Source organism: Colius striatus, unplaced genomic scaffold (genome assembly GCF_028858725.1).
Source record: "Colius striatus isolate bColStr4 unplaced genomic scaffold, bColStr4.1.hap1 scaffold_47, whole genome shotgun sequence".
NCBI classification, from domain to species: domain Eukaryota; kingdom Metazoa; phylum Chordata; class Aves; order Coliiformes; family Coliidae; genus Colius; species Colius striatus.
This window is the reverse complement of record NW_026908528.1, coordinates 222,018-294,106: the sequence shown is the minus strand read 5'-3', so window position 1 is coordinate 294,106 and position 72,089 is coordinate 222,018.

Genomic DNA, 72,089 nt, shown 5'->3' with positions numbered 1-72,089 from the left:
AGCGCCAGATGATTCCCCATCTCCACCGAGGGATCCTAATGATGAGCAAGGACAGAGATGGAAAGGAGGATTTGAAACTGATGTAATTAACGGTATAATGCTGCCATCTAGCGTCACAGCACTGCCAGTGATGGTTATGGTGGAAATCGGCAATGGCATCCCTTTGATTGGAAAACAGTTAGTCAATTACAAAGAACGGTCCTGGACTATGGGTATGATAATAAACACGTCCATATGCTAGTACAGGCACTCTTCAAAAATCAAATATTGGTGCCGGCAGAGATCAAAAGTCTGATGGAGATTTTGTTAATACCTACGGCATACATGATGTTCAAAGACAAATGGAGAGAGAAATGTGACTATGTTGTTTATCAGAATTTACAGGACTGTGATTCTACAAATCTTCTGTGATATGCAACCTTGGCAATGATGATGGGTGAAGGACAATATACTGATGGTGCCACGCAAGCGGCTATGAATCACAGAATAATACAACAAAGCCAGGCACTTGCTTTAGCTGCTTTTCAAGAATTACCACCAATCGGGAAACCATCTTTACCATATACAAAAATTGTGCAAGGTCCTGAATATGCAGTTTATTGATAGGCTCAAGACAGCTTTGGAGGCAGCAACAAATTTGGAACCAGATGCAAAATCAGCAATAGGAAAAGATTTAACATTTATAAATGCTAATATAAAATGTCAACAGAACATTGCCACATGACCTGCTGGATCTTCACTCAGTCAGATGGCAGAGGCCTGCTCCTGAATCCCAAAAATTATGGAAGAAGAAGAAAAGGCAAAGATGTATGCACAAACACAAGCACAGGCAATGGCAACAGCATTAAAATCAATAGATATTCAAGGAAAGGGAGATTTTAAACTGATGAGATCTGGATATTTCAACTGTGGGGATAAGGGGCACTGCAAAAAACAATGCTCAAAATGTAAAAGGGGAAGTTTTGAAAGTACATGTCACAAATGTGATAAATATGGTCATAAAGCATCAGAATGTCTCTCGTTTTCAGAAGGATGGTACTCCGATACAGGGAAACTCGAAAGCCAGTGCCTGGACGGGGAGCGCCAAGACAGTGAAATACCCCCAGAGAGCGGCTGCCTCGACGAGCTTTCCGCAGCCACTCGAGGAAGCGCAGGCGTCCATCTGGCCGTGTGTGAGTCAGTAACTCTCCTTGATACTAAAGTACACACAATTCCATCTACCTGCACTGGGCAGTCCTCTAGGCCATGGACTGTCAGTGCTCCTCCTGGGGCGCTCATCCATGTCTAAACAAGAACTATTTGTTGTTCCAGGAGTCATTGATGCAGACTATCAGGGTACCATTGGTATCATAGTGTATACTTTAACTCCTCCAGCAACCATCACTCAAGGAAGCTGTATAGCTCAATTGGTTCCATTTAAGGCTCAAGTACCTCGAGTGATTAACAAAGAGTGAGGTACTCAGGGATTTGGATCCACAGGCTTTCCTATGGTAGCCTTTGCACAATCTATGACTAAAGAAAAACCTCTTTGAGAGGTTAGCATTCACAGACCTGGTGCTCATGTTTTGCGACACTAAAAGATGTTACTTGATTCTGGATCTGATGTCACTATTGTCCCTCGTAAAGAATGGCCATCACACTGGTTTGTGAAACCCACTTTAAAATTAACTTGGCTCACTACTCAACCAGTGTGGGTGGATCAATGGCCGTTACCTCAAGAGAAGCTTACCCATCTGGAAACCCTTGTTGCAGAACAAGTTGCAGCAGGACATTTAGTACCATCTAACAGTCCATGGAATAGTCCTGTATTTACCATTCAGAAAAAATCTGGAAAATGGCATTTGCTAGTAGTAAATGCAGTTATGCAGGACATGGGAAGTCTTCAACCAGGAATCCCAACTCGAACAATGCTACCCACAGAATGGGATGTTTTGATCATTGATTTGAAAGATTGGTTTTTTACTATTCCATTATATCCTGCAGATTACGAGAAATTTGCTTTCACTGTACCATCTATTAATCAACAAACTCCTGCAAAAAAGTATCAATGGGTTGTTTTGCCATAGGGCATGAAAAATTCACCTACTATCTGTCAATGGTATGCAGACCTGGCCCTTGAACCATGGCAAAAAAAGCCACCCTAATGTGATTTTTATATCACTATATGGATGGTTTATTGATATACCAGAAAGAATCTATTACAGAGAACTTAAGTAATTCTTTGATTAAACAACTGCAACTATGGGGCCTGGTGATTGCACCTGAAAAAGTTCAGCGACAAGCCCCCTGGAAGTTCCTGCATCTATCCTCAAAAGCTTGCTCTCACAGAGACTGTAAATACCCTCAGAGATGTGCAAAAATTATTGGGGACATTCAATGGATAAGAAACACCTGTGGAATTACCAATGAGGATATGAAACCACTTTTTGAACTGCTTCACAGAGGAACGGGACCAAATGATTCTCGGTCTTTAACACCCCAGGCAAAAGTAGCACTTTCTCAGATTGCTGATAAAATTGCTTGTAACGTATGTTACCGAATAGACCCGCAACTGCCAACTAATATTTATGTCTATAACACTGACAAAGAAGTCAGTGGTATTATTACTCAGTGGGATTCTCATGCAAGGGACTCATTACGCTTTTTAGAATGGGTCTTTCTTTCAAGTAACCCAAAAGTCACAGTTTTGCGCAAACATGAAGCTATAGCCTCATTACTAATGAAGGCACAAGAGTGATTGTATCTGGAAAAGGGGCTGACATAATTATTTTGCCAATTAATCTTGATATCATTCAACATTGGTGTCAAATCAGTATTTCTTTTGCATTAGCCACACACGGAATGATATTAGTTAATCATTATCTGAAACATCCGTTATTTAAAACTCGTTTGCAATTGGAACCACAACCTGTATTAACAAATACGCCAGTAGATGGCGGGACAGTCTTTACTGATGCAAGCAGCAAAACCAGGAAAGCAGGCTATGCCTGGCGAGACAATGGGGAATGGCATCACCAAACCTTTAAATTAGAAGGTTCAGTGCAAGTTCTCGAATTAAAAGGAGTTGTTATGGGCTTACAGTATTGGAATAATGAACCAATTACTTTGGTCTGTGATTCATTACATGTAGTTGGTGTCGTGCAGCGTATTCATAGATCTTTGCTGGGTCATGTTAATAACAGCTTGTTGTTTCAAGTCATGCTAACATTATGGAATACCTTACAAAACCATCTGATGCCATTGTTTGTTACTCATATACACAGTCATACTACCCTTCCAGGACCACTGGCAGAAGGAAATGCTTATATTGATCAGGTTGTATCTGCTGTAACCACGGTTTCTCCACTCACCCCCTTACAGCAAGCGCACAGGTCTCATGCATTTTTTCATCAGTCATCATCAGGCTTGCGAAAACAGTTTTCTATTACAAAATCAGAAGCTCGAGCCATAATTGCTGCGTGTCCACACTGTGCACGCATTTCTGCTCTACAAGACCAGGGAGTAAATCCCCAAGGTCTCCAACCACGACAAGGGTGGCAATCTGATGTTACTGAATTTTCACCTTTTGGAAAATTAAAATACGTTCATGTATCTGTTGATACCTGTTCACAAGCTGTATGGGCTACACCTTTAGCAAAACAGCAAAAGCAGTGAAACAACACTGGACTCAGGCCATTGTGGCTATGGGATCTCCTGAGTAAAACAGACAATGGATTGGCATATACCAGTAAAGTTCTAGCTCAATTTTGTGAAATGTGGGGAATTAATCACTCTACTGGTATTCTCTAGAATAGCACTGGTCAAGCTATTGTTGAGCGTACTCATCAGCTGCTCAAACATTATTTTGCTATTTTGAAAAAAGAGGGGGAGATGTCCCCCCATGTCATTGTTCATAAAACACTTTATATACTTAATTAGCTAAACCCAAGAACTGAGAATTCGATTCAACCCATATTCCATCATTTTGCAACTAATTCAAAAGATTGAACAGAGAGTAGAGTAGAGGTATCTGTCTTTTCTCCCATTACAAATAATTGGGAAGGGCCAATGATGTTGCTAACTTGGGGAAGGGGATATGCTTGTGTCGTTACAGGTGATGAACGACCCAAGTGGGTCCCAGCTAAATGGGTAAAACCATGAATCGATCCACTACAACCAGATCCTGAAGCACTTCAACATCTTCACTTCGGAGCCCTACAAAGACAGACATTCCGAATTGTAAAGACACTGGTTCCGTGGTTGAAGTTAATCAGCCCAGAAGCAGAGAAGGCAATCCCCCTTCTCCCTGATGTGAATGCCTTTGTAGCAACAGTTAGCAACATTGGACATTTTACAGCAGAAAAACAGCATCAATTACAGACTATTTGTCCTCATCACAACGGACTATGCCAACTGTAGATAAAAGTCTGGTGTAATAAATGTAATAGTTGGTGGAGAGCAGTCAGTCATACTGATCGAGAAAAACATTGGTTGTGTGAACGTTGTGAACAAGCTTCTATGTGTTTTGATCCCAAAGCACTTTTGATGCAGTTCATTAATCTTGGCCAAAGATCAAATACCGTGCAAGGCCAAGTATCAAGAATTTTGAGATGACAACGGCTTTGGGAAAATTATTTGTGTATAGAAGATTTAGGATCTAGATGAGCAGGCTTGTTAGTGGCTTACATTATACCAGCTGTATCACGAGCATTTAACATTAATAGTAACAGAATAATTGGAGGTGAGTGTGGTTTGGTAGTTGCAATACTTCGTAGATGGTGGGTATCAGAAGAGAATTGGGAACGACAACAGAAGAGATGGCGCAAAAGGGTGAGATGCAGAAAAATGTGATAACATTAATCAATCTGATGTTTAGCTTTGTTGTAGGCTTACTAACCATGATAATGAATAAGTGGATTTGGTGGATGTTCAGCAGTTTGTTAATGGTTGTGGCTATCGTAGCTGGACAGAAGTCAAATGATCCTGCTTTTGTTTCTCTCCCTAAACAAATTGTCTGGGTCACGCTTGCAAATGTAACTGGGCAAGATACCATATGCCTGGCTACTACTGACCTAAGAAATCCGTTTTCTACTTGTTTATAGGAGTGCCAGTGGATAATTGACCTGTTCCTAAGAGATACAGAGGGATGTTTGTTCAGACAGAAATCGTTAATAATTTTGATGGTCTGACCCCTTATTTACCTACAACAGGTTTGGAAGCACAGGAGCTTGAGCTTTTAGGATCTGTAAAGATGGATTGGTGTGTCAGATTTAATTATGCAGGGAGAAATCAGTCTAAGGCCTGGGATGTTATTTCAAGGCACCCTATATATATAGAAATGCAAGTGTGTGGTGTAACTTTACTCCAGAAAAGATATCAAAATCTAGCAGTGTTCCTTTAAAATTACCATCAGGCATATTTTTATTTGTGGAGACAGAGTTTGGCCTGCTATTCCATCACATATTACTGGGAGCCCTTGTAGTTTACACTGTTAGCTCCAAACATGTCTGTGATTTTCCAGCACAGGCTGTTACGCAAAATTCGAGTTAAGCGAAACATACATGCATTTTTCTCCTCAGTGTGACCATAAGCTTGCGTTTTCATCTGCAGAAAAAAGATTTACTGCTGCTTTATTGGCACAAGGCGTCGCAGCAAGAAAACCCCTGGGACTTTTGGATAAACTTGGCTGCTCGCTCGCAAAACAATCTAGCTACTATTTACTAGTTACTAGTAAAGCTTTGCCAGAATTCCTAATGTGATGGTGATAGTATTAGACATGCAACTTTGCAAAACAGAGCACCTACAGATTTTTTCCTTTTAGCTCATGATCGTGGTTGGGAAGGTTTTCAAGGTAAGTGTTGTATGAATGTGTCAGATCATTTGCAGTCAATGTATCCTAGTATCCAACACTTGAAAGACGGTGTTTTAAAACATCAAAAACACGATGGAGATTTTTTCAGAAATGGTTGAGAGATTTATTTCAAACAATCCCTAGATGGCACCAAAGACTGATAAAGAAGGCCTACACATCTTAATTGTGATTGTGCTACTTTTACTTGTTAGCTGTGTTTCACTTCAGTATATTAAGGGAAGCATAACAGCAATGATTGAAAAAAGAAGGAGAGATGTCGAGGCCTTCCTTCCTGCTTTCTTGTAGCTCCCATACGCAGTGGTGTAACTTAACAGACACATGTATTTTTTTAATGAGAGCTGAGCAGTTCAAATGGGTGCGATTGAAAACAGTTCCCACAAAAAAGTAGCTGCAAATGTGACACCGTGCTGCCTGACTGCATGGGGACCTACTTACTACAGTAGCTGGGATCTATCCTCCTGCTTTCTTGTAGCTCCCATACTCAGCGGTATACCTTAACTGACAAATGTATTCTTTTAATGGGAGCTGAACAGAAAAAGTGTGCTATTGAAGATAGCTCCCACAGGAAAGCAGCTGCAAATGTGACACCGTGCTGGCTGATAGACTGCATGGGGACCTACTTACTACTGTAGCTGGGATCTATCTTCCTGCTTTCTTGTAGCTCCCATACTCAGTTGTATACCTTAAGAGACAAATGTATTTTCTCAATGGGAGTTGAACAGAAAAAGTGTGGTATTGAAGATAGCTCCCACAGGAAAGCAGCTGCAAATGTGACACCGTGCTGGCTGATAGACTGCATGGGAACCTACTTACTACTGTAGCTGGGGTCTGCCTTCCTGCTTTCTTGTAGCTCCCATACTCAGTTGTATACCTTAAGAGACAAATGTATTCTTTCAATGGGAGCTGAACAGAAAAACTGTGGTATTGAAGATAGCTCCCACAGGAAAGGAGCTGCAAATGTGACACCATGCTGGCTGCTAGACTGCATGGGGACCTACTTACTACTGTAGCTGGGGTCTGCCTTCCTGCTTTCTTGTAGCTCCCATACTCAGTGGTATACCTTAAGAGACAAATGTATTTTTTCAATGGGAGCTGAACAGAAAAAGTGTGGTATTGAAGATAGCTCCCACAGGAAAGCAGCTGCAAATGTGACACCGTGCTGGCTGATAGACTGCATGGGGACCTACTTACTACTGTAGCTGGGATCTATCTTCCTGCTTTCTTGTGGCTTTCATACTCAGTTGTATACCTTAACAGACACCTTTATTTTTTCAATGGGAGCTGAACAGAAAAAGTGTGGTATTGAAGATAGCTCCCACAAGAAAGCAGCTGCATATGTGACACCGTGCTGGCTGATAGACTGCATGGGGACCTACTTACTACAGTAGCTGGGGTCTGCCTTCCTGCTTTCTTGTAGCTCCCATACTCAGTGGTATACCTTAACAGACAAACGTATTTTTTCAATGGGAGCTGAACAGAAAAAGTGTGGTATTGAAAATAGCTCCCACAAGAAAGCAGCTGCATATGTGACACCGTGCTGGCTAAAAGACTGCATAGGGACCTACTTATTAGTGTAGCTGGAATCTGTCATCCTACTTTCTTGTAGCTCCCATTCGCAGTGGTATAAGTATAGAGAGGGCATGTGTTATATCAGTGGCGGTTGAGCAGTCGAAGTGAGTAGGATTAGAGATAGCTCCCAGAGGAAAGTATGTGCAAATGTGACACCGTGCTGGCTGATAGACTGCATGGGGACCTACTTACTACTGTAGCTGGGGTCTATCTTCCTGCTTTCTTGTAGCTCCCATACTCAGTGGTATACCTTAAGAGACAAAATGTATTTTTTCAATGGGAGCTGAACAGAAAAAGTGTGGTATTGAAGATAGCTCCCACAGGAAAGCAGCTGCAAATGTGACACCGTGCTGGCTCATAGACTGCATGGGGACCTACTTATTACAGTAGCTGGGATCTATCTTCATGCTTTCTTGTAGCTCCCATACTCAGTGGTATACCTTCACCGACAAATGTATTCTTTCAATGGGAGCTGAACAGAAAAATTGTGTAATTGAAGATAGCTCCCACAGGAAAGGAGCTGCAAATGTGACACAATAGCTCCCACAGGAAAGGAGCTGCAAATGTGACACCGTGCTGGCTGATAGACTGCATGGGGACCTACTTACTACTGTAGCTGGGGTCTGTCTTCCTGCTTTCTTGTAGCTCCCATACTCAGTGGTATACCTTAAGAGACAAATGTATTTTTTCAATGGGAGCTGAACAGATAAAGTATGGCATTGAAGATAGCTCCCACAGGAAAGCAGCTGCAAATGTGACACCGTGCGGGCTGCTAGACTGCATGTGGACCTACTTACTACTGTAGCTGGGGTCTGCCTTCCTTCTTTGTTGTAGCTCCCATACTCAGTGGTATACCTTAAGAGACAAATGTATTTTTTCAATGGGAGCTGAACAGAAAAAGTGTGGTATTGAAGATAGCTCCCACAGGAAAGCAGCTGCAAATGTGACACCGTTCTGGCTGCTAGACTGCATGGGGACCTACTTAGTACTGTAGCTGAGATCTATCTTCCTGCTTTTTTGTAGCTCCCATACTCAGTGATATACCTTAACTGAGAAATGTATTTTTTCAATGGGAGCTGAACAGAAAATGTGTGGTATTGAAGATAGCTCCCACAGGAAAGCAGCTGCAAATGTGACACCGTGCTGGCTGCTAGACTGCATGGTGACCTCCTTACTACAGTAGCTGGTATCTATCTTCCTGCTTTCTTGTAGCTCCGATACACAGCGGTATACCTTAACCGACAAATGTATTCTTTCAATGGGAACCGAGGAGATAAAGTGTGGTATTGAAGATAGCTCCCACAGGAAAGGAGCTGCAAATGTGGCACTCTGCTGGCTGATAGACTGCATGGGGACCTACTTACTACAGTAGCTGGGATCTATCTTCCTGCTTTCTTGTAGCTCCCATACTTAGTTGTATACCTTAGGAGACAAATGTATTTTTTCAATGGGGGCTGTACAGAAAAAGTGTGGTATTGAAGATAGCTCCCACAGGAAAGGAGCTGCAAATGTGACACCGTGCTGGCTGATAGACTGCATGGGGACCTACTTACTACTGTAGCTGGGGTCTGCCTTCCTGCTTTCTTGTAGCTCCCATACTCAGTGGTATACCTTAACTGACAAATGTATTCTTTCAATGGGAGTTGAACAGAAAGTGTGGTATTGAAGATAGTTCCCACAGGAAAGCAGCTGCAAACGTGACACCGTGCTGGCTGATAGACTGCATGGGGACCTACTTACTACTGTAGCTGGGGTCTGCCTCTTAAGGGAGTGTTTCAGAATCCACATACAGTGCATGAATTAAGCGAATGTCGTAAATTTGGGGATTTGCTGTGGGAAGCTACCCTGGAGGACGATGAGATACCTGAAAGGTTAGGTGAGCTTTGGAGGATAGTGCTCAATGAGTTGTTGCAACGTCATGCAGAAAAGAAGGCTGCTGAGCACGCATCAGCAGCACAGAGTAAGAACAAAAATGATGAGCTTGACTGGTTCCAATCCACCTCGCTGGCTCCTACCGTCTCAAAAGTAATGCTCCCCCCTCTCCCCGGCGTTAAGCGCCGGGAGAAGTGCCGGGAGAGGCACCGGGAGAAGAGCCGGGAGACGGACTGAGAGCAGTGCCGGGAGAGGCGCCGAGAGTAGTGCCGGGAGCGGCGCTGAGGCCGATGATACCGAGAAAAGTCAGCCACCCCACGATCCGCCAAAGTTCGCGCCCGAAGGAAATGGAGGCGGGACAAAGGGGAAAAGTCAGGCGCCTCGTTGGCCACCGAAGATGAGTGATCTACGTGGAGGAGTGGCAGAAATGAGAGCTAGAAGACGGAGTGTGGTGAGGGGACGGGGGGTGGTGTGGGTACGCTGAGTGAAGAGAAAACTTCTTCTCCACACAGGAGTTTTTACAAACTCAGAGAGGCGAAGGGGCTTCAGAGCAGAGCCCCCGCGGGAGAGCTGCTTCCCATTTGAGCCCAACCCGCCGAGTTACCGCTGGGACGACTTGCAGGGGAATGCCGAGCGGGCGGAGTCTGGCCGGGGTGCAGCGCAGGATGATCAGAGGAGAGTGGGGGAGCGCGATCCCGTGTTAGACTGGGCACCATCGGGCATGCGAGGGAAGAAAAAGAAAACCGGGAGAGAGTAATAGCGGCTGCGCCGCCGGCGCCGGCGCCGGCACGGAGTGAGCCAGACCCCCCCCCGTCCCTTCCATCTGCAGCCGCCGCCGCGCAGCCGCTTCGCGCGCCCGGTCAGTGTCTCCGGAGCCCCCCCCCCACAGACCGCGCGCCGACACCGCCGGCCCCGGCCCTCACGGACGGCTGGGCTCGCCCTTTCCATCCTCAATCCCTTGTCTCATCGAGTGTAAAAACTGTTGGTCGAGATGTTATATCAATTGGAGCTGAACAGTCCAACTGAGTGGAATAAAAGATAGCTCCCACAGGAAACCAGCTGCAAATGTGAAACACTACTGGCTGCTAGACGGCATGAGGACATACTTACTAAGGTAACTGGGGTCTGCTTCCTCCTCTCTTGTACATACCATACGCAGTGCTATACGTTAGTTCACAACATGTATTTTTTCAAAGGGAATGGAGCAGTCAAAACGAGTGGGATTCAAGATAGCTCCAATAGGAAAGCAGTTGCAAGAGACAGTACTGGTTAATAGACTGCATGGGGACCTACTTACTACTGTAGCTGGGGTCTGCCTTCCTGCTTTCTTGTAGCTCCCATACTCAGTTGTATAAATTTACAGACATATGTATTATTTCAATGGGAGCTGTACAGAAAAAGTGTGGTATTGAAGATAGCTCCCACAGGAAAGCAGCTGCAAACGTGACACCATGCTGGCTGATAGACTGCATGGGGACCTACTTGCTACTGTAGCTAGCGTCTGCCTTCCTGCTTCCTTGTAGCTCCCATACTCAGTGATATAACTTCACAGATACATGTATTTTTTCAACGGGAGCTGAGAATAAAAACTTTGATATTGAAGATGGCTCCCACAGGAAAGCAGCTGCAAATGTGACACCTTGCTGGCTGCTAGACTGCACGGGAACCTACTTGCTACTGTAGCTGGGGTCTGTGTTCCTCCTTTCTAGTAGCTCCCATACGCAGTGATATAACGTAACAGACACGTATTTTTTCAATGGGAGCTGAGGAGAAAAAGTGTGGTATTGAAGATAGCTCCCACAGGAAAGCAGCTGCAAATGTGACACCGTGCTGGCTGCTAGAGTGCATGGGGACCTACTTACTACTGTAGCTGGGGTCTGCCTTCCTGCTTTCTTGTAGCTCCCATACTCAGTTGTATACCTTAAGAGACAAATGTATTTTTTCAATGGGAGCTGAACTTTCTGTGGTATTGAAGTGTGGTATTGAAGATAGCTCCCACAGGAAAGGAGCTGCAAATGTGACACGATAGCTCCCACAGGAAAGGAGCTGCAAATGTGACACCGTGCGGGCTGCTAGACTGCTTGGGGAGTTACTTACTACAGTAGCTGAGATCTATCTTCCTGCTTTCTTATAACTCCCATACTCAGCGGTATACCTTAACTGACAAATGTATTCTTTCAATGGGAGCTGAACAGAAAAAGTGTGGTATTGAAGATAGCTCCCACAGGAAAGCAGCTGCAAATGTGACACCGTGCTGGCTGATAGACTGCATGGGGACCTACTTACTACTGTAGCTGGGGTTTGTCTTCCTGCTTTTTTGTAGCTCCCATACTCAGTGGTATACCTTAAGAGACAAATGTATTTTTTCAATGGGAGCTGAACAGAAAAAGTGTGGTATTGAAGCTAGCTCCCACAGGAAAGCAGCTGCAAATGTGACACCGTGCTGGCTGCTAGAGTGCATGGGGACCTACTTACTACTGTAGCTGGGGTCTGCCTTCCTGCTTTCTTGTAGCTCCCATACACAGCGGTATACCTTAACCGACAAATGTATTCTTTCAATGGGAACCGAGGAGATAAACTGTGGTATTGAAGATAGCTCCCACAGGAAAGGAGCTGCAAATGTGACACCGTGCTGGCTGGTAGACTGCATGGGGACCTACTTACTACTGTAGCTGGGGTCTGCCTTCCTGCTTTCTTGTAGCTCCCATACTCAGTGGTATACCTTAACTGACAAATGTATTCTTTCAATGGGAGCTGAACAGAAAAAGTGTGGTATTGCAGATAGCTCCCACAGGAAAGCACCTGCAAATGTGACACCGTTCTGGCTGCTAGACTACATGGGGACCTACTTACTACAGTAGCTGGGATCTATCTTCCTGCTTTCTTATAGCTCCCATACTCAGCGGTATACCTTAACTGACAAATGTATTCTTTCAATGGGAGCTGAACAGAAAAACTGTGGTATTGAAGATAGCTCCCACAGGAAAGCAGCTGCAAATGTGACACCGTGCTGGCTGATAGAGTGCATGGGGACCTACTTACTACTGTAGCTGGGGTCTGCCTTCCTGCTTTCTTGTAGCTCCCATACTCAGTGGTATACCTTAACTGACAAATGTATTCTTTCAATGGGAGCTGAAGAAAAGAGTGTGGTATTGAAGATAGCTCCCACAGGAAAGCAGCTGCAAATGTGACACCGTGCTGGCTGATAGACTGCATGGGGACCTACTTACTACAGTAGCTGGGATCTATCTTCCTGCTTTCTTGTAGCTCCCATACTCTGTTGTATACCTTAACTGACAAATGTATTCTTTCAATGGGAGCTGAGGAGAAAAAGTGTGGTATTGAAGATAGCTCCCACAGGAAAGCAGCTGCAAATGTGACACCGTGCTGACTGATAGACTGCATGGGGACCTACTTACTACAGTAGCTGGGATCTATCTTCCTGCTTTCTTGTAGCTCCCATACTCAGCGGTATACCTTAACTGACAGATGTATTCTTTCAATGGGAGCTGAACAAAAAAGTTTGGTATTGAAGATAGCTCCCACAGGAAAGCAGCTGCAAATGTGACACCGTGCTGGCTGATAGACTGCATGGGGACCTACTTACTGCAGTAGCTGGGTTCTATCTTCCTGCTTTCTTGTAGCTCCCATACTCTGTTGTATGCCTTAACTGACAAATGTATTCTTTCAATAGGAGCTGAACAAAAAAGTGTGGTATTGAAGATAGCTCCCACAGGAAAGCAGCTGCAAATGTGACACCGTGCTGGCTGATAGACTGCATGGGGACCTACTTACTACAGTAGCTGGGATCTATCTTCCTGCTTTCTTGTAGCTCCCATACTCTGTTGTATACCTTAACTGACAAATGTATTCTTTCAATGGGAGCTGAACAAAAAAGTTTGGTATTGAAGATAGCTCCCACAGGAAAGCAGCTGCAAATGTGACACCGTGCTGGCTGATAGACTGCATGGGGACCTACTTACTGCAGTAGCTGGGTTCTATCTTCCTGCTTTCTTGTAGCTCCCATACTCTGTTGTATGCCTTAACTGACAAATGTATTCTTTCAATAGGAGCTGAACAAAAAAGTGTGGTATTGAAGATAGCTCCCACAGGAAAGCAGCTGCAAATGTGACACCGTGCTGGCTGATAGACTGCATGGGGACCTACTTACTGCAGTAGCTGGGTTCTATCTTCCTGCTTTCTTGTAGCTCCCATACTCTGTTGTATGCCTTAACTGACAAATGTATTCTTTCAATGGGAGCTGAACAAAAAAGTGTGGTATTGAAGATAGCTCCCACAGGAAAGCAGCTGCAAATGTGACACCGTGCTGGCTGATAGACTGCATGGGGACCTACTTACTGCAGTAGCTGGGGTCTGCCTTCCTGCTTTTTTGTAGCTCCCATACTCAGTGGTGTACCTTAACTGACAAATGTATTCTTTCAATGGGAGCTGAGGAGAAAAAGTGTGGTATTGAAGATAGCTCCCACAGGAAAGCAGCTGCAAATGTGACACCGTGCTGGCTGATAGACTGCATGGGGACTCACTTACTACTGTAGCTGGGGTCTATCTTCCTGCTTTCTTGTTGCTCCCATACTCAGTGGTATAACTTTACAGACAAAATGTGGTTTTTTCAATGGGAGCTGAGGAGAAAAACTGTGGTATTGAAGATAGCTTCCACAGGAAAGCAGCTGCAAATGTGACACCGTGCTGGCTGATAGACTGCATGGGGACCTACTTACTACTGTAGTTGGTTTCTGACTTCCTACTTTCTTGTAGTCCGCGTACGCAGTGGTACACCTTAACTGACAAATGTATTCTTTCAATGGGAGCTGAGGAGAAAAAGTGTGGTATTGAAGATAGCTCCCACAGGAAAGCAGCTGCAAATGGGACACCGTGCTGGCTGATAGACTGCATGGGGACCTACTTACTACTGTAGCTGGGGTCTGCCTTCCTGCTTTCTTGTAGCTCCCATACTCAGGGGTATACCTTAACTGACAGATGTATTCTTTCAATGGGAGCTGAACAGAAAAACTGTGGTATTGAAGATAGCTCCCACAGGAAAGCAGCTGCAAATGTGACACCGTGCTGGCTGATAGACTGCATGGGGACCTACTTACTACTGTAGCTGGGGTCTATCTTCCTGCTTTCTTGTAGCTCCCATACTCAGTGGTATAACTTTACAGACAAAACGTAGTTTTTTCAATGGGAGCTGAGGAGAAAAAGTGTGGTATTGAAGATAGCTCCCACAGGAAAGCAGCTGCAAATGTGACACCGTGCTGGCTGATAGACTGCATGGGGACCTACTTACTACAGTACCTGGGATCTATCTTCCTGCTTTCTTGTAGCTCCCATACTCTGTTGTATACCTTAAGAGACAAATGTATTTTTTCAATGGGAGCTGAACAGAAAAAGTGTGGTATTGAAGATAGCTTCCACAGGAAAGGAGCTGCAAATGTGACACCGTGCTAGCTGATAGACTGCATGGGGACCTACTTATTACAGTAGCTGAGATCTATCTTCCTGCTTTCTTGTAGCTCCCATAGTCAGTGGTATACCTTAACTGACAAATGTCTTATTTCAATGGGAGCTGAACAGAAAAACTGTGGTATTGAAGATAGCTCCCACAGGAAAGGAGCTGCAAATGTGACACCGTGCTGGCTGATAGACTGCATGGGGACCTACTTACTACAGGAGCTGGGGTCTGCCTGCCTGCTTTCTTGTAGCTCCCATACTCAGTGGTATACCTTAACTGACAATGCATTCTTTCAATGGGATCTGAGCTGAATAAGTGTGGTATTGAAGATAGCTCCCACAGGAAAGCAGCTGCAAATGTGACTCCGTGCGGGGTGCTAGACTGCATGTGGACCTACTTACTACTGTAGCTGGGGTCTGCCTTCCTGCTGTATTGTAGCTCCCATACTCAGTGGTATACCTTAAGAGACAAATGTATTTTTTCAATGGGAGCTGAGGGGAAAAAGTGTGGTATTGAAGATAGCTCCCACAAGAAAGCAGCTGCAAATGTGACACCGTGCTGGCTGATAGATTGCATGGGGACCTACTTATTACAGTAGCTGGGGTCTGCCTTCCTGCTTTCTTGTAGCCCCCATACTCAGTGGTATACCTTAACTGACAAATGTATTCTTTCAATGGGAGCTGAACAGAAAAACTGTGGTATTGAATATAGCTCCCACAGGAAAGGAGCTGCAAATGTGACACCGTGCTGGCTGATAGAGTACATGGGGACCTTCTTACTACTGTAGCTGGGGTCTGCCTTCCTGCTTTCTTGTAGCCCCCATACTCAGTGGTATACCTTAACTGACAAATGTATTCTTTCAATGGGAGCTGAACAGAAAAACTCTTGTATTGAATATAGCTCCCACAGGAAAGGAGCTGCAAATGTGACACCGTGCTGGCTGCTAGACTGCATGGGGACCTACTTACTACTGTAGCTGGGGTCTATCTTCCTGCTTTCTTGTAGCTCCCATACTCAGTGGTATAACTTTACAGACAAAACGTAGTTTTTTCAATGGGAGCTGTGGAGAAAAAGTGTGGTATTGAAGATAGCTCCCACAGGAAAGCAGCTGCAAATGTGACACCATGCTGGCTGATAGACTGCATGGGGACCTACTTACTACAGTAGCTGGGGTCTGCCTTCCTGCTTTCTTGTAGCTCCCATACTCAATGGTATACCTTAAGAGACAAATGTATTTTTTCAATGGGAGCTGAACAGAAAAAGTGTGGTATTGAAGATAGCTCCCACAGGAAAGGAACTGCAAATGTGACACCGTGCTGGCTGATAGACTGCATGGGGACCTACTTACTACAGAAGCTGGAATTTATCTTCCTGCTTTCTTGTAGTTCCCATACTCAGTTGTATACCTTAAGAGACAAACGTATTCTTTCAATGGGAGCTGAGGCGAAAAAGTGTGGTATTGAAGATAGCTCCCACAGGAAAGCAGCTGCAAATGTGACTCCGTGCGGGGTGCTAGACTGCATGTGGACCTACTTACTACTGTAGCTGGGGTCTGCCTTCCTGCTTTCTTGTAGCTCCCATACTCAGTGGTATACCTTAAGAGACAAATGTATTTTTTCAATGGTAGCTGAACAGAAAAACTGTGGTATTGAAGATAGCTCCCACAGGAAAGCAGCTGCAAATGTGACACCGTGCTGGCTGATAGATTGCATGGGGACCTACTTATTACGGTAGCTGGGATCTATCTTCCTGCTTTCTTGTAGCTCCCATACTCAGTTGTATACCTTAACTGACAGATGTATTCTTTCAATGGGAGCTGAACAGAAAAACTGTGGTATTGAAGATAGCTCCCACAGGAAAGCAGCTGCAAATGTGACACCGTGCTGGCTGATAGACTGCATGGGGACCTACTTACTACAGTACCTGGGATCTATCTTCCTGCTTTCTTGTAGCTCCCATACTCTGTTGTATACCTTAAGAGACAAATGTATTTTTTCAATGGGAGCTGAACAGAAAAACTGTGGTATTGAAGATAACTCCAACAGGAAAGGAGCTGCAAATGTGACACCGTGCTGACTGGTAGAGTGCATGGGGACCTACTTACTACTGTAGCTGGGGTCTGCCTTCCTGCTTTCTTGTAGCTCCCATACTCAGGGGTATACCTTAACTGACAGATGTATTCTTTCAATGGGAGCTGAACAGAAAAACTGTGGTATTGAAGATAGCTCCCACAGGAAAGCAGCTGCAAATGTGACACCGTGCTGGCTGATAGACTGCATGGGGACCTACTTACTACTGTAGCTGGGGTCTATCTTCCTGCTTTCTTGTAGCTCCCATACTCAGTGGTATAACTTTACAGACAAAACGTAGTTTTTTCAATGGGAGCTGAGGAGAAAAAGTGTGGTATTGAAGATAGCTCCCACAGGAAAGCAGCTGCAAATGTGACACCGTGCTGGCTGATAGACTGCATGGGGACCTACTTACTACAGTACCTGGGATCTATCTTCCTGCTTTCTTGTAGCTCCCATTCTCTGTTGTATACCTTAAGAGACAAATGTATTTTTTCAATGGGAGCTGAACAGAAAAAGTGTGGTATTGAAGATAGCTTCCACAGGAAAGGAGCTGCAAATGTGACACCGTGCTAGCTGATAGACTGCATGGGGACCTACTTATTACAGTAGCTGAGATCTATCTTCCTGCTTTCTTGTAGCTCCCATACTCAGTGGTATACCTTAACTGACAAATGTATTCTTTCAATGGGATCTGAAGAAAAGAGTGTGGTATTGAAGATAGCTCCCACAGGAAAGCAGCTGCAAATGTGACACCGTTCTGGCTGCTAGACTGCATGGGGACCTACTTAGTACTGTAGCTGAGATCTATCTTCCTGCTTTTTTGTAGCTCCCATACTCAGTGATATACCTTAACTGAGAAATGTATTTTTTCAATGGGAGCTGAACAGAAAATGTGTGGTATTGAAGATAGCTCCCACAGGAAAGCAGCTGCAAATGTGACACCGTGCTGGCTGCTAGACTGCATGGTGACCTCCTTACTACAGTAGCTGGTATCTATCTTCCTGCTTTCTTGTAGCTCCGATACACAGCGGTATACCTTAACCGACAAATGTATTCTTTCAATGGGAACCGAGGAGATAAAGTGTGGTATTGAAGATAGCTCCCACAGGAAAGGAGCTGCAAATGTGGCACTCTGCTGGCTGATAGACTGCATGGGGACCTACTTACTACAGTAGCTGGGATCTATCTTCCTGCTTTCTTGTAGCTCCCATACTTAGTTGTATACCTTAGGAGACAAATGTATTTTTTCAATGGGGGCTGTACAGAAAAAGTGTGGTATTGAAGATAGCTCCCACAGGAAAGGAGCTGCAAATGTGACACCGTGCTGGCTGATAGACTGCATGGGGACCTACTTACTACTGTAGCTGGGGTCTGCCTTCCTGCTTTCTTGTAGCTCCCATACTCAGTGGTATACCTTAACTGACAAATGTATTCTTTCAATGGGAGTTGAACAGAAAGTGTGGTATTGAAGATAGTTCCCACAGGAAAGCAGCTGCAAACGTGACACCGTGCTGGCTGATAGACTGCATGGGGACCTACTTACTACTGTAGCTGGGGTCTGCCTCTTAAGGGAGTGTTTCAGAATCCACATACAGTGCATGAATTAAGCGAATGTCGTAAATTTGGGGATTTGCTGTGGGAAGCTACCCTGGAGGACGATGAGATACCTGAAAGGTTAGGTGAGCTTTGGAGGATAGTGCTCAATGAGTTGTTGCAACGTCATGCAGAAAAGAAGGCTGCTGAGCACGCATCAGCAGCACAGAGTAAGAACAAAAATGATGAGCTTGACTGGTTCCAATCCACCTCGCTGGCTCCTACCGTCTCAAAAGTAATGCTCCCCCCTCTCCCCGGCGTTAAGCGCCGGGAGAAGTGCCGGGAGAGGCACCGGGAGAAGAGCCGGGAGACGGACTGAGAGCAGTGCCGGGAGAGGCGCCGAGAGTAGTGCCGGGAGCGGCGCTGAGGCCGATGATACCGAGAAAAGTCAGCCACCCCACGATCCGCCAAAGTTCGCGCCCGAAGGAAATGGAGGCGGGACAAAGGGGAAAAGTCAGGCGCCTCGTTGGCCACCGAAGATGAGTGATCTACGTGGAGGAGTGGCAGAAATGAGAGCTAGAAGACGGAGTGTGGTGAGGGGACGGGGGGTGGTGTGGGTACGCTGAGTGAAGAGAAAACTTCTTCTCCACACAGGAGTTTTTACAAACTCAGAGAGGCGAAGGGGCTTCAGAGCAGAGCCCCCGCGGGAGAGCTGCTTCCCATTTGAGCCCAACCCGCCGAGTTACCGCTGGGACGACTTGCAGGGGAATGCCGAGCGGGCGGAGTCTGGCCGGGGTGCAGCGCAGGATGATCAGAGGAGAGTGGGGGAGCGCGATCCCGTGTTAGACTGGGCACCATCGGGCATGCGAGGGAAGAAAAAGAAAACCGGGAGAGAGTAATAGCGGCTGCGCCGCCGGCGCCGGCGCCGGCACGGAGTGAGCCAGACCCCCCCCCGTCCCTTCCATCTGCAGCCGCCGCCGCGCAGCCGCTTCGCGCGCCCGGTCAGTGTCTCCGGAGCCCCCCCCCCACAGACCGCGCGCCGACACCGCCGGCCCCGGCCCTCACGGACGGCTGGGCTCGCCCTTTCCATCCTCAATCCCTTGTCTCATCGAGTGTAAAAACAGTTGGTCGAGATGTTATATCAATTGGAGCTGAACAGTCCAACTGAGTGGAATAAAAGATAGCTCCCACAGGAAACCAGCTGCAAATGTGAAACACTACTGGCTGCTAGACGGCATGAGGACATACTTACTAAGGTAACTGGGGTCTGCTTCCTCCTCTCTTGTACATACCATACGCAGTGCTATACGTTAGTTCACAACATGTATTTTTTCAAAGGGAATGGAGCAGTCAAAACGAGTGGGATTCAAGATAGCTCCAATAGGAAAGCAGTTGCAAGAGACAGTACTGGTTAATAGACTGCATGGGGACCTACTTACTACTGTAGCTGGGGTCTGCCTTCCTGCTTTCTTGTAGCTCCCATACTCAGTTGTATAAATTTACAGACATATGTATTATTTCAATGGGAGCTGTACAGAAAAAGTGTGGTATTGAAGATAGCTCCCACAGGAAAGCAGCTGCAAACGTGACACCATGCTGGCTGATAGACTGCATGGGGACCTACTTGCTACTGTAGCTAGCGTCTGCCTTCCTGCTTCCTTGTAGCTCCCATACTCAGTGATATAACTTCACAGATACATGTATTTTTTCAATGGGAGCTGAGAATAAAAACTTTGATATTGAAGATGGCTCCCACAGGAAAGCAGCTGCAAATGTGACACCTTGCTGGCTGCTAGACTGCACGGGAACCTACTTGCTACTGTAGCTGGGGTCTGTGTTCCTCCTTTCTAGTAGCTCCCATACGCAGTGATATAACGTAACAGACACGTATTTTTTCAATGGGAGCTGAGGAGAAAAAGTGTGGTATTGAAGATAGCTCCCACAGGAAAGCAGCTGCAAATGTGACACCGTGCTGGCTGCTAGAGTGCATGGGGACCTACTTACTACTGTAGCTGGGGTCTGCCTTCCTGCTTTCTTGTAGCTCCCATACTCAGTTGTATACCTTAAGAGACAAATGTATTTTTTCAATGGGAGCTGAACTTTCTGTGGTATTGAAGTGTGGTATTGAAGATAGCTCCCACAGGAAAGGAGCTGCAAATGTGACACGATAGCTCCCACAGGAAAGGAGCTGCAAATGTGACACCGTGCGGGCTGCTAGACTGCATGTGGACCTACTTACTACTGTAGCTGGGGTCTGCCTTCCTTCTTTCTTGTAGCTCCCATACTCAGTGGTATACCTTAATTGACAAATGTATTTTTTCAATGGGAGCTGAACAGAAAAAGTGTGGTATTGAAGATAGCTCCCACAAGAAAGCACCTGCAAATGTGACACCGTTCTGGCTGCTAGACTGCTTGGGGAGTTACTTACTACAGTAGCTGAGATCTATCTTCCTGCTTTCTTATAACTCCCATACTCAGCGGTATACCTTAACTGACAAATGTATTCTTTCAATGGGAGCTGAACAGAAAAAGTGTGGTATTGAAGATAGCTCCCACAGGAAAGCAGCTGCAAATGTGACACCGTGCTGGCTGATAGAGTGCATGGGGACCTACTTACTACTGTAGCTGGGGTTTGTCTTCCTGCTTTTTTGTAGCTCCCATACTCAGTGGTATACCTTAACTGACAAATGTATTCTTTCAATGGGAGCTGAACAGAAAAACTGTGGTATGGAATATAGCTCCCACAGGAAAGGAGCTGCAAATGTGACACCGTGCTGGCTGATAGAGTACATGGGGACCTTCTTACTACTGTAGCTGGTGTCTGCCTTCCTGCTTTCTTGTAGCTCCCATACTCAGTGGTATACCTTAACTGACAAATGTATTCTTTCAATGGGAGCTGAAGAAAAGAGTGTGGTATTGAAGATAGCTCCCACAGGAAAGCAGCTGCAAATGTGACACCGTGCTGGCTGATAGACTGCATGGGGACCTACTTACTACAGTAGCTGGGATCTATCTTCCTGCTTTCTTGTAGCTCCCATACTCTGTTTTATACCTTAACTGACAAATGTATTCTTTCAATGGGAGCTGAACAGAAAAAGTGTGGTATTGAAGATAGCTCCCACAGGAAAGCAGCTGCAAATGTGACACCGTGCTGGCTGATAGACTGCATGGGGACCTACTTACTGCAGTAGCTGGGTTCTATCTTCCTGCTTTCTTGTAGCTCCCATACTCTGTTGTATGCCTTAACTGACAAATGTATTCTTTCAATGGGAGCTGAACAAAAAAGTGTGGTATTGAAGATAGCTCCCACAGGAAAGCAGCTGCAAATGTGACACCGTGCTGGCTGATAGACTGCATGGGGACTCACTTACTACTGTAGCTGGGGTCTATCTTCCTGCTTTCTTGTTGCTCCCATACTCAGTGGTATAACTTTACAGACAAAATGTAGTTTTTTCAATGGGAGCTGAGGAGAAAAACTGTGGTATTGAAGATAGCTTCCACAGGAAAGCAGCTGCAAATGTGACACCGTGCTGGCTGATAGACTGCATGGGGACCTACTTACTACTGTAGTTGGTTTCTGCCTTCCTACTTTCTTGTAGTCCCCGTACGCAGTGGTACACCTTAACTGACAAATGTATTCTTTCAATGGGAGCTGAGGAGAAAAAGTGTGGTATTGAAGATAGCTCCCACAGGAAAGCAGCTGCAAATGTGACACCGTGCTGGCTGCTAGACTGCATGGGGACCTACTTACTACTGTAGCTGGGGTCTGCCTTCCTGCTTTCTTGTAGCTCCCATACTCATTGGTATACCTTAACTGACAGATGTATTCTTTCAATGGGAGCTGAAGAGGAAAACTGTGGTATTGAAGATAGCTCCCACAGGAAAGCAGCTGCAAATGTGACACCGTGCTGGCTGCTAGACTGCATGGGGACCTACTTACTACTGTAGCTGGGGTCTGCCTTCCTGCTTTCTTGTAGCTCCCATACTCATTGGTATACCTTAACTGACAGATGTATTCTTTCAATGGGAGCTGAAGAGGAAAACTGTGGTATTGAAGATAGCTCCCACAGGAAAGCAGCTGCAAATGTGACACCGTGCTGGCTGATAGACTGCATGGGGACCTACTTACTACTGTAGCTGGGGTCTATCTTCCTGCTTTCTTGTAGCTCCCATTCTCAGTGGTATACCTTAACTGACAAATGTATTTTTTCAATGGGAGCTGAACAGAAAAACTGTGGTATTGAAGATAGCTCCCACAGGAAAAGAGCTGCAAATGTGACACCGTGCTGGCTGATAGACTGCATGGGGACCTACTTACTAGAGTAGCTGGGGTCTGCCTTCCTTCTTTCTTGTAGCTCCCATACTCAGTGGTATAACTTTACAGACAAAACGTAGTTTTTTCAATGGGAGCTGAGCAGAAAAAGTGTGGTATTGAAGATAGCTCCCACAGGAAAGCAGCTGCAAATGTGACACCGTGCTGGCTGATAGACTGCATGGGGACCTACTTACTACAGTAGCTGGGATCTATCTTCCTGCTTTCTTGTAGCTCCCATACTCAGCGGTATACCTTAACTGACAGATGTATTCTTTCAATGGGAGCTGAACAGAAAAACTGTGGTATTGAAGATAGCTCCCACAGGAAAGCAGCTGCAAATGTGACACCGTGCTGGCTGATAGACTGCATGGGGATCTACTTACTACAGTACCTGGGATCTATCTTCCTGCTTTCTTGTAGCTCCCATACTCTGTTGTATACCTTAAGAGACAAATGTATTTTTTCAATGGGAGCTGAACAGAAAAACTGTGGTATTGAAGATAGCTCCAACAGGAAAGGAGCTACAAATGTGACACCGTGCTGACTGGTAGAGTGCATGGGGACCTACTTACTACTGTAGCTGGGGTCTGCCTTCCTGCTTTCTTGTAGCCCCCATACTCAGTGGTATACCTTAACTGACAAATGTATTCTTTCAATGGGAGCTGAACAGAAAAACTGTGGTATTGAATATAGCTCCCACAGGAAAGGAGCTGCAAATGTGACACCGTGCTGGCTGATAGAGTACATGGGGACCTTCTTACTACTGTAGCTGGTGTCTGCCTTCCTGCTTTCTTGTAGCTCCCATACTCAGTGGTATACCTTAACTGACAAATGTATTCTTTCAATGGGAGCTGAAGAAAAGAGTGTGGTATTGAAGATAGCTCCCACAGGAAAGCAGCTGCAAATGTGACACCGTGCTGGCTGATAGACTGCATGGGGACCTACTTACTACAGTAGCTGGGATCTATCTTCCTGCTTTCTTGTAGCTCCCATACTCTGTTGTATACCTTAACTGACAAATGTATTCTTTCAATGGGAGCTGAACAAAAAAGTGTGGTATTGAAGATAGCTCCCACAGGAAAGCAGCTGCAAATGTGACACCGTGCTGGCTGATAGACTGCATGGGGACCTACTTACTGCAGTAGCTGGGTTCTATCTTCCTGCTTTCTTGTAGCTCCCATAATCTGTTGTATGCCTTAACTGACAAATGTATTCTTTCAATGGGAGCTGAACAAAAAAGTGTGGTATTGAAGATAGCTCCCACAGGAAAGCAGCTGCAAATGTGACACCGTGCTAGCTGATAGACTGCATGGGGACCTACTTACTGCAGTAGCTGGGTTCTATCTTCCTGCTTTCTTGTAGCTCCCATACTCTGTTGTATGCCTTAACTGACAAATGTATTCTTTCAATGGGAGCTGAACAAAAAAGTGTGGTATTGAAGATAGCTCCCACAGGAAAGCAGCTGCAAATGTGACACCGTGCTGGCTGATAGACTGCATGGGGACCTACTTACTGCAGTAGCTGGGGTCTGCCTTCCTGCTTTTTTGTAGCTCCCATACTCAGTGGTGTACCTTAACTGACAAATGTATTCTTTCAATGGGAGCTGAGGAGAAAAAGTGTGGTATTGAAGATAGCTCCCACAGGAAAGCAGCTGCAAATGTGACACCGTGCTGGCTGAGAGACTGCATGGGGACTCACTTACTACTGTAGCTGGGGTCTATCTTCCTGCTTTCTTGCTGCTCCCATACTCAGTGGTATAACTTTACAGACAAAATGTAGTTTTTTCAAAGGGAGCTGAGGAGAAAAACTGTGGTATTGAAGATAGCTTCCACAGGAAAGCAGCTGCAAATGTGACACCGTGCTGGCTGATAGACTGCATGGGGACCTACTTACTACTGTAGTTGGTTTCTGCCTTCCTACTTTCTTGTAGTCCCCGTACGCAGTGGTACACCTTAACTGACAAATGTATTCTTTCAATGGGAGCTGAGGAGAAAAAGTGTGGTATTGAAGATAGCTCCCACAGGAAAGCAGCTGCAAATGGGACACCGTGCTGGCTGGTAGAGTGCATGGGGACCTACTTACTACTGTAGCTGGGGTCTGCCTTCCTGCTTTCTTGTAGCTCCCATACTCAGGGGTATACCTTAACTGACAGATGTATTCTTTCAATGGGAGCTGAACAGAAAAACTGTGGTATTGAAGATAGCTCCCACAGGAAAGCAGCTGCAAATGTGACACCGTGCTGGCTGATAGACTGCATGGGGCCTACGTACTACAGTAGCTGGGGTCTGCCTTCCTGCTTTCTTGTAGCTCCCATACTCAGTGGTATACCTTAACTGACAATGCATTCTTTCAATGGGATCCGAGCTGAATAAGTGTGGTATTGAAGATAGCTCCCACAGGAAAGCAGCTGCAAATGTGACTCCGTGCGGGCTGCTAGACTGCATGTGGATCTACTTACTACTGTAGCTGGGGTCTGCCTTCCTGCTGTATTGTAGCTCCCATACTCAGTGGTATACCTTAAGAGACAAATGTATTTTTTCAATGGGAGCTGAACAGAAAAACTGTGGTATTGAAGATAGCTCCCACAAGAAAGCAGCTGCAAATGTGACACCGTGCTGGCTGATAGATTGCATGGGGACCTACTTATTACAGTAGCTGGGATCTATCTTCCTGCTTTCTTGTAGCTCCCATACTCAGTGGTATACCTTAACTGACAAATGTATTCTTTCAAAGGGAGCTGAGGGGAAAAAGTGTGGTATTGAAGATAGCTCCCACAGGAAAGGAGCTGCAAATGTGACACCGTGCTAGCTGATAGACTGCATGGGGACCTACTTACTACAGTAGCTGGGATCTATCTTCCTGCTTTCTTGTAGCTCCCATACTCAGTTGTATACCTTAACTGACAGATGTATTCTTTCAATGGGAGCTGAACAGAAAAAGTGTGGTATTGAAGATAGCTTCCACAGGAAAGGAGCTGCAAATGTGACACCGTGCTAGCTGATAGACTGCATGGGGACCTACTTATTACAGTAGCTGAGATCTATCTTCCTGCTTTCTTGTAGCTCCCATACTCAGTGGTATACCTTAACTGACAAATGTATTTTTTCAATGGGAGCTGAACAGAAAAACTGTGGTATTGAAGATAGCTCCCACAGGAAAGGAGCTGCAAATGTGACACCGTGCTGACTGGTAGAGTGCATGGGGACCTACTTACTACTGTAGCTGGGGTCTGCCTTCCTGCTTTCTTGTTGCTCCCATACTCAGTGGTATAACTTTACAGACAAAATGTAGTTTTTTCAATGGGAGCTCAGGAGAAAAACTCTGGTATTGAAGATAGCTTCCACAGGAAAGCAGCTGCAAATGTGACACCGTGCTGGCTGATAGACTGCATGGGGACCTACTTACTACTGTAGTTGGTTTCTGCCTTCCTACTTTCTTGTAGTCCCCGTATGCAGTGGTACACCTTAACTGACAAATGTATTCTTTCAATGGGAGCTGAGGAGAAAAAGTGTGGTATTGAAGATAGCTCCCACAGGAAAGCAGCTGCAAATGGGACACCGTGCTGGCTGATAGACTGCATGGGGACCTACTTACTACTGTAGCTGGGGTCTGCCTTCCTGCTTTCTTGTAGCTCCCATACTCAGGGGTATACCTTAACTGACAGATGTATTCTTTCAATGGGAGCTGAACAGAAAAACTGTGGTATTGAAGATAGCTCCCACAGGAAAGCAGCTGCAAATGTGACACCGTGCTGGCTGATAGACTGCATGGGGACCTACTTACTACTGTAGCTGGGGTCTATCTTCCTGCTTTCTTGTAGCTCCCATACTCAGTGGTATAACTTTACAGACAAAACGTAGTTTTTTCAATGGGAGCTGAGGAGAAAAAGTGTGGTATTGAAGATAGCTCCCACAGGAAAGCAGCTGCAAATGTGACACCGTGCTGGCTGATAGACTGCATGGGGACCTACTTACTACAGTAGCTGGGATCTATCTTCCTGCTTTCTTGTAGCTCCCATTCTCTGTTGTATACCTTAAGAGACAAATGTATTTTTTCAATGGGAGCTGAACAGAAAAAGTGTGGTATTGAAGATAGCTTCCACAGGAAAGGAGCTGCAAATGTGACACCGTGCTAGCTGATAGACTGCATGGGGACCTACTTATTACAGTAGCTGAGATCTGTCTTCCTGCTTTCTTGTAGCTCCCATACTCAGTGGTATACCTTAACTGACAAATGTATTTTTTCAATGGGTGCTGAACAGAAAAACTGTGGTATTGAAGATAGCTCCCACAGGAAAGGAGCTGCAAATGTGACACCGTGCTTGCTGATAGACTGCATGGGGACCTACTTACTACAGTAGCTGGGGTCTGCCTTCCTGCTGTATTGTAGCTCCCATACTCAGTGGTATACCTTAAAAGACAAATGTATTTTTTCAATGGGAGCTGAACAGAAAAACTGTGGTATTGAAGATAGCTCCCACAAGAAAGCAGCTGCAAATGTGACACCGTGCTGGCTGATAGATTGCATGGGGACCTACTTATTACAGTAGCTGGGATCTATCTTCCTGCTTTCTTGTAGCTCCCATACTCAGTGGTATACCTTAACTGACAAATGTATTCTTTCAAAGGGAGCTGAGGGGAAAAAGTGTGGTATTGAAGATAGCTCCCACAGGAAAGCAGCTGCAAATGTGACACCGTACTGGCTGATAGACTGCATGGGGACCTACTTACTACAGTAGCTGGGATCTATCTTCCTGCTTTCTTGTAGCTCCCATACTCAGTTGTATACCTTAAGAGACAAATGTATTTTTTCAATGGGAGCTGAACAGAAAAACTGTGGTATTGAAGATAGCTCCAACAGGAAAGCAGCTGCAAATGTGACACCGTGCTGACTGGTAGACTGCATGGGGACCTACTTACTACTGTAGCTGGGGTCTGCCTTCCTGCTTTCTTGTAGCCCCCATACTCAGTGGTATACCTTAACTGACAAAAGTATTCTTTCAATGGGAGCTGAACAGAAAAACTGTGGTATGGAATATAGCTCCCACAGGAAAGGAGCTGCAAATGTGACACCGTGCTGGCTGCTAGACTGCATGGGGACCTACTTACTACTGTAGCTGGGGTCTATCTTCCTGCTTTCTTGTAGCTCCCATACTCAGTGGTATAACTTTATAGACAAAACGTAGTTTTTTCAATGGGAGCTGAACAGAAAAAGTGTGGTATTGAAGATAGCTCCCACAGGAAAGCAGCTGCAAATGTGACACCGTGCTGGCTGCTAGACTGCATGGGGTCCTACTTACTACAGTAGCTGGGGTCTGCCTTCCTGCTTTCTTGTAGCTCCCATACTCAGCGGTATACCTTAACTGACAGACGTATTCTTTCAATGGGAGCTGAACAGAAAAACTGTGGTATTGAAGATAGCTCCCACAGGAAAGGAGCTGCAAATGTGACACCGTGCTGGCTGATAGACTGCATGGGGACCTACTTACTACAGTAGCTGGGGTCTGCCTTCCTGCTTTCTTGTAGCTCCCATACTCAGTGGTATACCTTAACTGACAATGCATTCTTTCAATGGGATCTGAGCTGAATAAGTGTGGTATTGAAGATAGCTCCCACAGGAAAGCAGCTGCAAATGTGACACCGTGCGGGCTGCTAGACTGCATGTGGACCTACTTACTACTGTAGCTGGGGTCTGCCTTCCTGCTGTATTGTAGCTCCCATACTCAGTGGTATACCTTAAGAGACAAATGTATTTTTTCAATGGGAGCTGAACAGAAAAACTGTGGTATTGAAGATAGCTCCAACAGGAAAGGAGCTGCAAATGTGACACCGTGCTGACTGGTAGACTGCATGGGGACCTACTTACTACTGTAGCTGGGGTCTGCCTTCCTGCTTTCTTGTAGCCCCCATACTCAGTGGTATACCTTAACTGACAAATGTATTCTTTCAATGGGAGCTGAACAGAAAAACTCTTGTATTGAATATAGCTCCCACAGGAAAGGAGCTGCAAATGTGACACCGTGCTGGCTGCTAGACTGCATGGGGACCTACTTACTACTGTAGCTGGGGTCTATCTTCCTGCTTTCTTGTAGCTCCCATACTCAGTGGTATAACTTTACAGACAAAACGTAGTTTTTTCAATGGGAGCTGTGGAGAAAAAGTGTGGTATTGAAGATAGCTCCCACAGGAAAGCAGCTGCAAATGTGACACCATGCTGGCTGATAGACTGCATGGGGACCTACTTACTACAGTAGCTGGGATCTATCTTCCTGCTTTCTTGTAGCTCCCATACTCTGTTGTATACCTTAAGAGACAAATGTATTTTTTCAATGGGAGCTGAACACAGAAAAAGTGTGGTATTGAAGATAGCTCCCACAGGAAAGCAGCTGCAAATGTGACACCGTGCGGGCTGCTAGACTGCATGTGGACCTACTTACTACTGTAGCTGGGGTCTGCCTTCCTGCTTTCTTGTAGCTCCCATACTCAATGGTATACCTTAAGAGACAAATGTATTTTTTCAATGGGAGCTGAACAGAAAAAGTGTGGTATTGAAGATAGCTCCCACAGGAAAGGAACTGCAAATGTGACACCGTGCTGGCTGATAGACTGCATGGGGACCTACTTACTACAGAAGCTGGAATTTATCTTCCTGCTTTCTTGTAGTTCCCATACTCAGTTGTATACCTTAAGAGACAAACGTATTCTTTCAATGGGAGCTGAGGCGAAAAAGTGTGGTATTGAAGATAGCTCCCACAGGAAAGCAGCTGCAAATGTGACTCCGTGCGGGCTGCTAGACTGCATGTGGACCTACTTACTACTGTAGCTGGGGTCTGCCTTCCTGCTTTCTTGTAGCTCCCATACTCAGTGGTATACCTTAAGAGACAAATGTATTTTTTCAATGGTAGCTGAACAGAAAAACTGTGGTATTGAAGATAGCTCCCACAGGAAAGCAGCTGCAAATGTGACACCGTGCTGGCTGATAGATTGCATGGGGACCTACTTATTACGGTAGCTGGGATCTATCTTCCTGCTTTCTTGTAGCTCCCATACTCAGTGGTATACCTTAAGTGACAAATGTATTCTTTCAAGGGGAACTGAGGAGAAAAAGTGTGGTATTGAAGATAGCTCCTACAGGAAAGGAGCTGCAAATGTGACACCGTGCTAGCTGATAGACTGCATGGGGACCTACTTACTACAGTAGCTGGGATCTATCTTCCTGCTTTCTTGTAGCTCCCATACTCAGTTGTATACCTTAACTGACAGATGTATTCTTTCAATGGGAGCTGAACAGAAAAACTGTGGTATTGAAGATAGCTCCCACAGGAAAGCAGCTGCAAATGTGACACCGTGCTGGCTGATAGACTGCATGGGGACCTACTTACTACAGTACCTGGGATCTATCTTCCTGCTTTCTTGTAGCTCCCATACTCTGTTGTATACCTTAAGAGACAAATGTATTTTTTCAATGGGAGCTGAACAGAAAAACTGTGGTATTGAAGATAACTCCAACAGGAAAGGAGCTGCAAATGTGACACCGTGCTGACTGGTAGAGTGCATGGGGACCTACTTACTACTGTAGCTGGGGTCTGCCTTCCTGCTTTCTTGTAGCTCCCATACTCAGGGGTATACCTTAACTGACAGATGTATTCTTTCAATGGGAGCTGAACAGAAAAACTGTGGTATTGAAGATAGCTCCCACAGGAAAGCAGCTGCAAATGTGACACCGTGCTGGCTGATAGACTGCATGGGGACCTACTTACTACTGTAGCTGGGGTCTATCTTCCTGCTTTCTTGTAGCTCCCATACTCAGTGGTATAACTTTACAGACAAAACGTAGTTTTTTCAATGGGAGCTGAGGAGAAAAAGTGTGGTATTGAAGATAGCTCCCACAGGAAAGCAGCTGCAAATGTGACACCGTGCTGGCTGATAGACTGCATGGGGACCTACTTACTACAGTAGCTGGGATCTATCTTCCTGCTTTCTTGTAGCTCCCATTCTCTGTTGTATACCTTAAGAGACAAATGTATTTTTTCAATGGGAGCTGAACAGAAAAAGTGTGGTATTGAAGATAGCTTCCACAGGAAAGGAGCTGCAAATGTGACACCGTGCTAGCTGATAGACTGCATGGGGACCTACTTATTACAGTAGCTGAGATCTATCTTCCTGCTTTCTTGTAGCTCCCATACTCAGTGGTATACCTTAACTGACAAATGTATTCTTTCAATGGGATCTGAAGAAAAGAGTGTGGTATTGAAGATAGCTTCCACAGGAAAGGAGCTGCAAATGTGACAACGTGCTAGCTGATAGACTGCATGGGGACCTACTTATTACAGTAGCTGGGATCTATCTTCCTGCTTTCTTGTAGCTCCCATACTCAGTGGTATACCTTAACTGACAAATGTATTTTTTCAATGGGAGCTGAACAGAAAAACTGTGGTATTGAAGATAGCTCCCACAGGAAAGGAGCTGCAAATGTGACACCGTGCTGGCTGATAGACTGCATGGGGACCTACTTACTACAGAAGCTGGAATCTATCTTCCTGCTTTCTTGTAGTTCCCATACTCAGTTGTATACCTTAAGAGACAAACGTATTCTTTCAATGGGAGCTGAGGCGAAAAAGTGTGGTATTGAAGATAGCTCCCACAGGAAAGCAGCTGCAAATGTGACACCATGCTGGCTGGTAGACTGCATGGGGACCTACTTACTACTGTAGCTGGGGTCTGCCTTCCTGCTTTCTTGTAGCCCCCATAATCAGTGGTATACCTTAACTGACAAATGTATTCTTTTCAATGGGAGCTGAACAGAAAAACTGTGGTATTGAATATAGCTCCAACAGGGAAGGAGCTGCAAATGTGACACCGTGCTGGCTGCTAGACTGCATGGGGACCTACTTACTACTGTAGCTGGGGTCTATCTTCCTGCTTTCTTGTAGCTCCCATACTCAGTGGTATAACTTTACAGACAAAACGCAGTTTTTTCAATGGGAGCTGAGGAGAAAAAGTGTGGTATTGAAGATAGCTCCCACAGGAAAGCAGCTGCAAATGTGACACCATGCTGGCTGATAGACTGCATGGGGACCTACTTACTACAGTAGCTGGGATCTATCTTCCTGCTTTCTTGTAGCTCCCATACTCTGTTGTATACCTTAAGAGACAAATGTATTTTTTCAATGGGAGCTGAACAGAAAAAGTGTGGTATTGAAGATAGCTCCCACAGGAAAGCAGCTGCAAATGTGACTCCGTGCGGGCTGCTAGACTGCATGTGGACCTACTTACTACTGTAGCTGGGGTCTGCCTTCCTGCTTTCTTGTAGCTCCCATACTCAGTGGTATACCTTAAGAGACAAATGTATTTTTTCAATGGTAGCTGAACAGAAAAACTGTGGTATTGAAGATAGCTCCCACAAGAAAGCAGCTGCAAATGTGACACCGTGCTGGCTGATAGATTGCATGGGGACCTACTTATTACAGTAGCTGGGATCTATCTTCCTGCTTTCTTGTAGCTCCCATACTCAGTGGTATACCTTAACTGACAAATGTATTCTTTCAAGGGGAGCTGAGGAGAAAAAGTGTGGTATTGAAGATAGCTCCCACAGGAAAGGAGCTGCAAATGTGACACCGTGCTGGCTGATAGACTGCATGGGGACCTACTTACTACAGTAGCTAGGATCTATCTTCCTGCTTTCTTGTAGCTCCCATACTCAGCGGTATACCTTAACTGACAGATGTATTCTTTCAATGGGAGCTGAACAGAAAAACTGTGGTATTGAAGATAGCTCCCACAGGAAAGCAGCTGCAAATGTGACACCGTGCTGGCTGATAGCCTGCATGGGGACCTACTTACTACTGTAGCTGGGGTCTGCCTTCCTGCTTTCTTGTAGCTCCCATACTCAGGGGTATACCTTAACTGACAGATGTATTCTTTCAATGGGAGCTGAACAGAAAAACTGTGGTATTGAAGATAGCTCCCACAGGAAAGCAGCTGCAAATGTGACACCGTGCTGGCTGATAGACTGCATGGGGACCTACTTACTACTGTAGCTGAGGTCTATCTTCCTGCTTTCTTGTAGCTCCCATACTCAGTGGTATAACTTTACAGACAAAACGTAGTTTTTTCAATGGGAGCTGAGGAGAAAAAGTGTGGTATTGAAGATAGCTCCCACAGGAAAGCAGCTGCAAATGTGACACCGTGCTGGCTGATAGACTGCATGGGGACCTACTTACTACAGTAGCTGGGATCTATCTTCCTGCTTTCTTGTAGCTCCCATTCTCTGTTGTATACCTTAAGAGACAAATGTATTTTTTCAATGGGAGCTGAACAGAAAAAGTGTGGTATTGAAGATAGCTTCCACAGGAAAGGAGCTGCAAATGTGACACCGTGCTAGCTGATAGACTGCATGGGGACCTACTTATTACAGTAGCTGAGATCTATCTTCCTGCTTTCTTGTAGCTCCCATACTCAGTGGTATACCTTAACTGAGAAATGTATTTTTTCAATGGGAGCTGAACAGAAAAACTGTGGTATTGAAGATAGCTCCCACAGGAAAGGAGCTGCAAATGTGACACCGTGCTGGCTGATAGACTGCATGGGGACCTACTTACTACAGTAGCTGGGGTCTGCCTTCCTGCTTTCTTGTAGCTCCCATACTCAGTGGTATACCTTAACTGACAATGCATTCTTTCAATGGGATCTGAGCTGAATAAGTGTGGTATTGAAGATAGCTACCACAGGAAAGCAGCTGCAAATGTGATTCCGTGCGGGCTGCTAGACTGCATGTGGACCTACTTACTACTGTAGCTGGGGTCTGCCTTCCTGCTGTATTGTAGCTCCCATACTCAGTGGTATACCTTAAGAGACAAATGTATTTTTTCAATGGGAGCTGAACAGAAAAACTGTGGTATTGAAGATAGCTCCCACAAGAAAGCAGCTGCAAATGTGACACCGTGCTGGCTGATAGATTGCATGGGGACCTACTTATTACAGTAGCTGGGATCTATCTTCCTGCTTTCTTGTAGCTCCCATACTCAGTGGTATACCTTAACTGACAAATGTATTCTTTCAAAGGGAGCTGAGGAGAAAAAGTGTGGTATTGAAGATAGCTCCCACAGGAAAGGAGCTGCAAATGTGACACCGTGCTGGCTGATAGACTGCATGGGGACCTACTTACTACAGTAGCTGGGATCTATCTTCCTGCTTTTTTGTAGCTCCCATACTCAGTTGTATACCTTAAGAGACAAATGTATTTTTTCAATGGGAGTTGAACAGAAAAAGTGTGGTATTGAAGATAGCTCCCACAGGAAAGCAGCTGCAAATGTGACACCGTGCTGGCTGATAGCCTGCATGGGGACCTACTTACTACTGTAGCTGGGGTCTGCCTTCCTGCTTTCTTGTAGCTCCCATACTCAGGGGTATACCTTAACTGACAGATGTATTCTTTCAATGGGAGCTGAACAGAAAAACTGTGGTATTGAAGATAGCTCCCACAGGAAAGCAGCTGCAAATGTGACACCGTGCTGGCTGATAGACTGCATGGGGACCTACTTACTACTGTAGCTGAGGTCTATCTTCCTGCTTTCTTGTAGCTCCCATACTCAGTGGTATAACTTTACAGACAAAACGTAGTTTTTTCAATGGGAGCTGAGGAGAAAAAGTGTGGTATTGAAGATAGCTCCCACAGGAAAGCAGCTGCAAATGTGACACCGTGCTGGCTGATAGACTGCATGGGGACCTACTTACTACAGTAGCTGGGATCTATCTTCCTGCTTTCTTGTAGCTCCCATTCTCTGTTGTATACCTTAAGAGACAAATGTATTTTTTCAATGGGAGCTGAACAGAAAAAGTGTGGTATTGAAGATAGCTTCCACAGGAAAGGAGCTGCAAATGTGACACCGTGCTAGCTGATAGACTGCATGGGGACCTACTTATTACAGTAGCTGAGATCTATCTTCCTGCTTTCTTGTAGCTCCCATACTCAGTGGTATACCTTAACTGAGAAATGTATTTTTTCAATGGGAGCTGAACAGAAAAACTGTGGTATTGAAGATAGCTCCCACAGGAAAGGAGCTGCAAATGTGACACCGTGCTGGCTGATAGACTGCATGGGGACCTACTTACTACAGTAGCTGGGGTCTGCCTTCCTGCTTTCTTGTAGCTCCCATACTCAGTGGTATACCTTAACTGACAATGCATTCTTTCAATGGGATCTGAGCTGAATAAGTGTGGTATTGAAGATAGCTACCACAGGAAAGCAGCTGCAAATGTGATTCCGTGCGGGCTGCTAGACTGCATGTGGACCTACTTACTACTGTAGCTGGGGTCTGCCTTCCTGCTGTATTGTAGCTCCCATACTCAGTGGTATACCTTAAGAGACAAATGTATTTTTTCAATGGGAGCTGAACAGAAAAAGTGTGGTATTGAAGATAGCTCCCACAAGAAAGCAGCTGCAAATGTGACACCGTGCTGGCTGATAGATTGCATGGGGACCTACTTATTACAGTAGCTGGGATCTATCTTCCTGCTTTCTTGTAGCTCCCATACTCAGTGGTATACCTTAACTGACAAATGTATTCTTTCAAAGGGAGCTGAGGAGAAAAAGTGTGGTATTGAAGATAGCTCCCACAGGAAAGGAGCTGCAAATGTGACACCGTGCTGGCTGATAGACTGCATGGGGACCTACTTACTACAGTAGCTGGGATCTATCTTCCTGCTTTTTTGTAGCTCCCATACTCAGTTGTATACCTTAAGAGACAAATGTATTTTTTCAATGGGAGTTGAACAGAAAAAGTGTGGTATTGAAGATAGCTCCCACAGGAAAGCAGCTGCAAATGTGACACCGTGATGGCTGCTAGACTGCATGGGGACCTACTTACTACAGTAGCTGGGGTCTGCCTTCCTGCTTTCTTGTAGCTCCCATACTCAGCGGTATACCTTAACTGACAGACGTATTCTTTCAATGGGAGCTGAACAGAAAAACTGTGGTATTGAAGATAGCTTCCACAGGAAAGCAGCTGCAAATGTGACACCGTGCTGGCTGGTAGACTGCATGGGGACCTACTTACTACTGTAGCTGGTGTCTGCCTTCCTGCTTTCTTGTAGCTCCCATACTCAGTGGTATACCTTAACTGACAAAAGTATTCTTTCAATGGGATCTGAAGAAAAGAGTGTGGTATTTAAGATAGCTTCCACAGGAAAGGAGCTGCAAATGTGACACCGTGCTAGCTGATAGACTGCATGGGGACCTACTTATTACAGTAGCTGGGATCTATCTTCCTGCTTTCTTGTAGCTCCCATACTCAGTGGTATACCTTAACTGACAAACGTATTTTTTCAATGGGAGCTGAACAGAAAAACTGTGGTATTGAAGATAGCTCCCACAGGAAAGCAGCTGCAAATGTGACACCGTGCGGGCTGCTAGACTGCATGTGGACCTACTTACTACTGTAGCTGGGGTCTGCCTTCCTGCTGTATTGTAGCTCCCATACTCAGTGGTATACCTTAAGAGACAAATGTATTTTTTCAATGGGAGCTGAACAGAAAAACTGTGGTATTGAAGATAGCTCCCACAGGAAAGGAGCTGCAAATGTGACACCGTGCTAACTGGTAAACTGCATGGGGACCTACTTACTACTGTAGCTGGGGTCTGCCTTCCTGCTTTCTTGTAGCCCCCATACTCAGTGGTATACCTTAACTGACAAATGTATTCTTTCAATGGGAGCTGAACAGAAAAACTGTGGTATTGAATATAGCTCCCAAAGGAAAGGAGCTGCAAATGTGACACCGTGCTGACTGCTAGACTGCATGGGGACCTACTTACTACTGTAGCTGGGGTCTATCTTCCTGCTTTCTTGTAGCTCCCATACTCAGTGGTATAACTTTACAGACAAAACGTAGTTTTTTCAATGGGACCTGTGGAGAAAAAGTGTGGTATTGAAGATAGCTCCCACAGGAAAGCAGCTGCAAATGTGACACCGTGCTGGCTGCTAGACTGCATGGGGACCTACTTACTACTGTAGCTGGGGTCTGCCTTCCTGCTTTCTTGTAGCTCCCATACTCAGCGGTATACCTTAACTGACAGATGTATTCTTTCAATGGGAGCTGAACAGAAAAAGTGTGGTATTGAAGATAGCTCCCACAGGAAAGCAGCTGCAAATGTGACACCGTGCTGGCTGATAGACTATATGGGGACCTACTTACTACAGTAGCTGGGATCTATCTTCCTGCTTTCTTGTAGCTCCCATACTCAGTTGTATACCTTAAGAGACAAATGTATTTTTTCAATGGGAGCTGAGGAGAAAAACTGTGGTATTGAAGATAGCTCCCACAGGAAAGGAGTTGCAAATGTGATACCGTGCTGGCTGGTAGACTGCATGGGGACCTACTTACTACTGTAGCTGGGGTCTGCCTTCCTGCTTTCTTGTAGACCCCGTACTCAGTGGTGTACCTTAACTGACAAATGTATTCTTTCAATGGGAGCTGAACAGAAAAACTGTGGTATTGAAGATAGCTCCCACAGGAAAGGAGCTGCAAATGTGACACCGTGCTGGCTGATAGACTGCATGGGGACCTACTTACTACAGTAGCTGGGGTCTGCCTTCCTGCTTTCTTGTAGCTCCCATACTCAGTGGTATACCTTAAGAGACAAATGTATTTTTTCAATGGGAGCTGAACAGAAAAAGTGTGGTATTGAAGATAGCTCCCACAGGAAAGCAGATGCAAATGTGACACCGTGCGGGCTGCTAGACTGCATGTGGACCTACTTACTACTGTAGCTGGGGTCTGCCTTCCTGCTTTCTTGTAGCTCCCATACTCAGTGGTATACCTTAAGAGACAAATGTATTTTTTCAATGGGAGCTGAACAGAAAAAGTGTGGTATTGAATATAGCTCCCAAAGGAAAGGAGCTGCAAATGTGACACCGTGCTGGCTGATAGATTGCATGGGGACCTACTTATTACAGTAGCTGGGATCTATCTTCCTGCTTTGTTGTAGCTCCCATACTCAGTGGTATACCTTAACTGACAAATGTATTCTTTCAAAGCGAGCTGAGGAGAAAAAGTGTGGTATTGAAGATAGCTCCCACAGGAAAGGAGCTGCAAATGTGACACCGTGCTGGCTGATAGACTGCATGGGGACCTACTTACTACAGTAGCTGGGATCTATCTTCCTGCTTTCTTGTAGCTCCCATACTCAGCGGTATACCTTAACTGACAGATGTATTCTTTCAATGGGAGCTGAACAGAAAAAGTGTGGTATTGAAGATAGCTCCCACAGGAAAGCAGCTGCAAATGTGACACCGTGCTGGCTGATAGACTGCATGGGGACCTACTTACTACTGTAGCTGGGATCTATCTTCCTGCTTTCTTGTAGCTCCCATACTCTGTTGTATACCTTAAGAGACAAATGTATTTTTTCAATGGGAGCTGAACAGAAAAACTGTGGTATTGAAGATAGCTCCCACAGGAAAGCAGCTGCAAATGTGACACCGTGCTGACTGGTAGAATGCATGGGGACCTACTTACTACTGTAGCTGGGGTCTATCTTCCTGCTTTCTTGTAGCTCCCATACTCAGTGGTATAACTTTACAGACAAAACGTAGTTTTTTCAATGGGAGCTGTGGAGAAAAAGTGTGGTATTGAAGATAGCTCCCACAGGAAAGCAGCTGCAAATGTGACACCGTGCTGGCTGCTAGACTGCATGGGGACCTACTTACTACTGTAGCTGGGGTCTGCCTTCCTGCTTTCTTGTAGCTCCCATACTCAGCGGTATACCTTAACTGACAGATGTATTCTTTCAATGGGAGCTGAACAGAAAAAGTGTGGTATTGAAGATAGCTCCCACAGGAAAGCAGCTGCAAATGTGACACCGTGCTGGCTGATAGACTATATGGGGACCTACTTACTACAGTAGCTGGGATCTATCTTCCTGCTTTCTTGTAGCTCCCATACTCAGTTGTATACCTTAAGAGACAAATGTATTTTTTCAATGGGAGCTGAGGAGAAAAACTGTGGTATTGAAGATAGCTCCCACAGGAAAGGAGCTGCAAATGTGACACCGTGCTGGCTGGTAGACTGCATGGGGACCTACTTACTACTGTAGCTGGGGTCAGCCTTCCTGCTTTCTTGTAGCTCCCATACTCAGCGGTATACCTTAACTGACACATGTATTCTTTCAATGGGAGCTGAACAGAAAAAGTGTGGTATTGAAGATAGCTCCCACAGGAAACCAGCTGCAAATGTGACACCGTGCTGGCTGATAGACTGCATGGGGACCTACTTACTACTGTAGCTGGGGTCTATCTTCCTGCTTTCTTGTAGCTCCCATACTCAGTGGTATAACTTTACAGACAAAACGTAGTTTTTTCAATGGGAGCTGAGGAGAAAAAGGTGGTATTGAAGATAGCTCCCACAGGAAAGCAGCTGCAAATGTGACACCGTGCTGTCTGATAGACTGCATGGGGACCTACTTACTACTGTAGTTGGTTTCTGCCTTCCTGCTTTCTTGTAGTCCCCGTAGTCAGTGGTATACCTTAACTGAAAAATGTATTCTTTCAATGGGAGCTGAGGAGAAAAAGTGTGGTATTGAAGATAGCTCCCACAGGAAAGCAGCTGCAAATGTGACACCGTGCTGGCTGATACACTGCATGGGGACCTACTTACTACTGTAGCTGGGGTCTATCTTCCTGCTTTCTTGTAGCTCCCATACTCAGTGGTATAACTTTACAAACAAAACGTAGTTTTTTCAATGGGAGCTGAGGAGAAAAAGTGTGGTATTGAAGATAGCTCCCACAGGAAAGCAGCTGCAAATGTGACACCGTGCTGGCTGATAGACTGCATGGGGACCTACTTACTACAGTAGCTGGGATCTATCTTCCTGCTTTCTTGTAGCTCCCATACTCTGTTGTATACCTTAAGAGACAAATGTATTTTTTCAATGGGAGCTGAACAGAAAAAGTGTGGTATTGAAGATAGCTTCCACAGGAAAGGAGCTGCAAATGTGACACCGTGCTAGCTGATAGACTGCATGGGGACCTACTTACTACAGTAGCTGGGATCTATCTTCCTGCTTTCTTGTAGCTCCCATACTCTGTTGTATACCTTAAGAGACAAATGTATTTTTTCAATGGGAGCTGAACAGAAAAAGTGTGGTATTGAAGATAGCTTCCACAGGAAAGGAGCTGCAAATGTGACACCGTGCTAGCTGATAGACTGCATGGGGACCTACTTCTTACAGTAGCTGGGATCTATCTTCCTGCTTTCTTGTAGCTCCCATAGTCAGTGGTATACCTTAACTGACAAATGTATTTTTTCAATGGGAGCTGAACAGAAAAACTGTGGTATTGAAGATAGCTCCAACAGGAAAGGAGCTGCAAATGTGACACCGTGCTAACTGGTAAACTGCATGGGGACCTACTTACTACTGTAGCTGGGGTCTGCCTTCCTGCTTTCTTGTAGCCCCCATACTCAGTGGTATACCTTAACTGACAAATGTATTCTTTCAATGGGAGCTGAACAGAAAAACTGTGGTATTGAATATAGCTCCCAAAGGAAAGGAGCTGCAAATGTGACACCGTGCTGACTGCTAGACTGCATGGGGACCTACTTACTACTGTAGCTGGGGTCTATCTTCCTGCTTTCTTGTAGCTCCCATACTCAGTGGTATAACTTTACAGACAAAACGTAGTTTTTTCAATGGGACCTGTGGAGAAAAAGTGTGGTATTGAAGATAGCTCCCACAGGAAAGCAGCTGCAAATGTGACACCGTGCTGGCTGCTAGACTGCATGGGGACCTACTTACTACTGTAGCTGGGGTCTGCCTTCCTGCTTTCTTGTAGCTCCCATACTCAGCGGTATACCTTAACTGACAGATGTATTCTTTCAATGGGAGCTGAACAGAAAAAGTGTGGTATTGAAGATAGCTCCCACAGGAAAGCAGCTGCAAATGTGACACCGTGCTGGCTGATAGACTATATGGGGACCTACTTACTACAGTAGCTGGGATCTATCTTCCTGCTTTCTTGTAGCTCCCATACTCAGTTGTATACCTTAAGAGACAAATGTATTTTTTCAATGGGAGCTGAGGAGAAAAACTGTGGTATTGAAGATAGCTCCCACAGGAAAGGAGTTGCAAATGTGACACCGTGCTGGCTGGTAGACTGCATGGGGACCTACTTACTACTGTAGCTGGGGTCTGCCTTCCTGCTTTCTTGTAGCCCCCGTACTCAGTGGTGTACCTTAACTGACAAATGTATTCTTTCAATGGGAGCTGAACAGAAAAACTGTGGTATTGAAGATAGCTCCCACAGGAAAGGAGCTGCAAATGTGACACCGTGCTGGCTGATAGACTGCATGGGGACCTACTTACTACAGTAGCTGGGGTCTGCCTTCCTGCTTTCTTGTAGCTCCCATACTCAGTGGTATACCTTAAGAGACAAATGTATTTTTTCAATGGGAGCTGAACAGAAAAAGTGTGGTATTGAAGATAGCTCCCACAGGAAAGCAGCTGCAAATGTGACACCGTGCGGGCTGCTAGACTGCATGTGGACCTACTTACTACTGTAGCTGGGGTCTGCCTTCCTGCTTTCTTGTAGCTCCCATACTCAGTGGTATACCTTAAGAGACAAATGTATTTTTTCAATGGGAGCTGAACAGAAAAAGTGTGGTATTGAATATAGCTCCCAAAGGAAAGGAGCTGCAAATGTGACACCGTGCTGGCTGATAGATTGCATGGGGACCTACTTATTACAGTAGCTGGGATCTATCTTCCTGCTTTGTTGTAGCTCCCATACTCAGTGGTATACCTTAACTGACAAATGTATTCTTTCAAAGCGAGCTGAGGAGAAAAAGTGTGGTATTGAAGATAGCTCCCACAGGAAAGGAGCTGCAAATGTGACACCGTGCTGGCTGATAGACTGCATGGGGACCTACTTACTACAGTAGCTGTGATCTATCTTCCTGCTTTCTTGTAGCTCCCATACTCAGCGGTATACCTTAACTGACAGATGTATTCTTTCAATGGGAGCTGAACAGAAAAAGTGTGGTATTGAAGATAGCTCCCACAGGAAAGCAGCTGCAAATGTGACACCGTGCTGGCTGATAGACTGCATGGGGACCTACTTACTACTGTAGCTGGGATCTATCTTCCTGCTTTCTTGTAGCTCCCATACTCTGTTGTATACCTTAAGAGACAAATGTATTTTTTCAATGGGAGCTGAACAGAAAAACTGTGGTATTGAAGATAGCTCCCACAGGAAAGCAGCTGCAAATGTGACACCGTGCTGACTGGTAGAATGCATGGGGACCTACTTACTACTGTAGCTGGGGTCTATCTTCCTGCTTTCTTGTAGCTCCCATACTCAGTGGTATAACTTTACAGACAAAACGTAGTTTTTTCAATGGGAGCTGTGGAGAAAAAGTGTGGTATTGAAGATAGCTCCCACAGGAAAGCAGCTGCAAATGTGACACCGTGCTGGCTGCTAGACTGCATGGGGACCTACTTACTACTGTAGCTGGGGTCTGCCTTCCTGCTTTCTTGTAGCTCCCATACTCAGCGGTATACCTTAACTGACAGATGTATTCTTTCAATGGGAGCTGAACAGAAAAAGTGTGGTATTGAAGATAGCTCCCACAGGAAAGCAGCTGCAAATGTGACACCGTGCTGGCTGATAGACTATATGGGGACCTACTTACTACAGTAGCTGGGATCTATCTTCCTGCTTTCTTGTAGCTCCCATACTCAGTTGTATACCTTAAGAGACAAATGTATTTTTTCAATGGGAGCTGAGGAGAAAAACTGTGGTATTGAAGATAGCTCCCACAGGAAAGGAGCTGCAAATGTGACACCGTGCTGGCTGGTAGACTGCATGGGGACCTACTTACTACTGTAGCTGGGGTCAGCCTTCCTGCTTTCTTGTAGCTCCCATACTCAGCGGTATACCTTAACTGACACATGTATTCTTTCAATGGGAGCTGAACAGAAAAAGTGTGGTATTGAAGATAGCTCCCACAGGAAACCAGCTGCAAATGTGACACCGTGCTGGCTGATAGACTGCATGGGGACCTACTTACTACTGTAGCTGGGGTCTATCTTCCTGCTTTCTTGTAGCTCCCATACTCAGTGGTATAACTTTACAGACAAAACGTAGTTTTTTCAATGGGAGCTGAGGAGAAAAAGGTGGTATTGAAGATAGCTCCCACAGGAAAGCAGCTGCAAATGTGACACGGTGCTGTCTGATAGACTGCATGGGGACCTACTTACTACTGTAGTTGGTTTCTGCCTTCCTGCTTTCTTGTAGTCCCCGTAGTCAGTGGTATACCTTAACTGAAAAATGTATTCTTTCAATGGGAGCTGAGGAGAAAAAGTGTGGTATTGAAGATAGCTCCCACAGGAAAGCAGCTGCAAATGTGACACCGTGCTGGCTGATACACTGCATGGGGACCTACTTACTACTGTAGCTGGGGTCTATCTTCCTGCTTTCTTGTAGCTCCCATACTCAGTGGTATAACTTTACAAACAAAACGTAGTTTTTTCAATGGGAGCTGAGGAGAAAAAGTGTGGTATTGAAGATAGCTCCCACAGGAAAGCAGCTGCAAATGTGACACCGTGCTGGCTGATAGACTGCATGGGGACCTACTTACTACAGTAGCTGGGATCTATCTTCCTGCTTTCTTGTAGCTCCCATACTCTGTTGTATACCTTAAGAGACAAATGTATTTTTTCAATGGGAGCTGAACAGAAAAAGTGTGGTATTGAAGATAGCTTCCACAGGAAAGGAGCTGCAAATGTGACACCGTGCTAGCTGATAGACTGCATGGGGACCTACTTACTACAGTAGCTGGGATCTATCTTCCTGCTTTCTTGTAGCTCCCATACTCTGTTGTATACCTTAAGAGACAAATGTATTTTTTCAATGGGAGCTGAACAGAAAAAGTGTGGTATTGAAGATAGCTTCCACAGGAAAGGAGCTGCAAATGTGACACCGTGCTAGCTGATAGACTGCATGGGGACCTACTTCTTACAGTAGCTGGGATCTATCTTCCTGCTTTCTTGTAGCTTCCATAGTCAGTGGTATACCTTAACTGACAAATGTATTTTTTCAATGGGAGCTGAACAGAAAAACTGTGGTATTGAAGATAGCTCCAACAGGAAAGGAGCTGCAAATGTGACACCGTGCTAACTGGTAAACTGCATGGGGACCTACTTACTACTGTAGCTGGGGTCTGCCTTCCTGCTTTCTTGTAGCCCCCATACTCAGTGGTATACCTTAACTGACAAATGTATTCTTTCAATGGGAGCTGAACAGAAAAACTGTGGTATTGAATATAGCTCCCAAAGGAAAGGAGCTGCAAATGTGACACCGTGCTGACTGCTAGACTGCATGGGGACCTACTTACTACTGTAGCTGGGGTCTATCTTCCTGCTTTCTTGTAGCTCCCATACTCAGTGGTATAACTTTACAGACAAAACGTAGTTTTTTCAATGGGACCTGTGGAGAAAAAGTGTGGTATTGAAGATAGCTCCCACAGGAAAGCAGCTGCAAATGTGACACCGTGCTGGCTGATAGACTGCATGGGGACCTACTTACTACTGTAGCTGGGGTCTGCCTTCCTGCTTTCTTGTAGCTCCCATACTCAGCGGTATACCTTAACTGACAGATGTATTCTTTCAATGGGAGCTGAACAGAAAAAGTGTGGTATTGAAGATAGCTCCCACAGGAAAGCAGCTGCAAATGTGACACCGTGCTGGCTGATAGACTATATGGGGACCTACTTACTACAGTAGCTGGGATCTATCTTCCTGCTTTCTTGTAGCTCCCATACTCAGTTGTATACCTTAAGAGACAAATGTATTTTTTCAATGGGAGCTGAGGAGAAAAACTGTGGTATTGAAGATAGCTCCCACAGGAAAGGAGTTGCAAATGTGACACCGTGCTGGCTGGTAGACTGCATGGGGACCTACTTACTACTGTAGCTGGGGTCTGCCTTCCTGCTTTCTTGTAGCCCCCGTACTCAGTGGTGTACCTTAACTGACAAATGTATTCTTTCAATGGGAGCTGAACAGAAAAACTGTGGTATTGAAGATAGCTCCCACAGGAAAGGAGCTGCAAATGTGACACCGTGCTGGCTGATAGACTGCATGGGGACCTACTTACTACAGTAGCTGGGGTCTGCCTTCCTGCTTTCTTGTAGCTCCCATACTCAGTGGTATACCTTAAGAGACAAATGTATTTTTTGAATGGGAGCTGAACAGAAAAAGTGTGGTATTGAAGATAGCTCCCACAGGAAAGCAGCTGCAAATGTGACACCGTGCGGGCTGCTAGACTGCATGTGGACCTACTTACTACTGTAGCTGGGGTCTGCCTTCCTGCTTTCTTGTAGCTCCCATACTCAGTGGTATACCTTAAGAGACAAATGTATTTTTTCAATGGGAGCTGAACAGAAAAAGTGTGGTATTGAATATAGCTCCCAAAGGAAAGGAGCTGCAAATGTGACACCGTGCTGGCTGATAGATTGCATGGGGACCTACTTATTACAGTAGCTGGGATCTATCTTCCTGCTTTGTTGTAGCTCCCATACTCAGTGGTATACCTTAACTGACAAATGTATTCTTTCAAAGCGAGCTGAGGAGAAAAAGTGTGGTATTGAAGATAGCTCCCACAGGAAAGGAGCTGCAAATGTGACACCGTGCTGGCTGATAGACTGCATGGGGACCTACTTACTACAGTAGCTGGGATCTATCTTCCTGCTTTCTTGTAGCTCCCATACTCAGCGGTATACCTTAACTGACAGATGTATTCTTTCAATGGGAGCTGAACAGAAAAAGTGTGGTATTGAAGATAGCTCCCACAGGAAAGCAGCTGCAAATGTGACACCGTGCTGGCTGATAGACTGCATGGGGACCTACTTACTACTGTAGCTGGGATCTATCTTCCTGCTTTCTTGTAGCTCCCATACTCTGTTGTATACCTTAAGAGACAAATGTATTTTTTCAATGGGAGCTGAACAGAAAAACTGTGGTATTGAAGATAGCTCCCACAGGAAAGCAGCTGCAAATGTGACACCGTGCTGACTGGTAGAATGCATGGGGACCTACTTACTACTGTAGCTGGGGTCTATCTTCCTGCTTTCTTGTAGCTCCCATACTCAGTGGTATAACTTTACAGACAAAACGTAGTTTTTTCAATGGGAGCTGTGGAGAAAAAGTGTGGTATTGAAGATAGCTCCCACAGGAAAGCAGCTGCAAATGTGACACCGTGCTGGCTGATAGACTATATGGGGACCTACTTACTACAGTAGCTGGGATCTATCTTCCTGCTTTCTTGTAGCTCCCATACTCAGTTGTATACCTTAAGAGACAAATGTATTTTTTCAATGGGAGCTGAGGAGAAAAACTGTGGTATTGAAGATAGCTCCCACAGGAAAGGAGCTGCAAATGTGACACCGTGCTGGCTGGTAGACTGCATGGGGACCTACTTACTACTGTAGCTGGGGTCAGCCTTCCTGCTTTCTTGTAGCTCCCATACTCAGCGGTATACCTTAACTGACACATGTATTCTTTCAATGGGAGCTGAACAGAAAAACTGTGGTATTGAAGATAGCTCCCACAGGAAACCAGCTGCAAATGTGACACCGTGCTGGCTGATAGACTGCATGGGGACCTACTTACTACTGTAGCTGGGGTCTATCTTCCTGCTTTCTTGTAGCTCCCATACTCAGTGGTATAACTTTACAGACAAAACGTAGTTTTTTCAATGGGAGCTGAGGAGAAAAAGGTGGTATTGAAGATAGCTCCCACAGGAAAGCAGCTGCAAATGTGACACCGTGCTGTCTGATAGACTGCATGGGGACCTACTTACTACTGTAGTTGGTTTCTGCCTTCCTGCTTTCTTGTAGTCCCCGTAGTCAGTGGTATACCTTAACTGAAAAATGTATTCTTTCAATGGGAGCTGAGGAGAAAAAGTGTGGTATTGAAGATAGCTCCCACAGGAAAGCAGCTGCAAATGTGACACCGTGCTGGCTGATACACTGCATGGGGACCTACTTACTACTGTAGCTGGGGTCTATCTTCCTGCTTTCTTGTAGCTCCCATACTCAGTGGTATAACTTTACAAACAAAACTTAGTTTTTTCAATGGGAGCTGAGGAGAAAAAGTGTGGTATTGAAGATAGCTCCCACAGGAAAGCAGCTGCAAATGTGACACCGTGCTGGCTGATAGACTGCATGGGGACCTACTTACTACAGTAGCTGGGATCTATCTTCCTGCTTTCTTGTAGCTCCCATACTCTGTTGTATACCTTAAGAGACAAATGTATTTTTTCAATGGGAGCTGAACAGAAAAAGTGTGGTATTGAAGATAGCTTCCACAGGAAAGGAGCTGCAAATGTGACACCGTGCTAGCTGATAGACTGCATGGGGACCTACTTACTACAGTAGCTGGGATCTATCTTCCTGCTTTCTTGTAGCTCCCATACTCTGTTGTATACCTTAAGAGACAAATGTATTTTTTCAATGGGAGCTGAACAGAAAAAGTGTGGTATTGAAGATAGCTTCCACAGGAAAGGAGCTGCAAATGTGACACCGTGCTAGCTGATAGACTGCATGGGGACCTACTTCTTACAGTAGCTGGGATCTATCTTCCTGCTTTCTTGTAGCTCCCATAGTCAGTGGTATACCTTAACTGACAAATGTATTTTTTCAATGGGAGCTGAACAGAAAAACTGTGGTATTGAAGATAGCTCCCACAGGAAAGGAGCTGCAAATGTGACACCGTGCTGGCTGATAGACTGCATGGGGACCTACTTACTACAGTAGCTGGGGTCTGCCTTCCTGCTGTATTGTAGCTCCCATACTCAGTGGTATACCTTAAGAGACAAATGTATTTTTTCAATGGTAGCTGAACAGAAAAACTGTGGTATTGAAGATAGCTCCCACAAGAAAGCAGCTGCAAATGTGACACCGTGCTGGCTGATAGATTGCATGGGGACCTACTTATTACAGTATCTGGGATCTATCTTCCTGCTTTCTTGTAGCTCCCATACTCAGTGGTATACCTTAACTGACAAATGTATTCTTTCAAGGGGAGCTGAGGAGAAAAAGTGTGGTATTGAAGATAGCTCCTACAGGAAAGGAGCTGCAAATGTGACACCGTGCTAGCTGATAGACTGCATGGGGACCTACTTACTACAGTAGCTGGGATCTATCTTCCTGCTTTCTTGTAGCTCCCATACTCAGTTGTATACCTTAATTGACAGATGTATTCTTTCAATGGGAGCTGAACAGAAAAACTGTGGTATTGAAGATAGCTCCCACAGAAAAGCAGCTGCAAATGTGACACCGTGCTGGCTGATAGACTGCATGGGGACCTACTTACTACTGTAGCTGGGGTCTGCCTTCCTGCTTTCTTGTAGCTCCCATACTCTGTTGTATACCTTAAGAGACAAATGTATTTTTTCAATGGGAGCTGAACAGAAAAACTGTGGTATTGAAGATAGCTCCAACAGGAAAGGAGCTGCAAATGTGACACCGTGTTGACTGGTAGAGTGCATGGGGACCTACTTACTACTGTAGCTGGGGTCTGCCTTCCTGCTTTCTTGTAGCCCCCATACTCAGTGGTATACCTTAACTGACAAATGTATTCTTTCAATGGGAGCTGAACAGAAAAACTGTGGTATTGAATATAGCTCCCACAGGAAAGGAGCTGCAAATGTGACACCGTGCTGGCTGATAGAGTACATGGGGACCTTCTTACTACTGTAGCTGGTGTCTGCCTTCCTGCTTTCTTGTAGCTCCCATACTCATTGGTATACCTTAACTGACAAATGTATTCTTTCAATGGGAGCTGAAGAAAAGGGTGTGGTATTGAAGATAGCTCCCACAGGAAAGCAGCTGCAAATGTGACACCGTGCTGGCTGCTAGACTGCATGGGGACCTACTTACTACAGGAGCTGGGATCTATCTTCCTGCTTTCTTGTAGCTCCCATACTCTGTTGTATACCTTAACTGACAAATGTATTCTTTCAATGGGAGCTGAACAAAAAAGTGTGGTATTGAAGATAGCTCCCACAGGAAAGCAGCTGCAAATGTGACACCGTGCTGGCTGATAGACTGCATGGGGACCTACTTACTACTGTAGCTGGGGTCTGCCTTCCTGCTTTCTTGTAGCCCCCATACTCAGTGGTATACCTTAACTGACAAATGTATTTTTTCAATGGGAGCTGAACAGAAAAACTGTGGTATTGAATATAGCTCCCAAAGGAAAGGAGCTGCAAATGTGACACCGTGCTGACTGCTAGACTGCATGGGGACCTACTTACTACTGTAGCTGGGGTCTATCTTCCTGCTTTCTTGTAGCTCCCATACTCAGTGGTATAACTTTACAGACAAAACGTAGTTTTTTCAATGGGAGCTGTGGAGAAAAAGTGTGGTATTGAAGATAGCTCCCACAGGAAAGCAGCTGCAAATGTGACACCGTGCTGGCTGCTAGACTGCATGGGGACCTACTTACTACTGTAGCTGGGGTCTGCCTTCCTGCTTTCTTGTAGCTCCCATACTCAGCGGTATACCTTAACTGACAGATGTATTCTTTCAATGGGAGCTGAACAGAAAAAGTGTGGTATTGAAGATAGCTCCCACAGGAAAGCAGCTGCAAATGTGACACCGTGCTGGCTGATAGACTATATGGGGACCTACTTACTACAGTAGCTGGGATCTATCTTCCTGCTTTCTTGTAGCTCCCATACTCAGTTGTATACCTTAAGAGACAAATGTATTTTTTCAATGGGAGCTGAGGAGAAAAACTGTGGTATTGAAGATAGCTCCCACAGGAAAGGAGCTGCAAATGTGACACCGTGCTGGCTGGTAGACTGCATGGGGACCTACTTACTACTGTAGCTGGGGTCTGCCTTCCTGCTTTCTTGTAGCCCCCGTACTCAGTGGTGTACCTTAACTGACAAATGTATTCTTTCAATGGGAGCTGAACAGAAAAACTGTGGTATTGAAGATAGCTCCCACAGGAAAGGAGCTGCAAATGTGACACCGTGCTGGCTGATAGACTGCATGGGGACCTACTTACTACAGTAGCTGGGGTCTTCCTTCCTGCTTTCTTGTAGCTCCCATACTCAGTGGTATACCTTAACTGACAATGCATTCTTTCAATGGGATCTGAGCTGAATAAGTGTGGTATTGAAGATAGCTCCCACAGGAAAGCAGCTGCAAATGTGACACCATGCTGACTGATAGACTGCATGGGGACCTACTTACTACAGTAGCTGGGATCTATCTTCCTGCTTTCTTGTAGCTCCCATACTCTGTTGTATACCTTAAGAGACAAATGTATTTTTTCAATGGGAGCTGAACAGAAAAAGTGTGGTATTGAAGATAGCTCCCACAGGAAAGCAGCTGCACATGTGACACCGTGCGGGCTGCTAGACTGCATGTGGACCTACTTACTACTGTAGCTGGGGTCTGCCTTCCTGCTTTCTTGTAGCTCCCATACTCAGTGGTATACCTTAAGAGACAAATGTATTTTTTCAATGGGAGCTGAACAGAAAAAGTGTGGTATTGAAGATAGCTCCCACAAGAAAGCAGCTGCAAATGTGACACCGTGCTGGCTGATAGATTGCATGGGGACCTACTTATTACAGTAGCTGGGATCTATCTTCCTGCTTTGTTGTAGCTCCCATACTCAGTGGTATACCTTAACTGACAAATGTATTCTTTCAAAGCGAGCTGAGGAGAAAAAGTGTGGTATTGAAGATAGCTCCCACAGGAAAGGAGCTGCAAATGTGACACCGTGCTGGCTGATAGACTGCATGGGGATCTACTTACTACAGTAGCTGGGATCTATCTTCCTGCTTTCTTGTAGCTCCCATACTCAGCGGTATACCTTAACTGACAGATGTATTCTTTCAATGGGAGCTGAACAGAAAAAGTGTGGTATTGAAGATAGCTCCCACAGGAAAGCAGCTGCAAATGTGACACCGTGCTGGCTGATAGACTGCATGGGGACCTACTAACTACTGTAGCTGGGATCTATCTTCCTGCTTTCTTGTAGCTCCCATACTCTGTTGTATACCTTAAGAGACAAATGTATTTTTTCAATGGGAGCTGAACAGAAAAACTGTGGTATTGAAGATAGCTCCCACAGGAAAGCAGCTGCAAATGTGACACCGTGCTGACTGGTAGAATGCATGGGGACCTACTTACTACTGTAGCTGGGGTCTGCCTTCCTGCTTTCTTGTAGCCCCCATACTCAGTGGTATACCTTAACTGACAAATGTATTCTTTCAATGGGAGCTGAAGAAAAGAGTGTGGTATTGAAGATAGCTCCCACAGGAAAGCAGCTGCAAATGTGACACCGTGCTGGCTGCTAGACTGCATGGGGACCTACTTACTACAGGAGCTGGGATCTATATTCCTGCTTTCTTGTAGCTCCCATACTCTGTTGTATACCTTAACTGACAAATGTATTCTTTCAATGGGAGCTGAACAAAAAAGTGTGGTATTGAAGATAGCTCCCACAGGAAAGCAGCTGCAAATGTGACACCGTGCTGGCTGATAGACTGCATGGGGACCTACTTACTACAGTAGCTGGGATCTATCTTCCTGCTTTCTTGTAGCTCCCATACTCAGTTGTATACCTTAAGAGACAAATGTATTTTTTCAATGGGAGCTGAGGAGAAAAACTGTGGTATTGAAGATAGCTCCCACAGGAAAGCAGCTGCAAATGTGACACCGTGCTGGCTGGTAGACTGCATGGGGACCTACTTACTACTGTAGCTGGGGTCTGCCTTCCTGCTTTCTTGTAGCTCCCATACTCAGCGGTATACCTTAACTGACACATGTATTCTTTCAATGGGAGCTGAACAGAAAAACTGTGGTATTGAAGATAGCTCCCACAGGAAACCAGCTGCAAATGTGACACCGTGCTGGCTGATAGACTGCATGGGGACCTACTTACTACTGTAGCTGGGGTCTATCTTCCTGCTTTCTTGTAGCTCCCATACTCAGTGGTATAACTTTACAGACAAAACGTAGTTTTTTCAATGGGAGCTGAGGAGAAAAAGGTGGTATTGAAGATAGCTCCCACAGGAAAGCAGCTGCAAATGTGACACCGTGCTGTCTGATAGACTGCATGGGGACCTACTTACTACTGTAGTTGGTTTCTGCCTTCCTGCTTTCTTGTAGTCCCCGTAGTCAGTGGTATACCTTAACTGAAAAATGTATTCTTTCAATGGGAGCTGAGGAGAAAAAGTGTGGTATTGAAGATAGCTCCCACAGGAAAGCAGCTGCAAATGTGACACCGTGCTGGCTGATAGACTGCATGGGGACCTACTTACTACAGTAGCTGGGGTCTGCCTTCCTGCTGTATTGTAGCTCCCATACTCAGTGGTATACCTTAAGAGACAAATGTATTTTTTCAATGGGAGCTGAACAGAAAAAGTGTGGTATTGAAGATAGCTTCCACAGGAAAGGAGCTGCAAATGTGACACCGTGCTAGCTGATAGACTGCATGGGGACCTACTTCTTACAGTAGCTGGATCTATCTTCCTGCTTTCTTGTAGCTCCCATAGTCAGTGGTATACCTTAACTGACAAATGTATTTTTTCAATGGGAGCTGAACAGAAAAACTGTGGTATTGAAGATAGCTCCCACAGGAAAGGAGCTGCAAATGTGACACCGTGCTGGCTGATAGACTGCATGGGGACCTACTTACTACAGTAGCTGGGATCTATCTTCCTGCTTTCTTGTAGCTCCCATACTCAGTTGTATACCTTAATTGACAGATGTATTCTTTCAATGGGAGCTGAACAGAAAAACTGTGGTATTGAAGATAGCTCCCACAGAAAAGCAGCTGCAAATGTGACACCGTGCTGGCTGATAGACTGCATGGGGACCTACTTACTACTGTAGCTGGGGTCTGCCTTCCTGCTTTCTTGTAGCTCCCATACTCTGTTGTATACCTTAAGAGACAAATGTATTTTTTCAATGGGAGCTGAACAGAAAAACTGTGGTATTGAAGATAGCTCCAACAGGAAAGGAGCTGCAAATGTGACACCGTGTTGACTGGTAGAGTGCATGGGGACCTACTTACTACTGTAGCTGGGGTCTGCCTTCCTGCTTTCTTGTAGCCCCCATACTCAGTGGTATACCTTAACTGACAAATGTATTCTTTCAATGGGAGCTGAACAGAAAAACTGTGGTATTGAATATAGCTCCCACAGGAAAGGAGCTGCAAATGTGACACCGTGCTGGCTGATAGAGTACATGGGGACCTTCTTACTACTGTAGCTGGTGTCTGCCTTCCTGCTTTCTTGTAGCTCCCATACTCATTGGTATACCTTAACTGACAAATGTATTCTTTCAATGGGAGCTGAAGAAAAGGGTGTGGTATTGAAGATAGCTCCCACAGGAAAGCAGCTGCAAATGTGACACCGTGCTGGCTGCTAGACTGCATGGGGACCTACTTACTACAGGAGCTGGGATCTATCTTCCTGCTTTCTTGTAGCTCCCATACTCTGTTGTATACCTTAACTGACAAATGTATTCTTTCAATGGGAGCTGAACAAAAAAGTGTGGTATTGAAGATAGCTCCCACAGGAAAGCAGCTGCAAATGTGACACCGTGCTGGCTGATAGACTGCATGGGGACCTACTTACTACTGTAGCTGGGGTCTGCCTTCCTGCTTTCTTGTAGCCCCCATACTCAGTGGTATACCTTAACTGACAAATGTATTTTTTCAATGGGAGCTGAACAGAAAAACTGTGGTATTGAATATAGCTCCCAAAGGAAAGGAGCTGCAAATGTGACACCGTGCTGACTGCTAGACTGCATGGGGACCTACTTACTACTGTAGCTGGGGTCTATCTTCCTGCTTTCTTGTAGCTCCCATACTCAGTGGTATAACTTTACAGACAAAACGTAGTTTTTTCAATGGGAGCTGTGGAGAAAAAGTGTGGTATTGAAGATAGCTCCCACAGGAAAGCAGCTGCAAATGTGACACCGTGCTGGCTGCTAGACTGCATGGGGACCTACTTACTACTGTAGCTGGGGTCTGCCTTCCTGCTTTCTTGTAGCTCCCATACTCAGCGGTATACCTTAACTGACAGATGTATTCTTTCAATGGGAGCTGAACAGAAAAAGTGTGGTATTGAAGATAGCTCCCACAGGAAAGCAGCTGCAAATGTGACACCGTGCTGGCTGATAGACTATATGGGGACCTACTTACTACAGTAGCTGGGATCTATCTTCCTGCTTTCTTGTAGCTCCCATACTCAGTTGTATACCTTAAGAGACAAATGTATTTTTTCAATGGGAGCTGAGGAGAAAAACTGTGGTATTGAAGATAGCTCCCACAGGAAAGGAGCTGCAAATGTGACACCGTGCTGGCTGGTAGACTGCATGGGGACCTACTTACTACTGTAGCTGGGGTCTGCCTTCCTGCTTTCTTGTAGCCCCCGTACTCAGTGGTGTACCTTAACTGACAAATGTATTCTTTCAATGGGAGCTGAACAGAAAAACTGTGGTATTGAAGATAGCTCCCACAGGAAAGGAGCTGCAAATGTGACACCGTGCTGGCTGATAGACTGCATGGGGACCTACTTACTACAGTAGCTGGGGTCTTCCTTCCTGCTTTCTTGTAGCTCCCATACTCAGTGGTATACCTTAACTGACAATGCATTCTTTCAATGGGATCTGAGCTGAATAAGTGTGGTATTGAAGATAGCTCCCACAGGAAAGCAGCTGCAAATGTGACACCATGCTGACTGATAGACTGCATGGGGACCTACTTACTACAGTAGCTGGGATCTATCTTCCTGCTTTCTTGTAGCTCCCATACTCTGTTGTATACCTTAAGAGACAAATGTATTTTTTCAATGGGAGCTGAACAGAAAAAGTGTGGTATTGAAGATAGCTCCCACAGGAAAGCAGCTGCACATGTGACACCGTGCGGGCTGCTAGACTGCATGTGGACCTACTTACTACTGTAGCTGGGGTCTGCCTTCCTGCTTTCTTGTAGCTCCCATACTCAGTGGTATACCTTAAGAGACAAATGTATTTTTTCAATGGGAGCTGAACAGAAAAAGTGTGGTATTGAAGATAGCTCCCACAAGAAAGCAGCTGCAAATGTGACACCGTGCTGGCTGATAGATTGCATGGGGACCTACTTATTACAGTAGCTGGGATCTATCTTCCTGCTTTGTTGTAGCTCCCATACTCAGTGGTATACCTTAACTGACAAATGTATTCTTTCAAAGCGAGCTGAGGAGAAAAAGTGTGGTATTGAAGATAGCTCCCACAGGAAAGGAGCTGCAAATGTGACACCGTGCTGGCTGATAGACTGCATGGGGATCTACTTACTACAGTAGCTGGGATCTATCTTCCTGCTTTCTTGTAGCTCCCATACTCAGCGGTATACCTTAACTGACAGATGTATTCTTTCAATGGGAGCTGAACAGAAAAAGTGTGGTATTGAAGATAGCTCCCACAGGAAAGCAGCTGCAAATGTGACACCGTGCTGGCTGATAGACTGCATGGGGACCTACTAACTACTGTAGCTGGGATCTATCTTCCTGCTTTCTTGTAGCTCCCATACTCTGTTGTATACCTTAAGAGACAAATGTATTTTTTCAATGGGAGCTGAACAGAAAAACTGTGGTATTGAAGATAGCTCCCACAGGAAAGCAGCTGCAAATGTGACACCGTGCTGACTGGTAGAATGCATGGGGACCTACTTACTACTGTAGCTGGGGTCTGCCTTCCTGCTTTCTTGTAGCCCCCATACTCAGTGGTATACCTTAACTGACAAATGTATTCTTTCAATGGGAGCTGAAGAAAAGAGTGTGGTATTGAAGATAGCTCCCACAGGAAAGCAGCTGCAAATGTGACACCGTGCTGGCTGCTAGACTGCATGGGGACCTACTTACTACAGGAGCTGGGATCTATATTCCTGCTTTCTTGTAGCTCCCATACTCTGTTGTATACCTTAACTGACAAATGTATTCTTTCAATGGGAGCTGAACAAAAAAGTGTGGTATTGAAGATAGCTCCCACAGGAAAGCAGCTGCAAATGTGACACCGTGCTGGCTGATAGACTGCATGGGGACCTACTTACTACAGTAGCTGGGATCTATCTTCCTGCTTTCTTGTAGCTCCCATACTCAGTTGTATACCTTAAGAGACAAATGTATTTTTTCAATGGGAGCTGAGGAGAAAAACTGTGGTATTGAAGATAGCTCCCACAGGAAAGCAGCTGCAAATGTGACACCGTGCTGGCTGGTAGACTGCATGGGGACCTACTTACTACTGTAGCTGGGGTCTGCCTTCCTGCTTTCTTGTAGCTCCCATACTCAGCGGTATACCTTAACTGACACATGTATTCTTTCAATGGGAGCTGAACAGAAAAACTGTGGTATTGAAGATAGCTCCCACAGGAAACCAGCTGCAAATGTGACACCGTGCTGGCTGATAGACTGCATGGGGACCTACTTACTACTGTAGCTGGGGTCTATCTTCCTGCTTTCTTGTAGCTCCCATACTCAGTGGTATAACTTTACAGACAAAACGTAGTTTTTTCAATGGGAGCTGAGGAGAAAAAGGTGGTATTGAAGATAGCTCCCACAGGAAAGCAGCTGCAAATGTGACACCGTGCTGTCTGATAGACTGCATGGGGACCTACTTACTACTGTAGTTGGTTTCTGCCTTCCTGCTTTCTTGTAGTCCCCGTAGTCAGTGGTATACCTTAACTGAAAAATGTATTCTTTCAATGGGAGCTGAGGAGAAAAAGTGTGGTATTGAAGATAGCTCCCACAGGAAAGCAGCTGCAAATGTGACACCGTGCTGGCTGATAGACTGCATGGGGACCTACTTACTACAGTAGCTGGGGTCTGCCTTCCTGCTGTATTGTAGCTCCCATACTCAGTGGTATACCTTAAGAGACAAATGTATTTTTTCAATGGGAGCTGAACAGAAAAAGTGTGGTATTGAAGATAGCTTCCACAGGAAAGGAGCTGCAAATGTGACACCGTGCTAGCTGATAGACTGCATGGGGACCTACTTCTTACAGTAGCTGGATCTATCTTCCTGCTTTCTTGTAGCTCCCATAGTCAGTGGTATACCTTAACTGACAAATGTATTTTTTCAATGGGAGCTGAACAGAAAAACTGTGGTATTGAAGATAGCTCCCACAGGAAAGGAGCTGCAAATGTGACACCGTGCTGGCTGATAGACTGCATGGGGACCTACTTACTACAGTAGCTGGGGTCTGCCTTCCTGCTGTATTGTAGCTCCCATACTCAGTGGTATACCTTAAGAGACAAATGTATTTTTTCAATGGTAGCTGAACAGAAAAACTGTGGTATTGAAGATAGCTCCCACAGGAAAGCAGCTGCAAATGTGACACCGTGCTGGCTGATAGAGTACATGGGGACCTTCTTACTACTGTAGCTGGTGTCTGCCTTCCTGCTTTCTTGTAGCTCCCATACTCATTGGTATACCTTAACTGACAAATGTATTCTTTCAATGGGAGCTGAAGAAAAGGGTGTGGTATTGAAGATAGCTCCCACAGGAAAGCAGCTGCAAATGTGACACCGTGCTGGCTGCTAGACTGCATGGGGACCTACTTACTACAGGAGCTGGGATCTATCTTCCTGCTTTCTTGTAGCTCCCATACTCTGTTGTATACCTTAACTGACAAATGTATTCTTTCAATGGGAGCTGAACAAAAAAGTGTGGTATTGAAGATAGCTCCCACAGGAAAGCAGCTGCAAATGTGACACCGTGCTGGCTGATAGACTGCATGGGGACCTACTTACTACTGTAGCTGGGGTCTGCCTTCCTGCTTTCTTGTAGCCCCCATACTCAGTGGTATACCTTAACTGACAAATGTATTTTTTCAATGGGAGCTGAACAGAAAAACTGTGGTATTGAATATAGCTCCCAAAGGAAAGGAGCTGCAAATGTGACACCGTGCTGACTGCTAGACTGCATGGGGACCTACTTACTACTGTAGCTGGGGTCTATCTTCCTGCTTTCTTGTAGCTCCCATACTCAGTGGTATAACTTTACAGACAAAACGTAGTTTTTTCAATGGGAGCTGTGGAGAAAAAGTGTGGTATTGAAGATAGCTCCCACAGGAAAGCAGCTGCAAATGTGACACCGTGCTGGCTGCTAGACTGCATGGGGACCTACTTACTACTGTAGCTGGGGTCTGCCTTCCTGCTTTCTTGTAGCTCCCATACTCAGCGGTATACCTTAACTGACAGATGTATTCTTTCAATGGGAGCTGAACAGAAAAAGTGTGGTATTGAAGATAGCTCCCACAGGAAAGGAGCTGCAAATGTGACACCGTGCTGGCTGATAGACTGCATGGGGACCTACTTACTACAGTAGCTGGGGTCTGCCTTCCTGCTTTCTTGTAGCTCCCATACTCAGTGGTATACCTTAACTGACAATGCATTCTTTCAATGGGATCTGAGCTGAATAAGTGTGGTATTGAAGATAGCTCCCACAGGAAAGCAGCTGCAAATGTGACACCATGCTGACTGATAGACTGCATGGGGACCTACTTACTACAGTAGCTGGGATCTATCTTCCTGCTTTCTTGTAGCTCCCATACTCTGTTGTATACCTTAAGAGACAAATGTATTTTTTCAATGGGAGCTGAACAGAAAAAGTGTGGTATTGAAGATAGCTCCCACAGGAAAGCAGCTGCACATGTGACACCGTGCGGGCTGCTAGACTGCATGTGGACCTACTTACTACTGTAGCTGGGGTCTGCCTTCCTGCTTTCTTGTAGCTCCCATACTCAGTGGTATACCTTAAGAGACAAATGTATTTTTTCAATGGGAGCTGAACAGAAAAAGTGTGGTATTGAAGATAGCTCCCACAAGAAAGCAGCTGCAAATGTGACACCGTGCTGGCTGATAGATTGCATGGGGACCTACTTATTACAGTAGCTGGGATCTATCTTCCTGCTTTGTTGTAGCTCCCATACTCAGTGGTATACCTTAACTGACAAATGTATTCTTTCAAAGCGAGCTGAGGAGAAAAAGTGTGGTATTGAAGATAGCTTCCACAGGAAAGGAGCTGCAAATGTGACACCGTGCTGGCTGATAGACTGCATGGGGATCTACTTACTACAGTAGCTGGGATCTATCTTCCTGCTTTCTTGTAGCTCCCATACTTAGCGGTATACCTTAACTGACAGATGTATTCTTTCAATGGGAGCTGAACAGAAAAAGTGTGGTATTGAAGATAGCTCCCACAGGAAAGCAGCTGCAAATGTGACACCGTGCTGGCTGATAGACTGCATGGGGACCTACTAACTACTGTAGCTGGGATCTATCTTCCTGCTTTCTTGTAGCTCCCATACTCTGTTGTATACCTTAAGAGACAAATGTATTTTTTCAATGGGAGCTGAACAGAAAAACTGTGGTATTGAAGATAGCTCCCACAGGAAAGCAGCTGCAAATGTGACACCGTGCTGACTGGTAGAATGCATGGGGACCTACTTACTACTGTAGCTGGGGTCTGCCTTCCTGCTTTCTTGTAGCCCCCATACTCAGTGGTATACCTTAACTGACAAATGTATTCTTTCAATGGGAGCTGAAGAAAAGAGTGTGGTATTGAAGATAGCTCCCACAGGAAAGCAGCTGCAAATGTGACACCGTGCTGGCTGCTAGACTGCATGGGGACCTACTTACTACAGGAGCTGGGATCTATCTTCCTGCTTTCTTGTAGCTCCCATACTCAGTTGTATACCTTAAGAGACAAATGTATTTTTTCAATGGGAGCTGAGGAGAAAAACTGTGGTATTGAAGATAGCTCCCACAGGAAAGGAGCTGCAAATGTGACACCGTGCTGGCTGGTAGACTGCATGGGGACCTACTTACTACTGTAGCTGGGGTCTGCCTTCCTGCTTTCTTGTAGCTCCCATACTCAGCGGTATACCTTAACTGACACATGTATTCTTTCAATGGGAGCTGAACAGAAAAACTGTGGTATTGAAGATAGCTCCCACAGGAAACCAGCTGCAAATGTGACACCGTGCTGGCTGATAGACTGCATGGGGACCTACTTACTACTGTAGCTGGGGTCTATCTTCCTGCTTTCTTGTAGCTCCCATACTCAGTGGTATAACTTTACAGACAAAACGTAGTTTTTTCAATGGGAGCTGAGGAGAAAAAGGTGGTATTGAAGATAGCTCCCACAGGAAAGCAGCTGCAAATGTGACACCGTGCTGTCTGATAGACTGCATGGGGACCTACTTACTACTGTAGTTGGTTTCTGCCTTCCTGCTTTCTTGTAGTCCCCGTAGTCAGTGGTATACCTTAACTGAAAAATGTATTCTTTCAATGGGAGCTGAGGAGAAAAAGTGTGGTATTGAAGATAGCTCCCACAGGAAAGCAGCTGCAAATGTGACACCGTGCTGGCTGATAGACTGCATGGGGACCTACTTACTACAGTAGCTGGGGTCTGCCTTCCTGCTGTATTGTAGCTCCCATACTCAGTGGTATACCTTAAGAGACAAATGTATTTTTTCAATGGTAGCTGAACAGAAAAACTGTGGTATTGAAGATAGCTCCCACAAGAAAGCAGCTGCAAATGTGACACCGTGCTGGCTGATAGATTGCATGGGGACCTACTTATTACAGTAGCTGGGATCTATCTTCCTGCTTTGTTGTAGCTCCCATACTCAGTGGTATACCTTAACTGACAAATGTATTCTTTCAAAGCGAGCTGAGGAGAAAAAGTGTGGTATTGAAGATAGCTCCCACAGGAAAGGAGCTGCAAATGTGACACCGTGCTGGCTGCTAGACTGCATGGGGACCTACTTACTACAGTAGCTGGGATCTATCTTCCTGCTTTCTTGTAGCTCCCATACTCTGTTGTATACCTTAAGAGACAAATGTATTTTTTCAATGGGAGCTGAACAGAAAAACTGTGGTATTGAAGATAGCTCCCACAGGAAAGCAGCTGCAAATGTGACACCGTGCTGACTGGTTGAATGCATGGGGACCTACTTACTACTGTAGCTGGGGTCTGCCTTCCTGCTTTCTTGTAGCCCCCATACTCAGTGGTATACCTTAACTGACAAATGTATTCTTTCAATGGGAGCTGGAGAAAAGAGTGTGGTATTGAAGATAGCTCCCACAGGAAAGCAGCTGCAAATGTGACACCGTGCTGGCTGATAGACTGCATGGGGACCTACTTACTACAGTAGCTGGGATCTATCTTCCTGCTTTCTTGTAGCTACCATACTCTGTTGTATACCTTAACTGACAAATGTATTCTTTCAATGGGAGCTGAACAAAAAAGTGTGGTATTGAAGATAGCTCCCACAGGAAAGCAGCTGCAAATGTGACACCGTGCTGGCTGATAGACTGCATGGGGACCTACTTACTGCAGTAGCTGGGTTCTATCTTCCTGCTTTCTTGTAGCTCCCATACTCTGTTGTATGCCTTAACTGACAAATGTATTCTTTCAGTGGGAGCTGAACAAAAAAGTGTGGTATTGAAGATAGCTCCCACACGAAAGCAGCTGCAAATGTGACACCGTGCTGGCTGATAGACTGCATGGGGACCTACTTACTACTGTAGCTGGGGTCAGCCTTCCTGCTTTCTTGTAGCTCCCATACTCAGCGGTATACCTTAACTGACACATGTATTCTTTCAATGGGAGCTGAACAGAAAAAGTGTGGTATTGAAGATAGCTTCCACAGGAAAGCAGCTGCAAATGTGACACCGTGCTGGCTGATAGACTGCATGGGGACCTACTTACTACTGTAGTTGGTTTCTGCCTTCCTGCTTTCTTGTAGTCCCCGTAGTCAGTGGTATACCTTAACTGAAAAATGTATTCTTTCAATGGGAGCTGAGGAGAAAAAGTGTGGTATTGAAGATAGCTCCCACAGGAAAGCAGCTGCAAATGTGACACCGTGCTGGCTGATAGACTGCATGGGGACCTACTTACTACTGTAGCTGGGGTCTATCTTCCTGCTTTCTTGTAGCTCCCATACTCAGTGGTATAACTTTACAAACAAAACGTAGTTTTTTCAATGGGAGCTGAGGAGAAAAAGTGTGGTATTGAAGATAGCTCCCACAGGAAAGCAGCTGCAAATGTGACACCGTGCTGGCTGATAGACTGCATGGGGACCTACTTACTACAGTAGCTGGGATCTATCTTCCTGCTTTGTTGTAGCTCCCATACTCTGTTGTATACCTTAAGAGACAAATGTATTTTTTCAATGGGAGCTGAACAGAAAAAGTGTGGTATTGAAGATAGCTTCCACAGGAAAGGAGCTGCAAATGTGACACCGTGCTATCTGATAGACTGCATGGGGACCTACTTCTTAAAGTAGCTGGATCTATCTTCCTGCTTTCTTGCAGCTCCCATAGTCAGTGGTATACCTTAACTGACAAATGTATTTTTTCAATGGGAGCTGAACAGAAAAACTGTGGTATTGAAGATAGCTCCCACAGGAAAGGAGCTGCAAATGTGACACCGTGCTGGCTGATAGACTGCATGGGGACCTACTTACTACAGTAGCTGGGGTCTGCCTTCCTGCTGTATTGTAGCTCCCATACTCAGTGGTATACCTTAAGAGACAAATGTATTTTTTCAATGGTAGCTGAACAGAAAAACTGTGGTATTGAAGATAGCTCCCACAGGAAAGCAGCTGCAAATGTGACACCGTGCTGGCTGATAGACTGCATGGGGACCTACTTACTACAGTAGCTGGGATCTATCTTCCTGCTTTCTTGTAGCTCCCATACTCAGTGGTATACCTTAACTGAAAAATGTATTCTTTCAATGGGAGCTGAGGAGAAAAAGTGTGGTATTGAAGATAGCTCCCACAGGAAAGCAGCTGCAAATGTGACACCGTGCTGGCTGCTAGACTGCATGGGGACCTACTTACTACTGTAGCTGGGGTCTGCCTTCCTGCTTTCTTGTAGCTCCCATACTCAGCGGTATACCTTAACTGACAGATGTATTCTTTCAATGGGAGCTGAACAGAAAAACTGTGGTATTGAAGATAGCTCCCACAGGAAAGCAGCTGCAAATGTGACACCGTGCTGGCTGATAGACTGAATGGGGACCTACTTACTACAGTAGCTGGGATCTATCTTCCTGCTTTCTTGTAGCTCCCATACTCAGTTGTATACCTTAAGAGACAAATGTATTTTTTAAATGGGAGCTGAACAGAAAAACTGTGGTATTGAAGATAGCTCCCACAGGAAAGGAGCTGCAAATGTGACACCGTGCTGGCTGGTAGACTGCATGGGGACCTACTTACTACAGTAGCTGGGATCTATCTTCCTGCTTTCTTGTAGCTCCCATACTCAGTTGTATACCTTAAGAGACAAATGTATTTTTTAAATGGGAGCTGAACAGAAAAACTGTGGTATTGAAGATAGCTCCCACAGGAAAGGAGCTGCAAATGTGACACCGTGCTGGCTGGTAGACTGCATGGGGACCTACTTACTACTGTAGCTGGGGTCTGCCTTCCTGCTTTCTTGTAGCCCCCGTACTCAGTGGTGTACCTTAACTGACAAATGTATTCCTTCAATGGGAGCTGAAAAGAAAAACTGTGTTATTGAAGATAGCTCCCACAGGAATGGAGCTGCAAATGTGACACCGTGCTGGCTGAGAGAGTGCATGGGGACCTACTTACTACTGTAGCTGGTGTCTGCCTTCCTGCTTTCTTGTAGCCCCCATACTCAGTGGTATATCTTAACTGACAAATGTATTCTTTCAATGGGAGCTGAAGAAAAGAGTGTGGTATTGAAGATAGCTCCCACAGGAAAGCAGCTGCAAATGTGACACCGTGCTGGCTGATAGACTGCATTGGGACCTACTTACTACTGTAGCTGGGGTCAGTCTTCCTGCTTTCTTGTAGCTCCCATACTCAGCGGTATACCTTAACTGACACATGTATTCTTTCAATGGGAGCTGAACAGAAAAACTGTGGTATTGAAGATAGCTCCCACAGGAAAGCAGCTGCAAATGTGACACCGTGCTGGCTGATAGACTGCATGGGGACCTACTTACTACTGTAGCTGGGGTCTATCTTCCTGCTTTCTTGTAGCTCCCATACTCAGTGGTATAACTTTACAGACAAAACGTAGTTTATTCAAAGGGAGCTGAGGAGAAAAAGGTGGTATTGAAGATAGCTCCCACAGGAAAGGAGCTGCAAATGTGACACCGTGCTGTCTGATAGACTGCATGGGGACCTACTTACTACTGTAGTTGGTTTCTGCCTTCCTGCTTTCTTGTAGTCCCCGTAGTCAGTGGTATACCTTAACTGAAAAATGTATTCTTTCAATGGGAGCTGAGGAGAAAAAGTGTGGTATTGAAGATAGCTCCCACAGGAAAGCAGCTGCAAATGTGACACCGTGCTGGCTGCTAGACTGCATGGGGACCTACTTACTACTGTAGCTGGGGTCTGCCTTCCTGCTTTCTTGTAGCTCCCATACTCAGCGGTATACCTTAACTGACAGATGTATTCTTTCAATGGGAGCTGAACAGAAAAACTGTGGTATTGAAGATAGCTCCCACAGGAAAGCAGCTGCAAATGTGACACCGTGCTGGCTGATAGACTGCATGGGGACCTACTTACTACAGTAGCTGGGATCTATCTTCCTGCTTTCTTGTAGCTCCCATACTCAGCGGTATACCTTAACTGACACATGTATTCTTTCAATGGGAGCTGAACAGAAAAACTGTGGTATTGAAGATAGCTCCCACAGGAAACCAGCTGCAAATGTGACACCGTGCTGGCTGATAGACTGCATGGGGACCTACTTACTACTGTAGCTGGGGTCTATCTTCCTGCTTTCTTGTAGCTCCCATACTCAGTGGTATAACTTTACAGACAAAACGTAGTTTTTTCAATGGGAGCTGAGGAGAAAAAGGTGGTATTGAAGATAGCTCCCACAGGAAAGCAGCTGCAAATGTGACACCGTGCTGTCTGATAGACTGCATGGGGACCTACTTACTACTGTAGTTGGTTTCTGCCTTCCTGCTTTCTTGTAGTCCCCGTAGTCAGTGGTATACCTTAACTGAAAAATGTATTCTTTCAATGGGAGCTGAGGAGAAAAAGTGTGGTATTGAAGATAGCTCCCACAGGAAAGCAGCTGCAAATGTGACACCGTGCTGGCTGATAGACTGCATGGGGACCTACTTACTACAGTAGCTGGGGTCTGCCTTCCTGCTGTATTGTAGCTCCCATACTCAGTGGTATACCTTAAGAGACAAATGTATTTTTTCAATGGTAGCTGAACAGAAAAACTGTGGTATTGAAGATAGCTCCCACAAGAAAGCAGCTGCAAATGTGACACCGTGCTGGCTGATAGATTGCATGGGGACCTACTTATTACAGTAGCTGGGATCTATCTTCCTGCTTTGTTGTAGCTCCCATACTCAGTGGTATACCTTAACTGACAAATGTATTCTTTCAAAGCGAGCTGAGGAGAAAAAGTGTGGTATTGAAGATAGCTCCCACAGGAAAGGAGCTGCAAATGTGACACCGTGCTGGCTGCTAGACTGCATGGGGACCTACTTACTACAGTAGCTGGGATCTATCTTCCTGCTTTCTTGTAGCTCCCATACTCAGCGGTATACCTTAACTGACAGATGTATTCTTTCAATGGGAGCTGAACAGAAAAAGTGTGGTATTGAAGATAGCTCCCACAGGAAAGCAGCTGCAAATGTGACACCGTGCTGGCTGATAGACTGCATGGGGACCTACTTACTACAGTAGCTGGGATCTATCTTCCTTCTTTCTTGTAGCTCCCATACTCTGTTGTATACCTTAAGAGACAAATGTATTTTTTCAATGGGAGCTGAACAGAAAAACTGTGGTATTGAAGATAGCTCCCACAGGAAAGCAGCTGCAAATGTGACACCGTGCTGACTGGTTGAATGCATGGGGACCTACTTACTACTGTAGCTGGGGTCTGCCTTCCTGCTTTCTTGTAGCCCCCATACTCAGTGGTATACCTTAACTGACAAATGTATTCTTTCAATGGGAGCTGGAGAAAAGAGTGTGGTATTGAAGATAGCTCCCACAGGAAAGCAGCTGCAAATGTGACACCGTGCTGGCTGATAGACTGCATGGGGACCTACTTACTACAGTAGCTGGGATCTATCTTCCTGCTTTCTTGTAGCTACCATACTCTGTTGTATACCTTAACTGACAAATGTATTCTTTCAATGGGAGCTGAACAAAAAAGTGTGGTATTGAAGATAGCTCCCACAGGAAAGCAGCTGCAAATGTGACACCGTGCTGGCTGATAGACTGCATGGGGACCTACTTACTGCAGTAGCTGTTTTCTATCTTCCTGCTTTCTTGTAGCTCCCATACTCTGTTGTATGCCTTAACTGACAAATGTATTCTTTCAGTGGGAGCTGAACAAAAAAGTGTGGTATTGAAGATAGCTCCCACACGAAAGCAGCTGCAAATGTGACACCGTGCTGGCTGATAGACTGCATGGGGACCTACTTACTACTGTAGCTGGGGTCAGCCTTCCTGCTTTCTTGTAGCTCCCATACTCAGCGGTATACCTTAACTGACACATGTATTCTTTCAATGGGAGCTGAACAGAAAAAGTGTGGTATTGAAGATAGCTTCCACAGGAAAGCAGCTGCAAATGTGACACCGTGCTGGCTGATAGACTGCATGGGGACCTACTTACTACTGTAGTTGGTTTCTGCCTTCCTGCTTTCTTGTAGTCCCCGTAGTCAGTGGTATACCTTAACTGAAAAATGTATTCTTTCAATGGGAGCTGAGGAGAAAAAGTGTGGTATTGAAGATAGCTCCCACAGGAAAGCAGCTGCAAATGTGACACCGTGCTGGCTGATAGACTGCATGGGGACCTACTTACTACTGTAGCTGGGGTCTATCTTCCTGCTTTCTTGTAGCTCCCATACTCAGTGGTATAACTTTACAAACAAAACGTAGTTTTTTCAATGGGAGCTGAGGAGAAAAAGTGTGGTATTGAAGATAGCTCCCACAGGAAAGCAGCTGCAAATGTGACACCGTGCTGGCTGATAGACTGCATGGGGACCTACTTACTACAGTAGCTGGGATCTATCTTCCTGCTTTGTTGTAGCTCCCATACTCTGTTGTATACCTTAAGAGACAAATGTATTTTTTCAATGGGAGCTGAACAGAAAAAGTGTGGTATTGAAGATAGCTTCCACAGGAAAGGAGCTGCAAATGTGACACCGTGCTAGCTGATAGACTGCATGGGGACCTACTTCTTACAGTAGCTGGATCTATCTTCCTGCTTTCTTGTAGCTCCCATAGTCAGTGGTATACCTTAACTGACAAATGTATTTTTTCAATGGGAGCTGAACAGAAAAACTGTGGTATTGAAGATAGCTCCCACAGGAAAGGAGCTGCAAATGTGACACCGTGCTGGCTGATAGACTGCATGGGGACCTACTTACTACAGTAACTGGGGTCTGCCTTCCTGCTGTATTGTAGCTCCCATACTCAGTGGTATACCTTAAGAGACAAATGTATTTTTTCAATGGTAGCTGAACAGAAAAACTGTGGTATTGAAGATAGCTCCCACAGGAAAGCAGCTGCAAATGTGACACCGTGCTGGCTGATAGACTGCATGGGGACCTACTTACTACAGTAGCTGGGATCTATCTTCCTGCTTTCTTGTAGCTCCCATACTCAGTGGTATACCTTAACTGAAAAATGTATTCTTTCAATGGGAGCTGAGGAGAAAAAGTGTGGTATTGAAGATAGCTCCCACAGGAAAGCAGCTGCAAATGTGACACCGTGCTGGCTGCTAGACTGCATGGGGACCTACTTACTACTGTAGCTGGGGTCTGCCTTCCTGCTTTCTTGTAGCTCCCATACTCAGCGGTATACCTTAACTGACAGATGTATTCTTTCAATGGGAGCTGAACAGAAAAACTGTGGTATTGAAGATAGCTCCCACAGGAAAGCAGCTGCAAATGTGACACCGTGCTGGCTGATAGACTGCATGGGGACCTACTTACTACAGTAGCTGGGATCTATCTTCCTGCTTTCTTGTAGCTCCCATACTCAGTTGTATACCTTAAGAGACAAATGTATTTTTTAAATGGGAGCTGAACAGAAAAACTGTGGTATTGAAGATAGCTCCCACAGGAAAGGAGCTGCAAATGTGACACCGTGCTGGCTGGTAGACTGCATGGGGACCTACTTACTACTGTAGCTGGGGTCTGCCTTCCTGCTTTCTTGTAGCCCCCGTACTCAGTGGTGTACCTTAACTGACAAATGTATTCCTTCAATGGGAGCTGAAAAGAAAAACTGTGGTATTGAAGATAGCTCCCACAGGAATGGAGCTGCAAATGTGACACCGTGCTGGCTGAGAGAGTGCATGGGGACCTACTTACTACTGTAGCTGGTGTCTGCCTTCCTGCTTTCTTGTAGCCCCCATACTCAGTGGTATATCTTAACTGACAAATGTATTCTTTCAATGGGAGCTGAAGAAAAGAGTGTGGTATTGAAGATAGCTCCCACAGGAAAGCAGCTGCAAATGTGACACCGTGCTGGCTGATAGACTGCATTGGGACCTACTTACTACTGTAGCTGGGGTCAGTCTTCCTGCTTTCTTGTAGCTCCCATACTCAGCGGTATACCTTAACTGACACATGTATTCTTTCAATGGGAGCTGAACAGAAAAACTGTGGTATTGAAGATAGCTCCCACAGGAAAGCAGCTGCAAATGTGACACCGTGCTGGCTGATAGACTGCATGGGGACCTACTTACTACTGTAGCTGGGGTCTATCTTCCTGCTTTCTTGTAGCTCCCATACTCAGTGGTATAACTTTACAGACAAAACGTAGTTTATTCAAAGGGAGCTGAGGAGAAAAAGGTGGTATTGAAGATAGCTCCCACAGGAAAGGAGCTGCAAATGTGACACCGTGCTGTCTGATAGACTGCATGGGGACCTACTTACTACTGTAGTTGGTTTCTGCCTTCCTGCTTTCTTGTAGTCCCCGTAGTCAGTGGTATACCTTAACTGAAAAATGTATTCTTTCAATGGGAGCTGAGGAGAAAAAGTGTGGTATTGAAGATAGCTCCCACAGGAAAGCAGCTGCAAATGTGACACCGTGCTGGCTGCTAGACTGCATGGGGACCTACTTACTACTGTAGCTGGGGTCTGCCTTCCTGCTTTCTTGTAGCTCCCATACTCAGCGGTATACCTTAACTGACAGATGTATTCTTTCAATGGGAGCTGAACAGAAAAACTGTGGTATTGAAGATAGCTCCCACAGGAAAGCAGCTGCAAATGTGACACCGTGCTGGCTGATAGACTGCATGGGGACCTACTTACTACAGTAGCTGGGATCTATCTTCCTGCTTTCTTGTAGCTCCCATACTCAGCGGTATACCTTAACTGACACATGTATTCTTTCAATGGGAGCTGAACAGAAAAACTGTGGTATTGAAGATAGCTCCCACAGGAAACCAGCTGCAAATGTGACACCGTGCTGGCTGATAGACTGCATGGGGACCTACTTACTACTGTAGCTGGGGTCTGCCTTCCTGCTTTCTTGTAGCTCCCATACTCAGCGGTATACCTTAACTGACAGATGTATTCTTTCAATGGGAGCTGAACAGAAAAACTGTGGTATTGAAGATAGCTCCCACAGGAAAGCAGCTGCAAATGTGACACCGTGCTGGCTGATAGACTGCATGGGGACCTACTTACTACAGTAGCTGGGATCTATCTTCCTGCTTTCTTGTAGCTCCCATACTCAGTTGTATACTTTAAGAGACAAATGTATTTTTTAAATGGGAGCTGAACAGAAAAACTGTGGTATTGAAGATAGCTCCCACAGGAAAGGAGCTGCAAATGTGACACCGTGCTGGCTGGTAGACTGCATGGGGACCTACTTACTACTGTAGCTGGGGTCTGCCTTCCTGCTTTCTTGTAGCCCCCGTACTCAGTGGTGTACCTTAACTGACAAATGTATTCCTTCAATGGGAGCTGAAAAGAAAAACTGTGTTATTGAAGATAGCTCCCACAGGAAAGGAGCTGCAAATGTGACACCGTGCTGGCTGATAGACTGCATGGGGACCTACTTACTACAGTAGCTGGGGTCTGCCTTTCTGCTTTCTTGTAGCTCCCATACTCAGTGGTATACCTTAACTGACAATGCATTCTTTCAATGGGATCTGAGCTGAATAAGTGTGGTATTGAAGATAGCTCCCACAGGAAAGCAGCTGCAAATGTGACACCGTGCGGACTGCTAGACTGCATGGGGACCTACTTATTACTGTAGCTGGGGTCTGCCTTCCTGCTGTATTGTAGCTCCCATACTCAGTGGTATACCTTAAGAGACAAATGTATTTTTTCAATGGGAGCTGAACAGAAAAACTGTGGTATTGAAGATAGCTCCCACACGAAAGCAGCTGCAAATGTGACACCGTGTTGGCTTCTAGACTGCATGGGGACCTACTTACTACTGTAGCTGGGGTCTATCTTCCTGCTTTCTTGTAGCTCCCATAATCAGTGGTATAACTTTACAGACAAAACGTAGTTTTTTCAATGGGAGCTGAGGAGAAAAAGTGTGGTATTGAAGATAGCTCCCACAGGAAAGCAGCTGCAAATGTGACACCATGCTGACTGATAGACTGCATGGGGACCAACTTACTACAGTAGCTGGGATCTATCTTCCTGCTTTGTTGTAGCTCCCATACTCTGTTGTATACCTTAAGAGACAAATGTATTTTTTCAATGGGAGCTGAACAGAAAAAGTGTGGTATTGAAGATAGCTCCCACAGGAAAGCAGCTGCAAATGTGACACCGTGCGGGCTGCTAGATTGCATGTGGACCTACTTAATACTGTAGCTGGGGTCTGCCTTCCTGCTTTCTTGTAGCTCCCATACTCAGTGGTATACCTTAAGAGACAAATGTATTTTTTCAATGGGAGCTGAACAGAAAAAGTGTGGTATTGAAGATAGCTCCCACAAGAAAGCAGCTGCAAATGTGACACCGTGCTGGCTGATAGATTGCATGGGGACCTACTTATTACAGTAGCTGGGATCTATCTTCCTGCTTTGTTGTAGCTCCCATACTCAGTGGTATACCTTAACTGACAAATGTATTCTTTCAAAGCGAGCTGAGGAGAAAAAGTGTGGTATTGAAGATAGCTCCCACAGGAAAGGAGCTGCAAATGTGACACCGTGCTGGCTGATAGACTGCATGGGGACCTACTTACTACAGTAGCTGGGATCTATCTTCCTGCTTTCTTGTAGCTCCCATACTCAGCGGTATACCTTAACTGACAGATGTATTCTTTCAATGGGAGCTGAACAGAAAAAGTGTGGTATTGAAGATAACTCCCACAGGAATGGAGCTGCAAATGTGACACCGTGCTGGCTGATAGAGTGCATGGGGACCTACTTACTACTGTAGCTGGTGTCTGCCTTCCTGCTTTCTTGTAGCCCCCATACTCAGTGGTATACCTTAACTGACAAATGTATTCTTTCAATGGGAGCTGAAGAAAAGAGTGTGGTATTGAAGATAGCTCCCACAGGAAAGCAGCTGCAAATGTGACACCGTGCTGGCTGATAGACTGCATGGGGACCTACTTACTACTGTAGCTGGGGTCAGTCTTCCTGCTTTCTTGTAGCTCCCATACTCAGCGGTATACCTTAACTGACACATGTATTCTTTCAATGGGAGCTGAACAGAAAAACTGTGGTATTGAAGATAGCTCCCACAGGAAACCAGCTGCAAATGTGACACCGTGCTGGCTGATAGACTGCATGGGGACCTACTTACTACTGTAGCTGGGGTCTATCTTCCTGCTTTCTTGTAGCTCCCATACTCAGTGGTATAACTTTACAGACAAAACGTAGTTTATTCAATGGGAGCTGAGGAGAAAAAGGTGGTATTGAAGATAGCTCCCACAGGAAAGGAGCTGCAAATGTGACACCGTGCTGTCTGATAGACTGCATGGGGACCTACTTACTACTGTAGTTGGTTTCTGCCTTCCTGCTTTCTTGTAGTCCCCGTAGTCAGTGGTATACCTTAACTGAAAAATGTATTCTTTCAATGGGAGCTGAGGAGAAAAAGTGTGGTATTGAAGATAGCTCCCACAGGAAAGCAGCTGCAAATGTGACACCGTGCTGGCTGCTAGACTGCATGGGGACCTACTTACTACTGTAGCTGGGGTCTGCCTTCCTGCTTTCTTGTAGCTCCCATACTCAGCGGTATACCTTAACTGACAGATGTATTCTTTCAATGGGAGCTGAACAGAAAAACTGTGGTATTGAAGATAGCTCCCACAGGAAAGCAGCTGCAAATGTGACACCGTGCTGGCTGATAGACTGCATGGGGACCTACTTACTACAGTAGCTGGGATCTATCTTCCTGCTTTCTTGTAGCTCCCATACTC